Genomic DNA, 72,089 nt, shown 5'->3' on the forward strand with positions numbered 1-72,089 from the left:
TTGAGGCTTTTTTTTTTTAAATTCAGAGAAGAGAGCAAAAGAAAGGCCGGGACTTGGAGTAAAGAAGACATGAGTTGAAATAAAGCCACAGATACTTACTAGTTTTGAGACTCTGGACAAGTCACTTAACCTCTTTGTGCCTCATTTTTCTTATTGGTAAAATGGGGATAATAATAGCAGCTATCGCATGGAATTGTGAGGATCAAATGAACTAACATTTGAAAAGCTTTGCAAACCTTACAGCACTGTATAAATGCTAACTATCATCATTATTACTCTTAAGAATCACAGACAGGCAGAACAGCTTTGAAGGCTACAGGCTGAGCATGTTAAATACTTCAAGAAAGAAGCAAATTGTCCATAACAGAGACCTGCGGTTTCATGCACAATCCTCTTATTCTGTTCTGTTCTGCATATGGAAATGCCCATTTTATTTGGTGTTTGTTAAGTTCTGAATTTTTTTAATAAGCAAATGGGATTAGATGGCCTCTCTAAGGTCTCTTCTAGATACAAATCTATGCTCCTATATTTCTAATAATCTCTGCGACCACTGGCCATCTGCTTATTCCCATCACTTCAGCAGTTGAAATATTGAAGTAGGAATAAGTTTAGGCTTTGCCTTTTTCTTCATGACCCCTCAGGGGTGCTTCTCAATATATGGGGTCCTATAATTTCTATGCCTATAAAATGGGAATAATAGCTCACATTTATATAGGGCCTTAAGATGTGCAAAAGTGCTTCATGTAAGTTGTTTCATTCAATCCCTCACAACAAAATCGAGGTAGATGCTGTTATCCCCATTTTACATGGGAACAAACTGAGGATCAGAGGGAAGTGACATGTCCAAGGTCACACAGCTAACAAGCATCAAAGGTGAGATTTGAATGCAGGTATTCCTGATTCCAAGCCCAACATTCTTTATTTACTATACCACTTAATTTCTGTAAATTCTTTTGTTTGCTGAACTGTGCTTCCAGGCATCTTCCAAAGTCAGCTTGATTGCTTGTTTATTCCAAGGATTGCACCCTCCCAGCCACCAGGAAGATTCACTGAGTGAACAATGAAGATTACCTGGCATCGGGGTCTAGTGCTAAGAAGAGGACAAGATGGGACAAGAGAAAGGAGGCGAACATGCGGGAATGACTAGCAGAGTTCTAAAACAGGCCAACGGGGGCTCCGGAGGGAGCTGACAAGATCCTCCGCAGCACGAAAATGACTGAGTTTAGCACCTACTTGGCAAGCATGATTATAAAATAAGAATCTCCCTAGTGGCTCATTTCCTGCCGTTGGCTGCTATGTCCTAGGTGAGGCTCATCTTTCCATCTTCCCCACCTCCTCTCCACAGAGCATGGGAGGGGGGAGGGGAGGGTGTATCTCTGTATTTCCATTTCTTCCTCCCCCAACTAAATTGTCTTTAAAATTTGTGACATTTTGTGAAGCTTGCCCCAGGTGAGGAAAATGGTAGTTACAACTCTAATCGTGAAATAACTCTCAGGCCAGTCTCCCAAACTCTTCCTCATGCCTTTATTACTTCTCTGGCATCAAGGGGGCCAATAATACTGCTCTTTCCATAGGCACCAAGGTGCCAGGGGGAAGGGGAAGGCGCCGGGGAAAGGAGAGGAAGTTTTCAAATGAAGCTCTATAACTGGGCCCCCCTTCCCGAGCTCTGGGCCTTCCAGCCTTCAGACCCTGCCGGGCTTCTTCGGCTCCTTGTTCTTGGGGGGCATGTGGCCATATAACTCTTCCAGCAGCATCCTCATTCTCGCGGTGATTTCCGTCACCGTTTCGATCACCAGCTGCTGCTGCAGCTTCAGCTTATTGTTCTCCCACAGGACCTTGTTCTCCTCCTGGCAGGCCCAGTGCTCCTCTCTCAGGAGCTCGAGGGCCCGGTTCTCCTCGTGAAGGATCCGGTTCTCCTCTCGCAGGGCGCGCAGGCTCTGGTTCTCCTCCCGCAGGGCTTGCAGGGCTTGGTTCATTTCCCGAAGAACCTGCAGAGACTGCGCCTCTTCCTGGAGGCCTGGCACTGCCTTGACGTCCTCGAGAGGGATGGACAGGTTGTTGACCATCTCCCGGAGGGACTGAAGGGCTTTACTGGCCTCGTGAAGGGTCGCAGGCCCTTTGGGTTCTTCGCACGGAGGGATGGTGCTCTCCCCCGACTGCCTTGAAGCGCTGTGGACGCCGTCCTGAGGGCTTGGGAGGCCCTTAGATTCCTCATGGGGACGTGTCTTTTGCTCCGGATGGGGCCAATGGGCCTCTCTTTGCTCCAAAAGTAGCTGGAGTGCCCGATTTTCCTCCCGGAGAAACTGCAGAGTGGCGCTTTCCTTCCTGGGCGCCTGCAGCGCTGCGTTGTCCTTCTTCGGGACCTGGAGGGCTGCGTTGTCCTTTTGGATCAGAACCGAGGAAGCCGCGCCGGCCGCTCTCCCCAGCTCGCCTTTGTTCTCTTCCTTGTTCTCCTCCCAGAAGGCCTGGAGAATTTTGTTCTCCTTACTCAGGACTCTGTTGTCCTCCCGAAGGGCCTTGTTCTCTTCGCGAAGGGACTTGTTCTCCTCCCGAAGGGACTTGTTCGCCTCCCGAAGGGACTTGTTCTCCTCTTGCAGGATGTATTCCTTGGCCAGCCTCTTGTGATGTAGCTTATGATGGAAAGAGGAGGCGGGGGAGAAGTGCTGGGATTGCAAGCGGCAATTCTCATTCACCCATCTCCCGTCCTGGAAGACGAACATCTCATCGCTCAGCTGAACCCGGGGAAGGTTATAGTCCAGCTCCAACTCCGCCTGTGATGGGGGATGCTCCATGGCGTCACAGATGGGCACAGAGGAGAGTCGGTTCAGTGGGTATGAGGGTTGACTTACAGTTCTTCGATTTAGTCTTGGCAGGGAGGCCTGTACTGGGCACCTTGGCACGGAGTACAAATTATGGATCTGGAGACAAGGCTCAACTGAGCCCCGCTGTGGAAGAGAATAGGGGAACATATAAAGCATTGGTAAGGACATCTGACCCACCCAGGACTGACATAGAGAGGAGTCAGGATACCAGACATAGGAGAGGCACTATATGTAGAGGAGAAAAAAAAATGCTAGACTTTAAGACTGGAGATCTGGAATTTCAGTCCCAGCTCTGACTCTTAGGATTGTAGGATTTAGCTCTGGAAGGGTCCTCTGAGGTTATTTAGTGCAATGTGCTCCTTTATCAGATGAGGAAACTGAATGCAAATACTCGGTCCTACCCAATGCTTCCTCATCCTCTTCCTCAACAGGCAACAGAGTCACTTCAGGATGTCCGAAGGAGCAGGAATGGAGCCTTGGCCAGGGGATACTCATCTTTTGCATTGCATTCCCTGTGGCATCTAGCAAGGTTCTGGGGATTTGAAGCCCCATATAGTATGGTTCCATTTTACTTCTCAGACTTACATCCATCATTGCACTCCCTTCTCAGCATTCTGTATTCTAGCAAACGGAACTCTTCACCTTTCCCTGACCTCATCCTTCCATTTCCCACAATCGTGATTTTGCTGTCCCCCATTTTTGGAATGAACTCTCTCCACATACCTGTTGAAATCCTTCTCTTCCTTTAAGGCTTGACTCAAGTGCTAATTTCTTCATGAGGACCTCCCTAATCTCCCTACCTAAGGGGACCCCTCTTTCCTTGAATCTTTAATGACTTGGTTTCACTTCTATGCACTTTTAAAAAAAATCATTCTAATTTGCATTGTAATTATTAGTGATTGTAGTTCACCGGCCACTACCACATTATTGTGAGCTCCTTGAAGGCAGGGACTTACCTAGCACAATGTCTTGTACATAGTAGGAAGTAAATGAATCCTTCGGTAGAAAGTAAACTTTTTGAAGGTAAGGACTGCTTGGGGGTTTTGTCTTTGCATCTCCAGTGCCTAGCATGTTCCTTGCATGTAGCAGGTACTTAATAAATGCGTTTTGAGTAGAACAGAATTTAATTCAGTCAGCCAATAAGCACTGAGCAAGTGCATGCTATGTATCAAGCACTGAACTGAATCCTGAGGATGCAAAGACAAAAGTTAAACAGTCCCCACCCTCAACGAACTTATATTCTCATATAGAAAATAATATTGACATACATACATATACATACACAACATATTATGTATAAAAAGAAGTCAGACAGGGCTTTGCTGCATGTTGAGATCACCTTAGATGGAAACACTTACATTGGAGACTCCAGCACCTGGGAGAAGGCACTCTGCATTTCACAACCATATCACTTTAGTGAGAGTAGCCCCTTTCCATTGGTCACATAGTAGCCTCTTTGTCTCTGTCTCTCTGCCTCTGTCTCTCTGTGTGTGTGTGCGTGTCTCTCTCTCTGTGTGTCTCTTTTTCTCCCCCCTACTCAGTGGCATCCAGGAGTAAAGGTTTTGGTCTTATTCACCTGCAGGATGAACACATGCTAAGTTGGGTAGGGGTAAGGGTCACCTGTCCCTTCCTTTTAGACCCTGTGGTGCCAAGAAATGAATTTGAGATTCAGGTTTGTTTCATTTGTCCTTTTCAGGCCTAGGTACAGGGCACCTTGTAGTCCCCAGATCCATGAGGTCAGACTGTTGTGAAAGTATATACAAATCATCATATGCAGATAGGCAGCATTTACAATTACATGGATCAGAAAAGGCTTTCTGTAGGAGGTGGCACTTGATCTTAACGAGTTTTGAAAGAAATCAGAAATTTTCAGAGGCATAGCTGAAGAGAGAGAGAGAGCTTTCCTAGCATGGAGAATGAAAATTGCAAAGTCTCAGAGATGGGCAATGGAGTGTCAGGGGTGAGGAGCAGCAAGTACCCCAAGTATGGCTGGATTGTAGAGTGCATGGAAGGGGGTACCATGTAAGAAGGCTGGAAACACAGGGAGGTTCCAACTTCTGAAGAACTTTAAATGCCAAATATAAGAGTTTACATTTGATTCTAAACATAATAGGAAGTTATTGGAATTTATTGATGGGGGTGGGAGGCAGTCGACACAGATCTACACTTTGGGAAAAATCATTTTGGCAGATAAATAGAGGATGGTTTGAGGGGGGAAGAGACTTGTGGCAAGGAGTTCAATTGCAAAGCTATTGCCATAGTCCAGGTGAGAGGTGACGAGAAATAGAACTAGCAAGATGGCTGTGTGAATGCAGGAAAAGGGATGTTATACTGTGGACAAAGAAACTGTAATATCTACAACTGATTAGGTATAAGGGGTGTGTGAAAGTGAAAAGTCAAAGATGACACTGAGATTTGGATCCTAGGTGACTGGAAGGTTAGTCATGAATGGTCCTTCAGCAGAACTAGGGAAATTCAGAAGAAGTGGACTTTAGAGAAAAGATAATGATTTGGAAATCTTGAATTTAAAATGCCTAAGACTTTCTAGTTCAAAATATCTGATATGCAACTGGTAATATGGGGCTGGAGCCCAGGAGACTAGCGCTAAATATATAGATCTGGGAGTCATCTGCATAGAGATGGCCATTGGATCTATGGGAGCTAATAAGATCTCTAAGCTAGATAGTATAGAGTGAAAAGAGGAAGCCCAAGACAGAGCCTTGGGTGACAACCAGTGAGTGGGCTTGCCATAAATGAAGATGCATCAAAGAAGCTTGATAGTGATCTAACAGGTAGGAGGCATGAAAACTCAGAGGGGAGAGAGTATCCAGGGGGGAAAAGTCAGTCATCAGTGTCAAAGACTACAGAGGGGTCAAAAAGTATGAAGGCTGAGAAGACACAACTTGATTTGGCAATTAAGAAATCATTGCTAGCTTTGGAGAGAGAAGTTTCAGTTAAATGATGAAGTCAAAAGCAAGATTGCAGAGTTCAGATGAGAATGATGATAGGAGAGAAAATGGAGGCACAGAGTGTAGACTAAGGAGTTTAGCTAAGAAGAAAGAAGAGATATAGAATGAAAGTTACTGGGGGAGAAAGGGATCCAGGTCTTGGTAAATTCCAGAAAGTAAGAGGAGCAATAGAAGTGCTATATGAAGTCTGTTGATTATGATGCAGGAGCTCCAGAGAGTACTGTAGAAAGAGCAGACAGATCTGGAGTAGGATATCAGGGAGGGTTGAGGTAGGATAAGAACAAGGGAACTGGCAGCTGGGATTAGGGAGAGGGATTTATTCTTGAGAAAGTCAGGGGTTTGGTTTCACTGGGTTGAGAAGAAAACAAAAGGGATAGGAATGCTCTCACCCTTGGAGATCGAGATCAAGCAGAGTATCAGTGAGGTCTCTCATGAACGCTAGTGGTTAGAAGGTTTAAGGTCAACTCTCTGATTTCTGCACAGCCCTCAACTGTTCAAACTGCTGGATTGCTGTGTCCTAGGAGACATCTACACATTTACTTCACAGAAGGAAGGACTAGGTGATGATGTGTTCTGGTAGTGCATTTACCCTACCGCTGGTGGGGGGGAGGGGTAGGTAGGAAAGGATTCTCAGGAAGCCTAGTGAGAAGGCAGTATTCCTACTCTTGCCTCAGGCTAGCCCTGAACAGGGTCTGGCTGAGTTGTAGTCCTTGGGTTTTAGAAGCCTAAAGATGAGGCAGGACAGGTCAGCCATAAGAAAGGCCTGGTCTCATTGACAACGGAGTTTATATATGATCCTAGAGGTAATAGAAAGTCAGTGGAGTTTATTGAGAAAGTGAGTAACGTGATCAGACATACATATTATGAAAAACACTTTGGCAATTGTTTTGAAGATGAATTGGGAGTAGGAAGTGATTTGAAGCAGGAAAATCAAACAGAAGGTTATTGCAGTAATCTAGGCCAGAGGTGATATGGGGAGAATTCTGGGTCATGTGCCCAACAATATGGAGGACAAGACACTTTCTTCTATCCTTACCACCTTTCAAACCTCTTAAAAATAGGAATTATGTATAATTCTTCTCCATAGTCTAAAACACCAAGAAACCCAAGGAGGTAACATCCCAGTGAACTGACAGTAGAGAATGCTAATCCCTAAACCCAAACACACTCCCTTCCTCACCAGCAACCTCACTGGCAGAGCTGCACCAGGTAACTCGTGGCTTGCAACAGAACTCAGTTCTGCCCCAGTCCTCATCTCTGTGCTTCAGGAAGCCAAAAACCGAAAGCTTGCTTTGGCTGGGATGGCAGTATTGCAATGTTTTGTGCTGTACCAGTACTCACTGAGAGAACTGAGGAACAGAAGGAATTAGAGCAAAATGCCGGTGGGAGTATCACTCCACTAAACCTAGCCAGGACCAGTTCCGTACCCACAAAAGCCACTTGGTACAGAAACTGAAGCTGGTAAAATATGAATTCTGTAGCATCTGAGAAGGCTCAGATAGCTTTGAGATCTATCCTCCGTAGATACTGTCATCAAGAGGAAGGAGTCAGAAAGTGAGTGATGGGGGAAAAATTACTAAAGATCTCAGGAGGAAGAAGGAAGAAAACTCAGTTAAAGACCTTAAACATAAATAGATAAACTTACAGGGAAGATATGAATAAGAAAGAAATATGACCACCAGATCAGGTAAATGAGTTAAAAAAAATCTGTGAATAAATATTATAAAATTAAGTAAGAAAAGAAAGAAGGAAGGATGGAAGGAAGGAAATAAGGAAGGGACACAAGCATTTATTAAAAGCCTACTATGTACCAGGCACTATGCTAAGGCATTTTATAAATATCATTTCATTTTATCCTCTCACTACAACTCTGTGAGGTAGATGCTATTATTGTTCCTATTTTACAGTTGAGGATACTGAGGCAGTTGAAGGTTAAGTGACTTGCCCAGGGTCATACAGTTTGTAAGTGTCTGAGATGGGATTTGAACTCAAGGTCTATCCTGACTCTAGGCCCAGTGCATTAGCCACTGCACCACCTACCTGACTCATTCTTGAAAGATAATGAATCAACACCTAATGAGGCAAAGGATATTAGATTCCAAAGAGAGCATGGAACCCAAGAAGAATGTTCCTAAATGTTTTTTTTAAAGAAATGATAATTGTAAAAGCAGTATTTATGGCCTTCAGAGCAGAAATAATCAACATAAGAGAAAAGCTTGAATTAATGATGACAAGCCTTACAAAAGAAACAAAAGAAAGAACAACTGGTTTGTGTTGCAAATACAAAAAAGTGAAGAATAGTTTGGAAGAAAAAAAGCATGAAGTAGTAATTTTAAAAGAAAACATGATCTCTACATGAGCAAAAAACATTGATCTAGAAGGCAGGATGCATAGACACAACTTAAGGATTATTAGTCTCCCAGAAGAACACAAGTCAAAAAACATCATAATGGAAGAAATAATGAGAAAACTGCCCAGAACTTTCGAACAAAGAAAATAAAGTGCCAATGAAAAGAATCCACAGATTACCTCCAGAAAAAAACAATAATAAATATAGTATATAATAAAACCATAATGTAACATATTAGATATAATACATAATCAAAATAAAATAATAAAAATAAAAAATCCTCTATGCTGCAATCTCCAAGATGGTGGTTAAATTGAACAAAACAAAAAAAAATTCTACAAACAACCAGGAGAAAGAAATTCAGATATGAAGGAAAGGAAATTTGAATGACACAAGACTAATCTTCACCCACCAGAAACTACTGAAGAGAATGTATTAATGAGTTCCTAAGAGCAAGGGAACTCAATTTACAATCTATGGTGACATCTTGAGCTTAGTCATTAATGGAAAAAAAATGGATGTTCTATAAAAAGAGATATTTAAAGTATTCTTACAAAGAAAACCAGACACGAGCAGATAATTTGCTTTGCAAACACCCAGACAACAAAAATACAAGAAAGGAAAAGAAACACAAAAGCCAAGGAAGACGCAAATAACAAAATTAATTATCCTGAGGGAAAAAAAAGAGAAAAAATGAAAAAAAAAGAAAGACATATACAGGGTTAACAAGAACAATAAAAACAAGAACAAAACAGCAACACAGATAATTAAGAGATTTCTTTCCAGCAGAATATGAAAGAGACCAGAGTGAAAGTGGAAGTCAAATAGAAGTGATGGTGGAGGAACAAGCCTAAACCATCATGGACTAAACTTCACACCTACAACACACTGACCTACAAATGAATAAATGTTTATAGAGGGACTAAATTGTAGAATGGGAGGGTATATAAAAGGAGAGGGGAGAAGAAGAACACAGAAAAGAATATGTGATGTAACCTAATCAAGTCAAAGGTAGACGATGGAAGGAAATTAACTCCTGTATTCTTGCATGAAGAAGAGAGTTGATAGGAGAATGGGTGAGAAGGCAAAGAGTTGGGCTGGAAAACAGAAGAAAAGAAACAGTGAAATCTTTTTTCAGTGGTGGGAGGGGGTACCACCAAAAAATGCTCCCATAGGAGAGCAAAGATATTCTATAAATGGATCATGGAATTGATATAATTTGCTTAGTAAGACCTCTCTCTAAGACCTGTCTCAGGAGAAGGGGAATCAGAGCTTCTGGGGGCAACTGACATCCAAAAGAGTGGGAAGGAATTGATTCAGAGAGGAAATTTCATGATATATATGTGGGGGGGGGGGAAACAGTCATGGGGAAGGGGAAGGCTAGTAATGAAGTGCACAATTAGGGACATGGGAAAATTCCTAACATGGGACAATATTTCTGTCCTTTATGTCTGGTTGAGTCATTTGGTAGTGTCCAACTCTTCATGACCCCATTTGGCAGATACTAGAGTAGTTTACCATATTCTTCCCCAGTTCATCTTACAGATGAGGAAACTGAGACAAACAAGGTTAAGTGACTTGCTCAGGGTCACACAGCTAGTATGTATCTGAGGCCAGATTTGAACTCCTGAAAACGAGTCTTCCTGACTCTAGGCACTCTATCTACTGCACCATCTAGCTGCCCCATCCTCTATGTCAGAGATATCAAAAACAAACCCCATTGACCTAAACCAATTAAAGTATAACTGGGAAATATTTAACAAAATAAATAAAAATATAATAGAACATAATGTTAACATGTGATTTTCTAAGTAAATATGTGGTCTGTAGGGATCCTTACATATAGTTTAGTGAGTCCCATTTCTATTTGAGTTTGACACTGCTGCTCTAAATCACCTGCAGGAATTGATTTTTCTAAGAGTGAATCACAAGAGAAAAAAGCAATTGGAGGCCAAAACTATTTAGAAGAGAGAACTCAAAACAGGTACCTTAGAAGCTGTAATTCCACACAGAATGCAAGACTAATGAAGGAATAAATAAGTTTAAGGGTCATTAATCAAAGAATAAAAATCTGAAATAAATTGAAAAGTTAATACAAATAATGAAGAGGAAAAGGGAAATAAATTCTTTTTAGAAAAAAAGTACAGAAAATGAAAGTAAAGAACTAATAAAACAAATTGAAAGGGAAAAGAGGCAAAAGAATTTTACTTAAATACTTAACTAAGAGGGGAAAAAAAGAGGGAAGGAATTAAATAACTAGATCACAGGAAGAAAGGAAAAGGGAACTAATAAATTGAGCAAAACTCCAAAAACTAGAGGAAAGGGCAACAAATGGAAGAAGGAGAAGCGTTAGGGAAAGAGTCATTGGGAATAGGGTTACCTTAAAGTAGATTACGTTAAAATAACTGAAGAAACAAGGTGCTATCTTTATAAGGAAGAAGGGGAAAAACACTAAGTTGGGGGGGAAAAACTATTAGAGACAAATGGAGGGAAATCTAAATCTAACTCATAAGTTTAAATGTGAATGGCTTAAACAATCTAATTAAATAAAAAAGTGTAACAGATTGGATAAAAAACCCAAAACTTCACAATCTGTTGCTTGTAAGAAATACATCTAAAAAGCAAGGACATATATAAAATAAAAATGAGATCCAAGAACAAAATTTACTATGCATTAGGTGAATCCAAAAGAAGCAGGAGTTGTAATTATATTATTAAAGTAAAAAATAATAGCAACAATTCATAACATAAAAAGAGATAAATAAGTAAACAATATTATGCTGAAATGAACCCTGGACAACAAACCAATATAAGTATTTAGTGTACATGTTCCAAATTTCTTAAATTCATAGAGGAAAAATTAACTGAATTACAAAAATATATAGACAATAAGACAAGTAAGGTCCTTCTCTGTTTTGGATAAATCTAACAGAACGACAAAGAAAAACAAAAATATGGAATTGAGCAAATTGCTGGGGAAATTAAAGCTAAAACAATTATGGCATCTTCTGAGTGAGACTGCTAAAATATATATATATATAATATATATTTATAGTGTAGATATACATATATATGTATATATTTCCCCTACATGGAACTTTTACAAAAAAATGACCATGTATTAGGGCACAGAGATATTGCAAATAAATGTTAAAAGACAGAAATAGTAAATACATCCTATAGATAACATAACACAATGAAAAGAATAGTTGACAGTTCAAAGAACACAAAAACAAAAGACACAGACCCAAAAGGAGACTTAGCAATGAAATACTAAATAATGAGTGGGTGAATGAGAAAAAAAATCATTAAAAACAATAATTATGTTGGAAGATGATAATGATTAAACAATGTACCAAAATTTTTGAATTGCAGCTAAAGCAGTCTTCAGAGGAAAAATCATATTTCTAAAAACATGCATTAACAAAGAAAAGGAAAGGATTAATAAATTAAATGTGCAATATAAAAAATTAGAAGCCCAACAAATAAGCAAACCTAAAATAAGCACAAAAGAAGAGATACTAAAAATTAGAGAAATAGATATACTAGAACTACCCACCCCTCCCAAAAAAACCTGTAGAGATAATTATTAAAACTAAAAGTTGGTTTTTTGAAAACACAAAGAAAAAGATGAACCTTTAGCTGATAAAAAGGGGTAGAAAATCAAGTCAACAAAAGAGCAAACCAACAAAGTGAAATAACAACAAAACCAGAAGAAATAAAAAAGAGTTATCATAACTAACTATGGACAGTTACATGCTACCAATATCTTAAATTATACAATCTCAGAAAAAGAAATAGAATTAGCTTTTAAAGAACTACCAAAGAGTGATAAAGGCCTGAACTTAAGTAATGACGCATGAGTGGAGAAAATTGGTTGTTTGTGAGACACAAATGTTGTAAAGATAGAAAGGACAAAATTTGGTAACTTGACTGGATATGTGGTGAGGAAAAGGGAGAAACTGAGGAATGACACAGAGGTAGCAAGCCTGGGTAACTAGAAAGATGGTAGTTACCTTGACAGTATTAGAGAAGTTCAGAAAGGGGTACAGAAAGATAATGAGTTCTATTTTGAACATGTTGAGCTTGAGATTCTGATGGGACAACGTACAATTTTAAGTATCCAATAGGCAGTTCATGATGTCCACACATCAAGAAAAAGACTAAACAAAAATATTTATAATAGCTCTTTTTGTGGTGGCAAAGAGTTGGAAATTGAGGAGATGCCTATTAATTGGGGAATGGCTGAATGAGTTTTGTGGTAAATGACTGTGATGGAATACTATTGTGCTATATAAAAAATGACAAGGAGAATGGTTTCAGAATAACCTAAAAAGACTTATGTGAACTGATGCAAAGTGAAATGAGCATAAATATAATTTATTTATAAATATAATTATATAATTATATTTATATAATATAATTAGAAGACTACTGTACAAGTAACAGCAATATTGTAACAATGATCAACTGGAAAGAATACAGTGATCTACCTCCAGAAAGAGAGAGAATTGATAAATTCTGAGTGCAGACTGAAGCATGCTTTTTTCACTTTATTTTTCTTTTTTTTCAACATTACTAATATAGAAATGTTTTACATGACTTCACATTAATAATTGATATCATATTGCTTACTTTCTCAATGGGTGAGGAAGGAACAAAAGAGAGGAAGAGAATATGGAACTTAAAATGTTAAAAAAAAGTTAAAAATAAATATTGTTTTTAAAAAGAGACTAAACTGGATATATAGATCTGGGAGCCATATGCATAGACATGACAAATGAATCTGTGAGAATAGGTGAGGATAACCAAATGAGAAAGAGTAGAGAGAAAAAGGACCAGGACACAGCATTGACATGCAAGGTCAGTGGGCAGGACCTGAATATTGATCTACCAAAATAGAATGAAGAGAAAGAGTAGTCATATAGGTAGAAGGAAAAACCAAGAGAGAGCAGTGTCATGGAAATCCAAAGAGGCAAATACAGAAGAATCTTGTCAAGAGTGTCACCTGTTATAAACAAATCAAAAAGGATGAGGATTGAGAAAAGGCATGTGCATGAATTGGATTTAAGTGAAGTAGAATTGCACAAAGTTGTCAGTCTCACTCTCTGTTCCAGAGTCATCGAAGTCCAGTGGCAAGACAAAGTCAAGAGAAATGGTGGTGGCCCAGGATGCAGTGGATGACTTTGGCATCTTTGATGTCTGACCAACCTCTAAGCACTCAACAGTGCCTGCTTCCACTGCCTTCATAGCCATTGGAACAAATTGCTCTCATCCACCTATTCCAGCAAGGGCAAGTCTTCACACGCTTGGGGTAGACACACCCCTAACTCATATCAGGCATATCAGTTAACCTCAACCTGATTTAGCCTGTCTGCTGAGACAGTTTTACTGGGGTGTGGCCACTGAACATGCTACAACCTCTTAGAGGCAGAGATGAGCATTGACTGCCAGGTGGACACCAAAGGTAGATGAACAGCCCTGAAAGGGGCTTGGCAAGCCCTCACACCAAAGATGCTAATCCTCCCTGAACCCTAGAACTCTCTGACCATGATACCACTCTTCTCAATAAAATCCAGTGGCTCCCTATTACCTGTAGGATCAAATATAAATTCTTCTGTTTAGCATTTAAAGTTTCTTATAACAATATCCCTCCCTAGCCTTCCTACTTTATTACATATTACTTCCCTCCATGCACTCCATGTTCCAGCCAATCTGGCCTTCTTTCTGTTCCTCATACATGACGTTTTATTATCTCTTCTATGTACCTTCACATTGACTAACACTGATGCCTGAAATGTACTCCCTTCACACCTCCATGTCCTAGAATCCCTGGTTTCTTCCAAAACTCAAATCAATCTCCTCTTTCAGTATGAGATTTTTCCCAGTCCCCTAGATGCTAGTGCCTTTCCCCAAATAGATCACCTGGCATCTGATCTGCATATGTTTTATACATACTTATACATGTACCTTTTGTCTTCTGTATTAGAATATAAGCGCCTTGAGGGCAGGTTCTATTTGTCTTTGTATTCTCAGCACCTAACATAATTCTTAGTGTATGGTAGGAGCTTCATATATACTTGTTGATTCAGCAGCAGGGAGATACTCCCTACACATTACCTATTCTCATTTGGTGATCATCTATTCTCACAGATTCAATGATCATGTCTATGCATATGGCTCCCAGATCTATATATCCAGGTTTAGTCTTTTTAAAAACAATATTTATTTTTAACTTTTTTTATCATTTTAAGTTCCATATTCTCTTCCTCTCTTTTGTTCCTCCCTCACCCATTGAGAAGGTAAGCAATATGATGTCAATTATAAATGTGAAGTCATGTAAATAGATGTAATTAATACATCTATTAATCCACACATCGTTCAAAACACTGGGCACTGAGTGAACCCACCTTAGGGGAAAGGGAGCAGTACTAGCTACTTATGCTGCATGTGTTCTGGTGGTAATAATACAGTATAAATCAATGAACATAGCCATTGAAATAAAAGAATTTATTCTTATGGACAAAAATGATCAGACTAGTGACTCTTTCGCATTCTGAGCTTATTTAGACACACATCAGGAGGTTATAACCTTTAAATTATCTGAGCATTGTTTAAAATAACTAGATGACACAGTAAAATAGGCATTGCATTGGTAGTCAGACTTGGCTTCAAAATCTGACTTTGTCATTTGACAACTAATAATAATTGTGGTTGTTCAGTCATATCCAACTCTTTGTGATCCCAATTGGAGTTTTCTTGACAAAGATACTGGAGTGGTTTGCCATCTTTTCTCCAGCTCATTTTCCAGGTGAGAAAACTGAGCCAAACAAGGTTAAGTGACTTATCCAGGGTCACACAGCTAGTGCATGTCTGATCCAGATTTGAACTTGGGAAGATGAGTCTTCCTGACTCCAGGCCCAGTACTCAATCCATTTTACTACCCAGCTGCCCATAATAATAATTGCCAACATTCATAGGGTACTTTAAGGTTTGCAAATTGGTTTTACATATGAAGTATTATCTCCTCTAATCCTTATAACAACCCTGTGAACTAGGTGTCATAGTGGATAGAGTGTTGAATTTAGAATCAGGAAGACCTGAATTCAAATCCTGCCTCAGACACTTACTAGCTGTGTGACTAGGGCAAGTCACGACCTCTTTTTGACTCAGTTTCATTATCTGGGGATATATGATAGTACCTACTTCCCAGTGTTAGTGAGCTAATATATGTAAAGTGCTTTGTAAACCTTAAAGAGCTATATAAATAGTACCTATTATCCCCATTTTATAGATGACAAAACTGAGTCTGAAAGAAGTTAAATGACTTGCCCACAGTCAGATAACTAGTGCATGTCCTAGGCAGGATTTGAACTCAACTCTCCCTGACTCCAAGTCTGATACACTATGAGTACCACTTAGATAAATCACTTAATATCACTGAGCATCAGATTCTTCATCTTTCTTTAAAAGAAAGATATCTGCCCCTCCAAGCTCGCGGGATTGTCATGAGGAAAACCCTTTATAAACTGCAGAGTCCTATAGAAATGTGAGTTATTCTTAGGGGGAAAATGGGCCCAAGTTAAGAGAAGTGGATTTAAATGACAAAAGGATTTTGAGAGATATTCAAAAGAGTGTTTAACAGGTGGGATAGGATGGAGAGAGGAGAATACAATTGCTGTAATATATTTCAATAAGGAGACGATAATAATTATTGTTACTTTATACCTACTACATTTCATCTAGATATATTGAAATGCTTCCTTGTGTATAAATTCCTTGTTTCTTCTGCTTTCACAATTTTAAAGATAGAAAAGATGTGAAATGACTCATTATCTATAATTATACATACCACACACATATAAATATATATATATATACATACATATACATAGTGTCCCAAAAGTCATAATGCAGTTTTACTCTGTAGAAGCATTTGTGTGTGTGCATGTGTGTGTGTGTGTGTGTGTGTGTGTGTATGTGTGTGTGTGTATATGTGTACACTTCATGGTATATAAAGTTCCTAGGATCATTTAGAAATAAAGGTGCTAGATAAATAGAAAACATCGTAATATGCCATTAACTTTGCAATAAAAGTATGTCATTAACTTTGCAACGACAGGCTTAATCTTCCAAATAGCAAGGGTAAAAAGGGTACTCTGTAATCAGCAGCTTATTTACTTCAAATAAACTCGGCATTCATGCTTTTCAGGCTTCACAATCAGTGACATGTACGCTAAGTTTTGTGGTCAGAAGAGTATGTCATCACATTGAAACTCAGGGTCAACTTCTCTAAAAAGCGTTTTCTTTAATGGTGAGAAAGGGGGGAGGGGAGGGGAATGAGGAGACTGACCAAGGCAAAGGGCTCGCAAATCCAGATATCCTTGTGCTGGTGATAGTTACCCCCAAATCAGATACAACTGGAGTCAACTGAGTCAACTCTTTTAGGTATGGTATATCACAATAGCAAAATGTTTTGGAAGCTGGAACCAGCCCAGGGAAACCTATACCTACCTGTATGGGGATTAGCATGAGCTCTGGGAGGTTGTATCAAGCTTACATGGTTTGGAGTATGGTACTGGTGACAGGCTATGCTGTCCAAGGACAGATTAGTGGTGCAGTGGATAGAGCTCTGGGTCTGGAGTCAGGAAGACCCGAGTTTGAATATGGCCTCAGCCACCTACTAGCTGTGTGACCCTGGCTGCCTGCCTCACTTTCCTTAATTGTAAAATGGGGATAATAATAACACCTACCTCCCAAGCTTGTTGTTAGGATCAAATGAGATGATATTAGTAAAGTGTTCAGCACAGTGCCTGGCACATAGTAGATGCTTAATAAATGCTTCTCCCTCCCACTAAGTGTAGAGAGTTTCATCATTTGTAAGATGAGTACACAGTGATGAGTTTTGGGCCATGACAAGCCTATACATGTGGTAATTGCTAGGTGCATATGAAAATGGGAGAGGCATTAAATAACCATAGCTTCCAGTCTCTTTTCTAGTTCCTGAGAATAAGAGATTAATTCCAAAGGCTAAGAAGCCACATGGAGTAGTGGAGAAAAAGATCCTTGGAGTCAGGAAGACCTTGGTTTAAGTCATATCTCTAGCTTTGTGATCTAAGGCAAGTCATTTAATCTGTCAGTGCATCAGACAACTCTCTAAGACTCTAGGGTGAAGTTTAGTTGTAGAGTTGAGGGAAAGTCCTCACTAGTAAGGTCCCAATGACGGAGTGCTTGGATCCCAACCCGAAGACCCTATCTTTGGCAATAGCTTATAAGTGGGCCCCAGTGAGGCAAATTATCTCTCCCTGTTACAAGAACAAGCTGACCTTTGTAGAATTTCCCTTGTATGGACAGGACTATCTTGTACCAGCAGAACTATCATGTACTGATATTGTATACAACATAGAGGTCAAGCTATAGACGTTAACCTCTGAGGCTATCTTGATACACACATAACAGACCAAAAACACACCCCGTAGAAGTCCCTCCCCCAACCCAGGCCGTGCCAGTAGTGAACGACACCCGTGTCCAAGGTACAAAAACTGTGTGTCACCTTCTAATTAGCACAGTTGGCACACAATGCACTCATTTTTCCTATGTAAGCTTTAGCATCATCCTCATTAAGTTGCGAGTTCCCTAAGGAGTTTTGCTGCCTTTATTAGTGTTAATAAGAAGCTTTTTGCCACTTGACTGGAAGACTGCTTGAATCCACAGATTCTTTCCAGGTGACCCCGCCCTATCCCTCGATAGTTTTGGAGTCCCTGTACCCCTAAACCACATCACCAATACGGATAGAATCAAAGCATCTAGACCCAAAACAAAAAAGAGGTTACCTGTTATTTTTAACTTATCACTGATGAATCCAGTCACTTTGTTGCTTAAAAAAAAAGAAAGAAAGAAAGAAAACAAAGGTTGGCGCCCAAATTGATTCCTATGGTTTCTCTTCACAGTAGAATACTAAATAAAAATTTGACATATAAAGAGAAAAAAAACACTAGACCATGCATAGGCAGCCTTGGATTCTAATCCCACTTTGCCAATTGACTGTGTGATCTTAGGCAAGTCACTTACCTCTGGTTAGTGAGTCAACAAGCATTTATTAAACTCCTACTGTGTGCCAGGCACTGTGCTACACTCTGAGAATACAGAAGTCAGTCCCTGCCCTGAAGGAGCTCACAATGTAATGGGGGAGACAACGTGCAAACAACTCTGTACAAACAAGATATATGCAGGGTAAATAGGACATAATCAATCAGACTTAAGAGAGATTGAGAAAGGCTTCCTGTCGGTGGGATTTTAGCTGGGACTTGAAGGAAATCAGAGAAGCTAGAAGGCAGAGATGATGAGGGGGAGTCTTCCCGGAATGGGGAACAGCCAATGAAAACACCCACAGTTGGGATATGGAGTGTCTTATTTGAGAAATAGCGAAGAAGCCTATACGTGGGGGAGGGGGATGTAAGATGTAACAAGACTAGAGAGGTTGGGGGTAGGGGTAGGGGGACTAGGTAATGAATGGCTTTGAATGCCAGAGAATTTAATGCTTGATCCTGGAGGTGATAAGGAGCCAATGGGGTTCTCAGTTCCCCTATCTGTAACAGAAATGGATAGTACCAGGTGATCTGCCTATATACATGCGTATTCTTATCCAAGAAGGAAGAGATGTGGACCCACACTAAGAGGAAGAGATAGAAATGACTGAAGGATTTTGAGCAGTGTTAAAAAGGGGGGCTGGTGTTTGGAGGTGCCTTCCAGTTCTAAACCCCAAGACTCTTAGAATTTTATATATGACATTCAAAATAACAAGCCCTTTTGTCACATCTATGACTCTAACCTGGGACACTCTGAAGCCACAGCCCTGTGGTCCTAAGTCAGTTAGCCTTCTCTCTCCATCTAAGTTCCACTCATTTTGGGGACCTCAGATGTGGCTAATTCCTCAAGGGCAGGGATTATAATGTTCTTTTCTCATCTATAAGCTCCACAGTGATCAAGCAGTGTTCTATAAATACTGACTTGAGGGGATATTACTTTTTCAATCAAGATACCAAGCTTTTTGGAGTTTATCTTTCTATTCGAATGCTCTTCATTTTAATCCTTTCTTCTCTTCCTCCTACCCCAAAATGAAGCAGAGTAGTGATTAAGTCATCCCTGGTTTGGGCTCTGATAATTTGCTGGCTGTTTGACTTTAAGTAACCAATCAATTAATCAACAAATATTTATTAAGTACTTATTATGTGCCAGACACTGAGAACATAAAGACATAAATTAAAATCCCCACCTTCAAAGAGCTTACATCCTATTGAGAAGTAGTCACTTTAGGGTTTGTTTGTTTTTTTGTGAGGGGGGAAAGGGAGGAAGAATAAACAATGGGTGGAAACTCATGAAAAGCCATAAGAATTAGTCTTTGAGCTGAATGACAAATCTCTCTTCTCTTCAGGGCCTCAGTTTCCCCCACCTGTAAAAGGGGGGGTTGAATTAGATATCAAAGTCCCCTTCAGTTCTAAATCCTATGATGAATCAATGAATGAGTGAGTGAATGAATGAATGAATGAAAAAGCATTTAGTAAGTACTTACTCTGTTCAAAGCACTGAGCTAAACATTGGGGATACAAATAGAAAAAGCCAGAGAGTCCTTTCTCTCAAGGAGCTTACATTCTAATGGAAGACAACTTTTCAACTACGAATCTCATAGTGTTTAGGATGCAGCTGCAGAGCAGATGGTAAAACATCTTTATGTCATTTCTAATAACAACCATATGTTTCTGTTTTTGAACCACTTAATAGTGCCAAGGACTTTGGTGGTCTTCAGAATTTTATCCTCCTAATCTGAGTAGCTACAGTTGCTGAGTAGACAGGGACTTCCACCCTTGCAGAAGTAGCTGTCAGTTCACATCTCCAAAGGAGCTGCTTCCTGGAATGATGGATGGTTGGGCAGAGCTGGAAGCAGACTAATGGTCTAGGGGTGCTGCCCATCCTGAGTCTCTTGAACTTTTACCCGAAGTTGGCGTTGGTGGTGGCAATGAAAGCAAACCTCTTCTCCACAGCGATCACTCTCTTCAATAATGACTGTGAAAACCAGACTGTAAGTAAGCAGGGTTCGGCCAGAGGATCCTAGTAGGACAAGGATAGGCTAAGAAGTCTTCCAGAGTTCCAACACCTTCAGAGTGCTGCAGGCAGCAAACCTCAGAGAGGAAAGAAAATAGGATGGCTCCAGCAAGCCCCAGGGCAGGCAAACATACCTGCAGAACACTGGACGCCCCCAGGTAGGGAACAGACACCAGGCAAAATGAAAAAGCTCCTGCCAAGAAGGCGACAATTTGTAGCAATCTGATATGAACTGTTCCTAATGATCTTGAAGAGCTCAGTATCCAATGGACAAGCCAGGGACCTACCAGTACTTCAGGTACAGCAGACATCAGCAGAAGGGAGAGCCAACAGCATGATCAGTACCAATCAGCGGCCCATTATCCCATCTAAGAGTGCAGGACCAGTTGGAGCTGGTCCTTGACAAAAAATCCCAATTCAGGAAGTAAAGTTGGAATATAAAGAAACAGAAGAAGACATCAATAATAAAGTTTAGGCATCTAGGGACACCCAGGACAGCTAACTAGAGTGTCTCCATAACCACTGTGCCAGAGCCTCAAATAGATACATGGCTTGGCCACAATGTCTGTTAGGATTCCTGGAAGAGATAAAATAAGAGATTAAAAAGGATATCATAAATTAAATGAGAATTCTAAAGGAAAAAATTGGAAAGATAAGTTGCTTAGTACAGGATGTGCAAAACCTCACCCAAGTAATAGAATGCCTGGAAATCAGAATGGGCCAAACAGAAATCAATATTCTATGAGACAATAAGAAATGTTGAATGAAATGTAATGTAAAATGTAAAATATCTCTTCTTAAAAATAGACCTAGAAAACTGGTAAAGGAGAAATAATCCAAGAATCATCAGATTACGTGAAAACCATAACCCAAAAATAGACCTGGATACTATATTCAAGAAATCACGAATGAGAACTCCTTAGACGTTTTAGAACTAGAGATTAAAGTAGGAAAAAAACCCAATAAATCCATTACCTACCTCCTGAAAAAAGCCCTAAAAGCCCTTGAATGAAAAGTCTCAGGACATCATAGTGAAAATCCAGAATTTTCAGGTTAAAGAAAGAAGAAATACAAACAGGAAAAAAGTTTAAGTTACAAGGAGCTGTAATCAGTATCCCATATGATTTGCAAGCTACAATTATATAAGAGAGGAGAGATTGGAACATGATATTCCAAAAGGCAAATTAGAAAGGCTTATAACCAACAATCACTTACCTGGCAAAATTGAGTATAATATTTACAGGCAGGGAAGTGGGTATTTAATCAAATAAGAGTATTTCCAGGCAGTCATGATTAAAAGAACAGAAGTGAATAGAATCTTTGAAATGCTAACATACAACTCAAGAAAAACATAGGGAAATACATTGGAGCAATTAAAAGAACTATACAATGAGAAAGTGTTTACATTCCAATAGAGAGAGAAAAAAAAAATGTCCCTTCAAAAACCTAATGTCTTCATGAGTCATTGAGAAAATTAAGTAAGATAAACAAAGGTTAATTTTGTTCTTCTTTGATGAAATTAAATGAAGAAACAGTAGGGGGAAAAGGTATGGCCAGAGGAAAAAAGGAGGCATAAGGGGTGGAACTTAATTATTTTAAATAATTCTGAGTGAGGAAAAAACTACAAACTTGGAGGAATGAATCAGGGAACACTAAATTACATTAACTTTACTTTCATATGAACTGAACAAAAGCATTACAAAGACACATGCGCACACACACACACACACACACACACGAGTTTAATATAGAAGAATGTTAAACTCAACAGGAAAACAGGGAAGAACAGGGAAGGAGGAGAGAGGAAGGGTAGGATAAGGGAGGAATTAGTCATAAGCAAAACAAACTCCAATTTTGGAGGGTGGATCATGAAGTAGAGGTTAAAAAGAAGGAATAAAAACCAGTAATATTCAAATCCGGCCTCAGACCAAACACTTGACACTTACTAGCCGTGTGACCCTGGGCAAGTCACTTAACCCCAACTACCTAAAAATAAATAAATAAATAAATAAATAAAATAATAAAAAAGAAAAAAAACAAAAACCGGTAATAGAAGTCTGGGCAAAGAGAAGAGAAGAAAGACAGTAGAGCAGACACAAACCACTTACTAATGTGGTACACACTCTTTCTCACTACTTTCTTCTTTGTAAAAAGGAAGATTTAGGACAGGGAGAGGAAATAGTACTAGGATATAAAGAAAGTAAATACACAAAATTAACAATCATACCCATGAACATGAATAGAATGCACTCACCATCAAAATGGAAGAGAATAGCTGAATGGATTGAAATGCAAGATCCAACAACATTGTTCATAAGAAATGTATTTAAAACACAAACATACAGAGTTAAACTAAAGGGCCAGGGCAGAATTTATTATGTTTCAGTTGAATTCAGAAAAGCAAGAGTAGCAATACTCATCTCAGATAAAGTAATAGTAAAAATAGACATGATTAAGAGAGGAACAGGAAAACCACATTATCCTTAGAGGCACCATAGACATGGAAGTGATATCAATGCTTAATATGCAAGCACCAAATGACACAGCATCTAAATCAAAGGTTTTTAACTTGGTATGTATGAACTTTTTTAATATGTGCTTTGATAATTGTATTTCAGATAAAACTGGTTTCCTTTTCAATGTTGCCTATTTTATTTTTAGCAGTTAAAAATATTACTCTGAGAAGAAGCCATTATATTCACAAGAATGCCTAAGGTTCCATGACCCAAAAAAGGTTCAGAACTCTGATTTAAATATGGAAAGGAAAAGTTAAATCTATTTAACAGGAGATATAGTAAACTTTTAACAATTCAAGATCTCAGAGTACCTCTTTCAGATTTAGACCAAAAAAAGAAGCAAGCTAAATATATAAATAAAATTTTAGAAAATTTAGACATAATAGAGCTTTGATGATTAATGAATGGAAATAGATCAAGATATTTTTAAAGTTATGTATGTCACCTGTACAAAAAAAAATTCACAAACAAATGCAAAAAAACAGAGCTTTCAAACAATGCAATGAAAATTACATTAATAAAAGATCTTTGAAGAAAGGATTAAAAATCAGAGAGTACTTTAGTCCTAAAGAATTGGTAGGTAAAAGAACAAATCATAGAAACAAGATAATTGATAAAGAAAATGACAATAGCCAGGACTGGTGACACACACCTCTGATGCCTGCTGCTCAGGATCTTTTGGACTTGGGAGTTCGAATCTACAGCGGCCAAGCTAATCAGGTGTCTGTACTGAGGCTGGCATAAAAATACGGTGACCCCCAGGTGCTGGAGAGCCACCAGTGGGCCTAAGTAAGGATAAACCAGCCCAGGTCAGAAGGTCAAAGTTCCTGTGTTCATCATCATCAGTAATATCAAATTCATGACTGCCCCTGCTCTTCCAGTCTGGGGGAGATAGGGACACTCCATCTCAAAAAAAATGACAATGATGAAACAACACACAAAAATTTTAGGGTTGTAGTCAAAGCAGTCCTTAGAGGAAATTTTGTATCACTGAACACCTTCATCAACAAAAGAGAGAAAAAATAAACTAATAAATTGAGAATGGAACAACAAAAAAAGCAACACAAAAAAATCCCTAAACACAAAACAAGAGATTCTGAAAGCCAGAGAATAGATTAGCAACAACAACAACAAAAAGCCAGAGATACCATTGAATCGATAAATAAAGAGCAGCAGATAGAATCCTGGGCTTGGACTCAGATCTGTGTGAGTTCAAATCTGGCCTTAGACACTTACTAGCTGTGTGGACCTGGGCAAGTGTTTTAGCCGCTGTCTGCCTTAGTTTCCTCAACTATACAGTGAGAATAATAATAGCACCTACCTCACAGGGTTGTTGCGAGGATCAACTGAGATAATATTAGCCCAATGCCTGGCACATAGTAGGTACTTAGTAAATGCTTATTTCCTTTTTATTCCCTCTTTTAAAAAAATAGGACCATCAACTAATCTGATTTCTAAAAAGAAAGGAAAATCAAACTGTCAATATCAAAAAGAAAAAAAGATAATTCACAATAAATGAAGATGAAATAAAGGAAAATATCAGAAATTATTATCCCTGAATTATATGCCAATAAAATCAACAACTTAGGTGAAATGGATGAATGGTTACAAAAATATAAAATAGTGTATTAACAGAATAAGAAGTAGAGAATTTCAAAAAATCTAATTTCAGAAAAAGAAATTAAACAAACCATAAATCAGCTCCCAAAGAAAAAGGCCTTAGCACCAAATGATGGATGTTAACAAATTCTATAATTCAATAACCATGAGTATTGGGTCTTGATATCCAAACTAAGGACAGAAAAAAAGAGAAAGAAAACTGCAGGCCAATATACCTGATGATTTATGATACAAAAATACTAAATAAAATATTAGCACAGAGGCTACAATGATGTATTTTTTAAGTAATTCACTGTGATTGGGTTAGATTTATACTTGGAATACAAGGTTAGTTCAATATAAAAAACTATAAAGATAATAGACCATATTAATAACAAAGTAACTAAAACCACATGATCATATTAATAGAAACTGGAAAGATTTCTGAAAAATCCAATACTTACTTTTACTAAAAATCTTAGAAAGAATAGGAATAAACAGACCTTTCCTTAATATGACAAATCTATTTAAAAGCGAGGGCCACCATTAAATATAATAGAGAAATCTCATTCCAATAAGATCATAAATAGAGCAAGGCTGTCCACTATCACCACTATTATCTGGCATATTCCTACAAATACTAGCTATAGAAATAAGGCAGGCAAAAGAAATTGAGAGAATAAGCATAGATAAAAAGGAAACAACACAATCCCTTTTTGCAAATATTATGTTCTATTTATACAAGTTTAAAATTTCAATGAAATAATTCACAACTTCAGCAAAGTAGCAAGAAATATAATTAACCCATATAAATCACCACTTCTTCTGTATACTACCAATTCCACTCAGAAGGAATAGAAAGAAACAAATTCTCAAATTTCAATAAAATATTTCAGATTCTACCTACTGATAGATACATAATAACACTGTACGTAGACAACTACAACATACCCTTTACAGAAATAACAACAGACGTAAAGAATTCAAGAAATATCAATTGTTCATGATTAGGCTGTGCCAATATAGTAAAAATGACAATACAATCAAATTATTAAGGAAACTTTTTTAGAGCTAGAAAAAAATAATGACAAAATTTACATGAAGGAAGAGAAGCTCAGGAATCTCAGGGGAAATAGTTTTGTTTTTTGTTTTTTGTTTTTTAGGTGGGAAAGAATTATCTGTTCCACTTCATATATGCAAATGCTCATTTTAAGTTTAGAATTTAAAAATTTTTTTTAAATGATTAATCCTATGACCTAAGCAATTCCATAAATGGGGATTTCACTCATCTGCTTCTATTTTAATTTGAACTCCAGACAGTGCTGACCTCATTTAGTAAAGTCCTATGAGGAGCCACTCAGCCAGGACCATCCACAACATAAGTTTGTCTAGAGTAGTGGGATTAAATATACTTTCCTATTTATACTATTTCACTGACAGTCTGTTGTGTACAACTTCTTAAAGATTTTTTTCTCTAATGAAATATTAATAAGCTAATTTCTTATGATATGTCAGCAATCTGTGATTTCCTTGGTATGAGAAAGTCCTCCACAAAACCTATCTCTTGTTATGACGTGTCTTAGAGAGTTTAGTTAACTGAGTTGCTCAAAGTCTTAGGAAAGACTGAGTCTGAATTTGAATCCAGATCTTTCTGAACCCAAAGCCAACCCTCCCTATACAATTTCATCATGCATCTCCATTGATTGTATTAAGAAAAATGAAGATATCTTGAAAGAAAAAAAAATGCAGACTATGTAGACCAGAGAAGTCAGGCAGACAAGAGCCTTTTTTTTAGCTCTTAGAGGGGCAGTGGTGTGCAGTTGAAAGGGCATTGTTTCTGGAGTCAGTTTAGATCCAAATCAGGCTTTGCTACGTATGACCTTAGCAAAGTCATTTACCTCTCTGGGCCTCAGTTTCCTCCTTTGTGAAGTGAGGGGATTTGGACTAGATAGTTGTTAAGGTCTTTTCCAATTCAAGGTCCTTTTCAATGTTACTGCTTTCAGCAAGGCAAAGAGTCTTTTTTAAAAAAAATCTTTTTAATTGTGTTTTTATCCTGAACTGGATACCAAATAAAACAAATAAAATGAGCATTTCCATATGTTCTAATATATATGTATATATGTTCTAACATATGTGTGTATACAATGTATTAGAATAGAAAAAAGGATTGTGCATGAAACTGCAAGTCTCCATTACAAACAACTTGCTTTTATTTTCAAATATATAACAAATTTCACATGTAACTTTCAAAGCCATCCTGCTTGTCTATGAATTCTTCAGTTCTCTTTTGCGTTTTAAAAAAAAATCCTTCAATGATTTCTTTTATCTTTCTTTCTTTCTTTCTTGACAACCCTATCCCTAACACCTTTCTCTCCCATTCCCTCAAAATTGGAGGAAAAAAAAAAGATACAAAAACTTCATAACAAATATGAATAATCAAGTGAAACAAATTTCTACAAAGGCCATTTCTGAAAATACATGTCTTATTCAGCATCTTAAATCCTTTACTTCCATCAGAAAGTGGGTCACACTCTTCATAATCAGTCCTCTGGAATCACGACTGGTCATTCAGTTGTTCAGAGTTCTTAAGTTTTTCAAAGTTGTTTATCTTTACAAAGTTGTTATAATTGTATAAATTAGTTTCCTGGTTCTCATCACTCCACTCTGCATCAATCCATATGAGTCTTCTACCCAGGTTGCTCTAAAACTGTCCTTTTCATCATCCATAATTTCTTTTGGCACAATAATATTCCATTACACTCACAAACCATCATTTGTTCAGTCATTACTGTAGTACACGGCCCATCCTCTTAATTTCCAGTTCCTTGACATTGCAAAAAAAAAGTTGCCATAAATATATTTGGATGTGTGTTCTTTTCCTCCTTTTTTTGATCTTGGCCTAGTAGTGAAATCACTAAGTCGAAGGTTAGACTCGGTGTACTGTTAGAGGGAGCATAGTTTCAATTTGCTTTTTAAAATGGATGTATACCAATTCATCACTCTACCAAAAGTACATTAATGTGCCTGTTTTCCTGAAGCCCCTCCAACAATTGTCATTTTCCATCTTGGTCATTCTTGTCCATCTGATGGGTACAATGTAGAACTTCAGAATTGCTTTAATTTGCATGTCTCTAAATTATTAGCAATTTGCAGAATTTTTCTCATATAGCAGTTGATAGTTTGGATTCCTTCCTTTGAAAACCAAAGATTCTAAGATAATGGTGTCAAACTCAAACAGAAATAGGGGTTATTAAACCACATATAAGGATCACTGAGAGTTGCATATTGATTTAGAAAACTATATATTAACGTTATCTTTGTTTTATTATAGTTTTATATGTTTTGGTAAATATTTTCCAATTACATTTTAATGTGGTTTGGGGCACATGTGGCCCAGAGACTGAGTATTTGACACCTCTTTTCTAAGCTGTATCCCAGACACGTCCAACAGGGACACAAATCAGCATCACCATAGCAATGTGAAACAATTGAATTTTTTAGCAAATGCCACTGATATAAACATATTTATCAATATGCAAAAACACAGTAGAAGTTAGAATGAGGTGGTTACTGAGAACAGGGATGTTTTGTTTTTGTCTTCATGTTCCCAAAGTCTAGTACAGTATCTGATATGCAACAATCAAATAATAAATGCTTGTTAATTGACTTGATCCTCATTTCATAGAATACTGAAGCCTAGATGACCTTGCTCAGGGTCATACAGATAATAAGTGGCAGAGATGGGATTTGAACCCAAGCCTTTTGATTCTAAATAGAATATTTTTCCACTGCTGCTTTTTTATTGCTTTCATATGTCTATTTTTTTTTCCTGCCTCAATTTAATGGCAAGCTCCTTGAGGGCAAAAACATTGTCATTTATTTATTCATTCATCTATCTATTAATTTATTTAATTTAAATTTGTCTTCCTCCTATCCTTCACTGAAGCATTCTGCTAATTCCTCATTATGGTGTGCTGGTAGCTCTGAATTGCTTAAGACTATTACAACACAAAGTATGTCATGTCTTACATGACATACTTACAAAATGAAAAGGGTTCAAAAGTACAGATTGAGTTATGAATTTTTGTCTGGGGACCAGACTACCTAAATTTTTTGAAGGGATGATTTACCCCCAAAGTTGTCCATAACATGACTTTTTTTTCCCACAGAAACTCACAAAACTGTCCATAATGGTGTGGTAAAATTGTAGCCCAAATATATGGAAGGAAAACCCATATCAATAAAGTCTCCTATATTTTAAAGTATTGTTGTGTTTTTGGTGTTCCTGTTCCAGAAAGTTAATACCATATTTTTCACACCCAGTAGGAAATTCAAGAAGTCCTTGGTATCTAATCCAGACAAAGTACATTAAGGAAAGAAGAAGAGTCAAATGTATTTTTATGCTACATTTGAGTTTACATTAAAATTTCATTTTGTATAGATCCCATTGTATATCAAAACATATTTAGTAGACTATGATAATAATCACATTGCAGTATCATGCTCATATTTTAGTGTCTTTCTATCTTCATTCCATAAAATACACATCACAAGGGTTCGTTAAAGGAATCTGCAGTCCAGGAAGACATATTTATTCTGGGTCTGTATTCTAATACTTCTAATATTCTAATACTCAAATTCTCAGGGTGGCATTCCAGGATGGAAATTTTTTTTTAAAAAAGCTACTTTAGAACTTCAGAGAGTTTGAAAATCTCTGACACAGTATTTTGGAACTCTGTGAGTGTGTGTGTGTGTGTGTGTGTGTGTGTGTGTGTGTGTGTAATTGCATTGTGTTGGATTTTTTTTTCTTTGAGGACTTTCTGCAAGTCAAAGATCTTAAAAAGCGTTCCACAATTGCTCATAGGGACACATGTGCAGCCACAGCCACAGCAAATTAAAGAACGTTTGGAGTAAATGCCACCAGGATAAACCTCTTAGCCCTAGGCTTTGAGTGAACACCTAATTCTGTGTATTTCTGGCACACAGGCTAGTACTGGGCATGTTTTGTAGCTGGAGTCATTCTATCCTGGATATTCATTTAATCCCAAGAAAAGCTTTGTGGTGTATCACACTACCAGAGCACCCGTTCATCACAAATGTTCCCATGCAACAATTGATCAAACATCCAGGCAGTTAGAATCAATTGCTTTAAAAAAAAAATCCTAAAACAAGATAAACCAGTGTTCTCTGTTAGAGGTAAGAGAAGTTAATCCACAGAGGAAAAAGACCGTGCCTAGCAAAGTGTTATACAGGGGAATGAATGCTCAATATGCATTCCCCATTTGGAGAAAAGAAAGAATAAGATTATGAAGAAGAGAGGTGTTGTCAAACATATAAAAACTATGTGTTTCTAAATATAGTCATATATGTATGAATACATGTATAATTATTTGTGTATGTGTGTATATATGTATATGTATTATATGTACACCTGTATATGTATGTGTATCTGTGTGCTTGTGTGTATAAAATTGATTACCACCTGGATTTTGATAGTACCATGAAACAGATGAGCATACTTCTCTGACGCCAGATCCAGTCAGCCTTTGGCCAATCAGAATTATATAACCATAGGTTTTAGTGAGAACTTAGAATTGGAAAGAGTTGCCTGTATGATATGATTTGAAGGGTGCTCAGAAAGTCCCTCTACTCAAACCCTAACGCACACATGCTTGAGCAAGGGCTGAAAAATCCATGTTAGGAATTCATTCCTTTGAGTCAAAGAACACCATCCTCTTATAAAATAAGGATGGGGAAGCCATTAAGTGACTAATACGTTAGTGTGAATGAGTTATTTGAATCTCTGTCCATTTATGTGGATAGAGACTTCTGGGAAAGAGTAATGTCAGAAAGGATAAGGCAAAGGACAGAGTGGGGCTTCAAAGACAAACTCCACCCACTTCACAATTGTTCACAGAGCTGGTCCTGATGCCTGGTCCTTTGGTGAGGCTTCTAAGGAGTAGGACTTTTCAGGAGGGTTTCTAGAGCTAGAGTTTCCAATGAATAATGGCCTCCTGCTTAATAACAATAGGCGGTGGGACGAGGTGCTATTTGAAGGTAGAGCTCAGTAGCCAAATGCCAAAACTTTTTCTTCTTTCTAGTCTTGTGAAACTGTGGGTAACCTACCTATAGGCCATTGGGTAAAATGTCCCAGTGTCCCTTGGACGAGAGTCATGGGATCATAGATTTAGAGGTAGAAGAGACCTTAAGAAATGTTTGTTGATTGACGGATCTAATCCAGCTTTTACAGATGAGCAAAGAAATCAAATGATTTGCCTGAGATATAACAGATAAAAGCAGCAGAACCAAGATTTGAGCCCACATCTTCTGATTCCAAAGCTAACACCCTTTCCCCGTTACCACACTAACTTTCTCTGTCCAAATCTGCCAACTGATATCTTTAAACTACTATTTTACAGCTAGACCACACAGTGGATAGAGCACTGGGCCTGAAGTCAGGAAGACCTGAGTTCAAATCTGGCTTCAGACACTTACTAGCTGTGTGACCCTGAACAAGTCATTTAACCTTGTTTTCTTTAGTTTCCTCATCTGCAAAACGAACTGGAGAAGGAAATGGCAAACACTCACTCCAGCATCTTTGCCAAGAAAACCCCTAATGGGGTCAATCACAGCAGCCAGCTCAATACCATTCAGACATCAGCAGCATTGACCTCCACGTATTTATGCAGTTCATATGGCTTATGCCTGAAATGCCCTCTTGGCTTATTTAAATCCTATTCAAGGTCTGGTTCAGATATTATTTGCTCTAGGAAGCCTTCTCTGGCACTACTTTCTTCAACACCATCCTTTTTCCTACCTCCATGAAAGTAATCTCTTCCTTCTAAAATGTTTCTAGAGCACTTTGGATTGCTCCTAATACACTCTACCTAAAGACAAGCAGATTGAGCTTAATGCAAGGGAAAACTTGCTAACGATTAGAGCTATCCAAAAATGGAATGGGATGCCTCAACTGGTAGTGGATTCCTCCTTCTTGTTTATTCTGTCTGACTTGTCACAACTTTGTTTGGGTTTGTTTGTTTGTTTGCAAAAATACTGGACTAGTTTGCCATTTCCTTCTCCAGCTCATTTTACAGATGAGGAAACTGAGGCAAATAGAGTTAAGTGACTTGCTCAGGGTCACACAGCTAAGTAAGTGTTTGAAGCCGGATTTGAACTTAGGTCTTCTTGACCTAGCTCCTCCTCACTGGAAGCCTTCAAAAGCTTCTAGAGATTAGCTTAATGACTATTTGTCAGAGACTTTAAAGAGGGGAATTTTAGTCAAGTGTAGTTTAAGCTTTTTTAGGCTAAATTTTTAATGTTGCTTATCTGCTTTGCTAGAGAGTTACTTCATTGGGAGCTACCTATACCAAGGAAATCACAGATCTCAATTAGGAAAAACACCTTGGACCAGATGACCCCTGAGATTTCCTTTCAAATCTGAGATTCTGTAACATCATACTTATGTAATGGGGAAATGTTGCATTCCCCATTAGACTGCAAACCCCTTGAGAGTAGAGACCACAAGTAGTTTTTCATCTTTTCATTCCCAGTTCAAATCGCACCACACATGCTTAATACACATCTATTAAACTAAATAAAATTGAATTGCAGAACTAGAGAGGCTGGAAGAAAAGAAAGAAAAACCAAAGATGGTACCAGTTTTCACTCTGGATAGGAAGAGAGAGAGAGAGAGAGAGAGACAGAGACAGAGAGACAGAAACAGAGAGAGATCCTCCCTTAACACAAGTCTTTAAATGTAACTCGGCTCCAGGTGCAATAACCAAGTCTATATATTAGCAAAAGAAAAAAATTTGCTGACATGTGAAGGATAATAGGCAATAAACAGCATGTGTTCATAAATCCCAGGAAGACAAATTTGATTGCAGGGTGTGTTTTTTCACAGAGTTACAACATAAGCAGACAGAGGATAAAGGAGATGTCATATATTGTAGATTTAGTTAAGCATTTGACACAGAATATCGTGAAATCTTACTCCAAACATTTATTTAAATTGGCATGGATATGAGTACTGTCAGGGGGACTCAACGGTGTCTGAAGGACAGACACAGACAAAGGGTAATGAGAAATGGAAATGTGTCGGGAAGCAGCCTAGGAGGGGAGAACTGGTTGTGTTCATTCCAATTTTATTTAGAATCTTCATTAAGGATCTAGGAGTAAACAATGCCTTAATGAAATTCACAGAGCCTCCTCCAACTGGGAAATGTTGCAAATACCAGGGAGAACCGAAACTGCCATCTACAAAGGGAACTCACAGGTCAGGCATCCAGGCAAGAAATAACAATGACAGCTTGGAAAAAAAAAAGTACTGTGAGTCAATGCACTGGGGGGAAATAAATCAGAAACACAAATATTTAATGTGAGAAAGAAAAAGTGGAAATCAATAAAGCCTGAATAGACCTAGAGGTGATAACAAATAGCAAACTGTGTGAATTTGCAATGTAATAGAGGAGAAAGAAAAGATCTGATGGGCTGTAGAGCCAGAGGCGCTTGTGTAGTGAGATGGAGCACAAGTCCAGTAAATCCTGTTGACAAAATAGTGGACACTCCCACACTCCTACAGGTCTGCTGGGGAGACTATAAATCCAAAGCTGAACCAGGCCTCAGAAGCCATTTTGTACAGCCCCCACATTTCACAAGTCAAAAAACTGAGGTCCAGGGAAATTAGCAACTTGCCTAAGGTCACAAAGGCAATAATATCAGAGGTAGGATTTGAACCCTGATCCTCGAACTTTAAAGCTTTTTCCACCATGCTATACTGACTTCCTGACATCTTGGAAGCACTTTAAAGTAGTTTCTTTATCTGTAAAATGAGAGGTTGAACAAAATGACCTCTAAGATCTCTTCTAGTTCTAAACCTATGACTCTATGATGTATATACACAAGAAAGTGTGGCTCTTCTAAAGAAAACTATGTTCTATTCTTCTTACAAAATAAATTCTTTCTCTCCCCTCAAAAAATTCCTGGCTCCTGATTTAGCCCAGTTCTTTCATTTTATAAATGGGAAGCTATAAGGCTCTGAGATGACCTGATATGCTCAAAGCCACAGAACTAGTTATTGATGGAGCCGGGACCAGAAATTCTATTCCAGATCTTTCCATACATCAGGCAATTTTTTGCTTAACGCAACACAGTAGTAGTTCAAAGCATTTTAGAAAAGCGTAGGGGCAGCTAGGTGGCACAATGGATAGAGCTCTAGTCTTGGAATCAGGAGGACTTGAGTTCAAATCCGATCTCAGACACTTGACACTTATTAACTGTGTGACCCCGAGCAAGTCACTTAACCCCAATCGCCTCACTGAAAAAAGAAAAGGGTAACTTCTCTTTTCCTTCTTTTTTTTTTTTTTTGGCTAGGCAATGGAGTTAAGTGACTTACCCAGAGTCACACAGAAGTATTCTAGAAGTATTCTTTACACAGCAGGAAAACAAATTATTACCAATTTCTTGAAAGAGAACTTGGATGGCACAGGAACAAAATGTCTACTCCCCAGGACACCACCCTGTCCCCTCAGCCAGTGAGCCCTTGGGAAGATGTTACCCCATCTTCAACACACATCATTCTATGTGTCCCACGCCTAATCCCCCATTGACCCCTCTACAATGCAGAAGAAGAATAAATACTCTCCTCTCCCAAAGTGCAGGATCAAGTTTGGTAAATATTCCCTCCCCCCACACTCTCCCCACCTCCCATTCTTCTGCCTGTCTAGCCATCTACAATATTCTTCCCCAACCTTGAGTCCTTACTTCCTATGAACTGGCTGCCAAGTCACAGAGGTAACTACCATCCAGGACAGCTCTTTCAGGGAAAAAATTATTCTAAACCACATCATTTCCCTCCTTTTCCTCTCCTGGTTTTCTGTGAGTTCTTGTACTTTGGTCACCTGTCAATAAGTTTTTTTGGGGGTATATGTATGTGTGTATTTTGCCAGACCTGAGGGGACTTTCTCTATTAACGAAGGTCAGCAACTTCAGAGAATTGATCTCCTGGGGATACTGAGAAGTTAAGTGACTTGCCCAGGGTCACACCATCAATTTGTTTCAGAAGCTGGACTGGAACCCATCTTCCTGAATCTGAGGCTGGCTCTCTATTCATCACACTGTGCTGCCTCTCAGAATACTAATGCAGAGACCTAATGGGGCAAAAACATAGGAACTCAAAAGAAAGAGCCACCAACAGCAATAGATTCTTCTAGGAGCTACTTGCCACCCCTACATCCACCCACACCACCACCATGTCAACACAAAACTAACAAACAAACAAAAAAAACTACCAGTATTTAAGTTCTAAACACACTCATACAGCCATTATGGTCATTCCACCACCAGAAGCAGCATATCCTCCTAAGAAGATACAGATTTAATTCTGGTTAATTAGTAGGCACAAAGTTGGTAGAAAATTGACTGTTCAATGTGAGATGGTAAATACAATCTGAATCTGAGGGTCCTGAATTGCCAATGCTCTCTATTGGCATGTTGTACAATCCAGCTGGTCACACTCACCCCAAATTGTTACAATTGCTTCTACTAAGACAGAGAATTCCAATCATTTCCTCCCATTCTCTACTTTCCTTCTGAAAACTCTTTGGGAGGGTCAGCTATAGAAATTGCTCTCTGACCACATCACCCCAGTCATTCCTGTATCAAGGATTTTAGGCTTTACCTCCACATCTGACTCCATTCCGCATTTCAGCCTGAGTGCCTAAAGTTTGCAAACAGGGTGGAGGGTAACATCAGACAAATAAGGCAGCCCCCATTGTGACAACCCAACTACCCCCAACCACATAAAGAGCAATTTGGTAAATCGGGAACCAGGAGTTGAAAGCTACTATCATACCTTTTACCAGCTCAACAGTCTTTGTTCTCTCTGCTGATGCCAGAGAATTTGTAACCCCCATCTTCTTCACCTTTGGTAAGTAGGCATGGAGACAGTGACTGTTGTCTTGACTCATCAAAATGGTAATCCCTTAAACACTAGCTTTTACCTTGTGTTTCTAAAATGTCTTCACATCTACTCATTCTCATGTATTTAGACTAAGGACCAGTTTGACCCCCTCCCTCAAGGCTCAGGTAAGTGTTTTGAGATGGTGGACCATTTCATAGAATGATTAGAAATTTAGTGCTGGAAGGCATCTAAAAAGAAAGATCATCTTTATAGCCAATGAAACATCTAACAGCAGAAAAGTGATAGACTCTGGGAAAGAAATAAGGCACGTCAGATGTGCTCTCTACATAGGGATGTTGTGTTGATTTGTTCTACTTAATTATACTTCTTTGTTACAAAGGAGGGTTATAATGAAGGGGTGTCATTAAGATGGAACAGTGATGTTTAAAAAATATTAGATAAAACATTTATATTTTTAGAATAAAGATTATCCAGCCCAATAGTGTCAAAACTTTTTTGAATGCATTCTTCTATAAGTAAAAAATTTCTGTGCACACCCCCATATAGTTACCCATTTGTAAACTATACTGATAATTATATACACTAGTCAGTCAATCAAAAAGCATTTATTAATCACTTACTGGGGATACAAAGAAAGGCAAAAATAGTCCTGTCCCCAAGGAGTTCACATTCTTATGTGGAAGGCAGCATATACATACATGTGTACAAAGAAGACAAACACAGAGTAAATATGTGGTTATCTTAGAGGGGAAGGCACTGACAACCTAGAGGACCAGGAAAGGTCTCCTGCAGAAGGTGTGAGGTATGCTGAATCTTGAAAAAGCCAAGATTTGGAGATGAGGAAGGAGAACATTCTAGGCATAAGGGTCAACCATCCAATACAAGGAATCTTTAAAGATGAAGTATTATGTGTGAGTAGATCAACATAGCTAGATCAAAGAAAAGGGAATAAATTAAGTGTAAAAAGACTAGAAATAGAGGAAGGGGCCAGGTAATGAAGAGCTTTAAATGACAGAGGATTTTATATTTGATCCTTGAAACAACAGGGAGCCAGTGAAGTTTAATGAGGGGAAGAAGGGGAAAGGAGAGACGCATAGACTGACCTAGAAGCTTTAGGAAAAACACTTTGGCAACTGAATAGAGGAGGGCTGGGACTAAGAAGTGACTTGAGACAGGGAGACTAATTAGAAGCATATTCCTATAATCCAGGCAAATTGATGAGATCCTATATGTAGACGGTGTGAATGGAAAGAAAATGAAATATACGAGAGGTGTTGTTGCAAGGGTAAAAACAAGATTGGCAATGGATTCATATGTGGGTGTGTGAGAGCAAGAGGTCAGGATGTCACTAGGGAAGTGATCCCAGGAGACTAGGGGGCAGATGAGACAGACAAAAAAACATTTGATCCTAAAATCAATAGGAAGCCACTGGAGTTCATGAACAGTAAAAAAGTGACATGAGCAGACCTGCGCTTTAAGAAAAAGTCACTTTGCCTGCTGTGTTGGAGATTTATTAGAGAGGGGATAGACCTGAGTCAAAGAGACTAAATTAGGAAACTATTACTTTAGTTTAGGTGAGAGTTTATGAGGCATTGAACTAAGGTAATGGTTATATAAGTAGGGAGAAGAGGAAAAATACAAGAGATGTTGGGTAGGTAAATATGGCATGACTTCGATATCTGGGGTGAGAGAGAGAGTGAGGAGAAATCAATAACAGCAGGGTTGAGAGCCTGAGTGATTAACTGGATAAGATTGTATGCTCCACAGAAATAACGAAGTTCAGAAGATAGGTGGGTTGGGGGGGAGGGGCATGAAAGGGAAAGGTAATGAATTCTCTTTTGGTCATGTTGACTTTGAAATGCCTATGGCACATCAAAATATCCCATAGGCACTTCATGATGTAAGACTGGAGCTCAGGAGAAAGATTATGGCTGGAGAATATATATAAACACATACATACATACACATATATGTATGCATACATATGTATAATATATATATATAATATATATATATATATATATATATTCCACATCGAGAAAAGGGAATACCTACTGTTGGAGGGTGTGATATGAATAAGTAAAGGAAATTAAGGGGTTGTCACAGAGATGGGACAACCAAGAGACAGCAGTGTCAGGACAACCCAAAGAAGAGAGAATAAGTATCCAGGAGAGGGGTGGTCAGCATGGTCAGAGAAGGATGAGGATGGAGAAAAGACCATCGGACCTGGCAATTAAAAGACGGTTGTTAATTTTGAACAGAACAGTTTGAACTGAATGAGAAGTCAAGGATAAGATGGAGGTGGAGAACCTGAGTTACAGGAAGCATGGAGGTACCCTCCCCAGAAATAAGAAAGTTCAAAAGATGGGTGTATTGGGAGTAAAAGATAACGTCATTGTAATCCATCTGTATTATACTATGCTACTCACTCTTTCCCACTGAAAAACGAAGAGTTTGTGCAAGGGTGATGATACATAGTTACTTTTCCCCAGAGCTCAAAGACTGCAGTGGTCGCAATCCAGAGAATATTGGGCGAAGCTGTTGGGTGGTAAGGAATGGTGGAGTTTTGCCAACACAAATGTCATCTGGTGCCTAGGTCAGAAGTCAGGTTATGATATTATAACCCCCATGAAGGACAAACACATTTGTGTATAACCATTGAAGACCAGATGTGCAAGGGAGTGCAGAGAAGGGTTAAAGGAAATGGTTAAGTTGTGCTAGAGACAAATCCCACCAATAGCTGGGGGTGAGGGGAGGCAAGGATGGGACCCATCTTCTAATTTGATAATTGGTTTATCAACTTATCCCTTCGGGTCAAGTCACAACCCGCTTGGGGTCATTCCAATGCCCCCACTTTGAAGACAACTGATCCGAACTAGCTGCCTCATTTTACAGATGATGAAGCTCAGAATCAAAACAGACTTAGTTCCTTCCTCAAGGTTACAAAGCTAAGTAGTGGCAGAGAGATCTAGGGCTAGAATCCCAATATCCTGTTGATATTTCACTTTATTTTCATGACACCACACAATAATTTTGGGGAAGAAGTTGAGTGCGTCTTTAACTAAAAACCACATACTGCATTTTTCTTTGATATACCAGTCATAGACTTGGGTATTTTATCTTTGTTCAGGCTGAGTTAGGTTTGGGATCCTTCCTGAGCTAACCATCTCCAAGCCACATAAACAAGATTCCCACATAATAAATAAGCTTTAGATATATGAGGTAGCCTTAAACCCACCTTGCCAGAGGGGGAACATTGTCCTTTGTCAAGTAATCTGGCACCTTCCCCTATGCCCCATCCCCCTCCGAATTTTAATTTGGCCAAGAGAGATGCTCAGTAGAGCAAGTGTGATAGACTTTTGTTTCCATTTCCACACTCGAACCTCAGTTTCCCAAAGAAGAAAAATAATATAGCTATTTTGCCCTTTTGCTTACCATCTACACCCTCAATTATTTGGGCACTAAGATTGAAAATCTGAGTGTGAAGGAACATGCACATCCCTGCGCCTCGTCATCCGGGCCCTGGCTCCAAATAACCAGGTGGTCTAGAACAGCATTTCCTAAAGTGATTCAGCCATGGACTGCTTTGAGGGTTGAACTACATGAATTCAAATCTTAAAGGCTAGTCCAGGAGACGGAAAAAAGGCAGAACTTGGGGAAAGTAGGGTGTTAATGAGAGGGGAAAAAGCTTATTTTTAAAATCATTATATAGGATTTTTTATATACGTAATTTTATATTTCATATTTTAGAGGAAAAATTATCACCAGTATTGAAATTTTCTTATAGGACTCTAATGGTTCCCGTTAGCCAGAATACCAGGGTTCTCATTTGGATAATGCTGGTAGCACTATTTTTTTTTCCTATACCTGTATTATATTTTGGAGCAGCTGTCTTGATGCCTACACGCTTATGTTTTAGATAATCTCTTTATTTTTTTTTCAAAATAAAAGATTAAATCATACCAAAGTGAAATTCCAGGTGTAGGTTCTTCGCAGAAGTTGGTCTCCAAAACACTCAGAACATTCTAGAGGTGACATCACAAAAGACTACCACACATTCTCAGGGGACATTGTTTTCCTCAGAGCCACACAGACTCAAATATGGCATTTCAGTTTAGTGACAGGCAAACAAGTAGACTACTTTTGGGCGTTTTTGTCTGCACAGTTCAACAGAGCAGTATGACATATAATGAGCCCCATCAAATGTTCCCCTGGTTTGGTCATACTTGACAAAGGACTATTTTCCCCCTCTGGCAAGGTGGGTTTTAGGCCACCTCATATATCTAAAGCTTATTTGTTATGTGGGAATCTTGTTTATGTGGCTTGGAGATGGTTAGCTCAGGAAGGATCCCAAACCTAACTCAGCCTGAACAAAGATAAAATACCAAAGTCTAACGTCCAAAAAAATAAATTATTTTAAAAGTCCAACATCCACACCACACTATTAGATAACTGGGCTTTGTGACAAAGCCCCAGGCTTCCCAAGCTCCTATTCCTTCACCTCCCTCCTCAATTCATCAGTCTGAGAGAGGAACAAACCATTCCATTTAAGCCCTTCCATTGTTAACTTACTTAGTCATAGAATGACAGAAATTCAGAGCCAGAAAGGATGTGGGGTCATCTAGTCTCAGCCTCAAGAAGACCTAGGGGAAGACCTCCCGCATCACAACCACAGAGAGCATCATCAGGATAGATAAGACTCCTGGTGTTTTCCTATGACTGATCCCTTTGCTCCCTAGGCAGATGTCAAATCAAATACCAGGAAAATTGGGTCTTATATAGTATTAGGGTTGACCTTAGAATGCTGTGATCCTGCAGCTCATTCAGAGCTCATTCTTCCTGGTTATTTTTAGAGACAAACTGAGTCATTTGAGGGATATCCCAACCTCAGTATAGGCATATCCAATCATTCATCACCTATGTTCTTTTCCCTACTGGGAATCAGATACCCCAGCACTCAGATGCCCCAGCTCTTGTCTTATACCTAATAATTCCCCTATTATTCTTCGTACTAACATTCTCATCACACATCTATTTTTCTGTGAGCAAGCCCTTCTAAATGGCACTATGGGCCTGACACTGAGCCTTGAACTACACGTGCCTAGTAGGTATAAATCTAGACAGGCAGGAATGGCAGAAAGAAAGGGAAAGATGTCCATCCGTTTCAGTGGCACCATACTTCACCCTCAGCCTGGGATGAAAAGATTAAGACACACGCAAAAAATCCAGCCTTGTTTATGATTAGGTGGGAACATGGCAGAGGATTAGACTTCCACCATGGAAGGATTGCCAAAGATTTGTCCCAGAAGCCCAGTGAATACTCATAGCAATCTGTAACCAACTCTTTGGAGACAAGGTGCAGAGTTAGTTGGTTGACCTTTTCCCTCCTTTGCTTTGTGGATAAAGTGTTGGATCAATTACAATAGTAACTTGTAAGATGCAGTCTAATGCAATAGAAAAGACCGTTCATCAGACAGGCAAAGCACCTGGGTTCTAGTCCATGTTCTCTCATTAACTCCCTTTGTGATCATCCGTAGGCAGTTAACAACCTCTCTGAGACTCCTCATCTGTGGAAAGAGGAGACTGGATTAGATGATCTATAAAGTTCTCCAAGGTATAATGGTTGAGGATTCTACTCCATCCTTTACTAGTCTCTTTCTTCCCCAAATTTCCAAACTATACACAAAAGAACCAGGAACTTCTGCTGCATTTACTTAGTTTATTGGCTTTGCAAGGAAAATATGTTTGGCTTTGCAGGTGGGAGGAGGGGGCAGGCAACCACAACTCTCTGATCCTAGGGTCTACAATGAGCAGATGGTCTATCAAAGACAAGTGTTCTTAGGAGAGGTCAATTGGGAAACACTTAGTTTAAACCCAGACTTTAAATTTCCCTTTTAACAGATATGTGGGGAATATACTAAGATAATGGGAAGCTAGGTTGGCTCCATAAAATAATGTATAACTGACCGTGTTCATGCTGAACTCATCAATCAATGTAGTGAGTAAACATATATACTCAATACCATGATAAGCATTACATAGAATACAGAGAAAATACAAGTCATTATACTGACTTCATGGAGCTTCTAACTGGGGAGAGCTCAAATTCTGCATCACCAATAGCTATTAGACATCTCAAACTAGATGTACTATAGATATCTTAAATTCAACATCCTATATAGACATCATTATCTTTTCCCAAAAACTCACCTTTCTTCTGAATTTCCCTATTGACACTAAGGGTACTATCATCTCTCAGGTTCATAAACTCTGTATTAATCTTTGACACCTCACTCTACCTCACTTCACCTAGCTACTCCCTAGCCTTGGTATATCTAAAATAATTGGCGACAGTACAAGAATGTAAAGAATGAAGGGTTAAACTATGTGGTACAGTTCAAATCTGATCTCAGACACTTACTGACTATTATGACCCTGGACAAGCCTTCCTCAGACTCAGTTTCTTCATCAGTAAAAATGGGGATAACAATAGCACCTATCTCCTAGGGTTATAATGGGAATTGCAACCAATTACTAAGAAGTAATGGTAAATTAAGGTTGTATATAAGGATGGGGACTGATTGTGGAAGACTTGGTGGGATGGGAACTATGACTATAACAGGACTCAGAAAGGGCCTACCTGATTCAAAAGGAACAGAATAGATAAGAGGTGAGATTGAGTATCAAGAAGATCTACTCATGAGGTGAAATTCGAAAATCAGAGAGGAGGGCCATTTGAATCAAGGTTAATGGAGGGAGAAATAGAAGCACGGTTATCACAGATTTATGCTTCAGACCCCCTGGATGGAAGGAGGAAATAGTCCAGTTTGAGGAATGAATTACAAACTCGGAATGGAAGAATGATGTAGTAGTGATACTTTTCTTTGCCAAAAGCAGAGCCACTGCATTCCTAGATTGCCATAATTATCATTTCATTCTTCAAAAGGATATCAAGTGACAAGGAGAACTGCTATTCTGAACCTAATTCTAGACAACAAGAAATTATTAATAAAATAGAAAAAAAATGGAGAATTTGAGGACAAGTGACCATTCTATTTTAAAATGTGTTATAGAAAAGGAAAGCCAGGCATAGTTTGTGTAGTATTACAAGGAAAAAATATTGAAATGACATTCATAATGGTCAAGTTGAGTGTGTTCATGTTACTGTATCTATAATTTCAGGAAGTTAGCAATCTCTAGCACTTTCTCTCACTCAACGTCTTTTGGTACTATTGTCAGAGATAGTAAACTATTGATCTGACTCCATATGGCAATTCTTATGCTTCCAGGTAAAATTAATTCTTTTAAATGTTGCTTAGAAACTGAAGAATATAATTTAAAACCTTTAGTAGTGGACAAAAATTATACATAGGAAGTCTTCCTAAGGGAGAGTAACATGTATGGACCCAGTCTGCCATCAAGTTGCCCAATCTTATTTATTACAATCAATCAACAATCATTTACTGAGAAGTGTGTAAGATACTGTCAGTGATGGTAGTAGTATGAAACATAGTGTTTGTCGTCCAAGAATTTAAAAGAGAAGTAAAATCTATACGTCCTTCAGTCACTTCTTTTCTTCTAGCCCACAGATATGGGCAATCTTAAGATTCAGGCTCACACAGAGAGAAAACTGTAGAAAAGAAGTACTTAACCTGGAGTCTGTGGATAGATTTCCAGGATATGAAGAAAGGAGATGTATGAACTTAGCGGAGGTGATGGGGGAATTTACATCTTTGTTTCAATATAATTAGTTTTCTTTGTAATCCTATATACTTTGCTTAAAACATTTTTTTTTCCAAAAAGGGGTCCCTAGCCTTGACCAAACTGTTAAAGGACTCCCGGACAAAAGAAAAATTAAGAACATCTCCTGCTGTAGACATAGGAGAGTGGTACTGAATCTTAGGGGATGCTCATATTATGGGGAAGGAGTAAGAAAAGGCCGTTGGGTGGCTAGGTGGCACCATAGCGCACAGAGCGCCAGGCCTAGAGTCAGGAAGACTCATCTTCCTGAGTGCAAATCTGGCCTCAGACATTCACTAGCTGTGTGACCCTGGGCAAGTCACTTAACCTTGTTTGCTTCAGTTTCCTCATCTGTAAAATGAGCTGGAGAAGGAAATGGCAAACTACTGCAGTAACTTTGTCAAGAAAATCCCAAATAGGAGTCACAGGGAATTGGATATGACTGACAAATGACCAAACAACAACAAAGAAAAGGAGTTATTGAAGGGTACAGATAAGTAGTAATGTAGCATCATAAAGGCCAAGAGAAAAAAGTTTCCAGAAGAAAGAAATAATCAACAATATCAAATTCTGCAGAAAGTATACAATGAATGAGGCCTGGAAAAAAAAAAGGCCATTTGGTAATTAGAAGGGCATCCGTGAATAGAGCAGTGAAAGTGGCAGCCATATTGTAGATTGAAAGTGCATAGTACAAAAGTAGAGGCATTGTAAGTTGTTGTTCAATCATGTCTGGTTCTTTGTGACCTCTTCTGGGATTTTCTTGGCAAAGACACTGGAGTAGTTTGCCATTTCCTTCTCCAGCTCATGTTATAGATGAGGAAACTGAGGCAAACAGGGTTAAGTGACTTGCCCAGGTTCACACAGCTGGGAAGTATCTGAAACTGGATTGAAACTCAGTTGTTCCTGACTCCAGGCCTGGCACTCTATCCGTTGCACCACCTAGCTGCCCAGTTTTATAGAATGTAAATCATTCATTCAATCAAAGAATCACAAACCCTTTGAGTAAGAGAAGTCCTTTTGCAATTTTTATCTGGCTTGGACTCCCCTCCCTGACATTCTTGACAAATAGTCCATCAGGTGTTTGCTTGGAATGCTTCCAGTAATGAGGAGATCACTTCTCTCTAGGCTGCATTCCTGACTCTCTTTTCTTTCTCTATCGTGTTGCAAAAACCTGCTTCCCCCTGGAAATTCACTCTGTCCCAGGACTTGCCCTTCTTCTGATTGGCTGGTTCCTTCTAGAACCTATACTTTAAGGAAAACCACCCAGACCAGCCATGACTCCATTCCTCTCTAGGCTGCACATCTGACTCATCTCCACAGGACTTCGTCTACCATGCTCCCATGCTACGTCCCTTCATTTTCTGCCTCCCTTCTACCCCTTTATCTGTGCCCTCTTTTAAGCTTCCCTTCATGAATTATCTTCCCCAATGTAATTGGGAAATGTTTAACAAAAAAAATAAAATACAACATAGATAATGTTGATTTGTGGTTTTCTAAATAAATATATTGCTCATAGGGAAAGGATCTCTTTCTATTTGAGTTTGACACTACTGGAGTAAAGCACTGAGAAAAAGGTCCCTGTCCTCAAGAAGCTTATAGTCTAGTGGAAGAGGCAACATGTCAATAACTTGGTATGGCTAAGGTAAATAAGGAATGTAGATGGAAGGTAACTTTGGCAGGAATTCCTAGGAGTATTCTGGTAAATGTTGAACAACCAGGGGGAAAATGTGCCCAAGACACCCTTTGAAGTTTCATTACTCACATTTTCCCATCGTTTTCTTAAGTCTAGATAATCAACAAGACGATAAATCAAAATGATTTGTATCATTTATCAATTTCTGAAGTATAAATGCTCACACTGAAAATTTAACAATCAGCTGTCACAAGTCTGTTCAAGCTGACTCCACACCATTCCTAGAAAGACCTTTAAGACAAAAGACCTTCTTCAAAGTTGACATGACCCAATTATTGAATTTGTTGTTATTATTATGAATTAATAAATTATTGTAAATACATTATTATAAATATAATAGTTATATATATTATAAAAATAATATAAATTATAAATAAAGTAGTAATGATAAAAGCCAGCATTTGCATAGTACTTTAAATTTTGCTAAACACTTTACAAATATTACCTCATTTGATCCTCATGAAAACCCTGGGAAGTTAGTGCTATTATTATCCCCATTTTACAGGCTGAAAGAGGTTAACAGATTTACCCAGGGTTACACAGCTGCTAAGGGTCTGAGGCAAAGTTTGAATTCAGATCTTCCAGACTCCAAGTCCCCCAGTCTTATTAATAGAACCACCTAGTTTCCATAGACTTTAGTATGGAACCCACCTAAGGATTTTGACTACAAAAGAAAAAAAGGTGTAAGATAAGAGGGGACAGCAGAGCCAACCTAAGGTCTTTTTAAAGTCCCAGTGCAACACTTATTAAGTACCTACTATGTGTAAGGCACTATGCATAAGGCTAGAGATGCAAAAATTGAGACTGACATATTCCCTAACTTCACGAAATTTGCAATCTAAAACAGGAAATTAGGCACGTTCACAAATCAGCATGATGTCACACTGAAGGTAACAGAGACACAGGAGAGTCCTAGATGAAGGAATAGAACAAATTTGATGAGGGAGAGATGACTTTCAGCTGAAAGAAACAGTTAAGGCTTCATTGAAATAAAGATAAATTTTTTTCTGGTCCAAGTTCATAGACTCCATGAAATCTATCTATAGACCTTGGGTTAAGGATTTCTCTGCCACAAAGGATTAGAAGCTTCTGAGAAGCTTCACTATGAAGAAGGGAGTTCCACTCAGCTGTGGAGCATGGCCTGAATAGATGCTTGGGGGAGGGAGGGGACAGGATGAGTTCAAGGAACAGTTTGACAGGAACATAGAATACATAAAAAGGGGGAGGGCAAAGAAAGGGAGGGGGGCTGCATATTTTATTTTATTTTTGGCTAGGCAATGGGATTAAGTGACTTGTTCAGGGTCACACAGCTAGTAAGTGTTATGTGTCTGAGAACGCATTTGAACTCAGGTCCTCCTGAATCCAGGGCCAGTGCTCTATCCACTGTGCCACCTAGCTGCCCCTAGTGGCTGCATATTTTAAAACAGAGGGGAAGGAAACGTCAGAAAGTGGAGATATTGAGGAGAGAAGTACTACTTAACACTCCACAGAAACAAAGATCACCACAATAATAAGTCTCCCTTGCTGAGGCTGAGAGGGCGCTAAAATTGTTAAACCTTATAATGAGCAACTCACACCTAGGGACACTTGAGAGTGAAGCCTAGGGAGGGTCTCTAGTTGGCCAAGTTTCCCAGGATCTCCCTTGAACAAGAGGTTTTTTGTTTTGTTTTGGTTTTTTTGAGGCAATTGGGATTAAGTGGCTTGCCCAGAGTGCTAGTGAGTACTATGTGTTTGAGTCCTGATTTGAACTCAGGACCTTCCTGACTCCAGGGCCAGTGCTCTATTCACTGTACCACCTAGTTGACCCCAAGTTCTTAACCTTAACCATGAACTCCTTTAGCAGTCTGGTGAAGTCTATGGACCCCTTCTCAGAATAATTTTTTTTATTCAATTCATAATTGAAAGAAATGTTCAATTCTGTTAAAGGTTAGTGAAAATAAAAATATTTTTCTTTTCTTATCTAAGTTCCCAGATGCCCTCTCCCCTTCCCTGAAATCTATCTCCAGGTTAGGAATCTCTACTTAGTATGACTTTCCTTAATTCAGGATCTGCACTCAGAAAAAAACCAGAAACTCCTCAGGTTTTGACTGTTCTCTTTCAGATTTGGTCCTTTTGGTTTGCAGAGATCTAAGAAGAATTTCCCATGGAAGGCATTGAGTGTCAGGGACATCAAATGCTCTTCTGTTCAGGAAAGTCAAATAGGGTCACTAGGATGAAACTCAAAAAATAAATGACACCTGGGAGAAAATAATTAGCAGAGTGGTGACAAGAGCAGGGATCTTATGTCCAGTTCAAAGCTCTAAAGAGGCTTCCTAGGGGGACAGATATGTATAAATGACGAGCCAACTCTCTGCTCCATTTCTGAGTGACAAGGAGAAAATTGAGGGTTTCGCTTATTAGGGCCAGCCTAATAGTGATTTATGTGATCCTGTATATTTTAATCTAACCAAAATTAAAAATCATCAAATTAGCTAAGTGTATAATCCCTTAAATTAATTGCCCATTAGTTACTTCTTAATGATAATGGAACGCTTACCAAATAACATGTGATCTCTGGATAGTGCCAAATGAGTTCATTAAATTATTTCTTGAAAAAGCAACAAGAATCCCATTTACTCAAATTTAATCATTGGCTTATAGGAGCCCCATTCTCAGATAAATGGCGCAAAGCCGGGACTGCCATCAACCTCGTGAAGGACAATCTTTTAAGGTTTACATAAAGGGGAAAATATCTCACCTCCACACTTGTGCACCACTGGAGAACCAAAGAAAAGGGGGAAAATCACAATGAACAGGGATAACAAAGGAAGAAAGAAGAAAAAATAGGCACCTAATCTCTGAGTGGCCAATTCGATGTATTGCTGAACTGCAGTTAAAGAAACACATGGTATATACCAGAGAAATGTTAGTATTTTTAACATCTCAAGAAGTAAGAAAACCTGAAGCTCATCAGAAATTATAGCAAGTAGTGATGAGTATTTTCCTACAAATTTTGCCCTCTTTATGGGATCAAGTTAAAAAATGAGGTTATAAAAATCATAACAATTAGAATATCTTTTCCTCCACAAAAACTTCCCTTAGATTTCTCCATGTAAATATTGTATTCTCTCAGTAGAATGTAAACTCCTTGAGGACAGGGATTGTTTTATTTTTGTTTTTCTATCCCAGGGCACAGTGCTTTGAAAATTGGTACTTAGTAAATGTTTTTTAATTGAATCGAATTAATCTCCTTCACATGCAGTGATCTCTCCTCCGGTCATTGAATCTCAGAGTTAGTTGTTTGTACTCTTACGGGAATTACCGTATAATCATTCAACTGATATTTATTAAGTGTTTACTGGATGCCAGGCATTATGCTAAGCACTGGAGATAAGAAAGGGCAAAAATGGCATCTGACTTCAGGGAGCACTGGGAACACAACATGTAAATAAATAGGCACAGAAAAGATATATACTGAGCAGATGAAAGGTAATGTGAGAGGAAGAGACGTCACCAGCCAGGGGACCAGGAAATGCCTCCTGCAGAAGGTGGGATTTGAACCAGGTCTTAAGGAATCCAGAGAAATGAAGAGGTGGAGGTGAAGGAGCCAGGCATTCCAGGTATGGGGGACAGCCAGTGCCAAGGTACTGAGATAGGAGCTAGAGTACCCTGCACATGGAGTTGCTAATAGGCCAGTATTGTCAGAGTTTAGCCTATATATAGGGAAATAAAGCGTAAGAAGATTGGAAAGGCAAGAAAGGGCCTGATTACAAAAAAATTTAAATGACCGTTGTTGTTGCTTAGTCACATCTGACTCTTCATGACTCCATTTGCCAAAAAAAAACGCAGATGGGGTCACAAAGAGTTAGACATGACTGAAACAATTGACGGATAGATAAAGCAAACAAATGGATAGATATAGCTATATGAACAGAGATAGATATGAAAATCATCTGCATGGTGAGGGAAATATATATGTGTATATGTATATATATATATATATGGAAACCATTTGCATAAACATACAGTTATCTGTACACATTAATGTTTCCCTTATTACATAAGCTTCTTGAGGGCAAGAACTCTGGCTTATTTACCTTTGAAATCTCCACAGGTGCCAGCCCAACTTGGTAGTAGGCATTCAAGAAATATTAGTTGAAAGAATAAATGAATGAATCAAAAGACATTGTCAAATGAAGTAGAGACACTGTAATGAAATCCCTTCAGTATCCTAGCAAGTATGGTTCTGTAAAAATAAATAAATAGCTAAACAAATAAATAAATAGAGAGAGAGAGAGATGGATAGATGGATGGATAGAAAGATGGATAGATGGATGGGTGGATGTGTGGATGGATGAATGGATGGATATATAGATAAATAGATAGATAGATACGTAGATACATAGATGGATGGATGAATAGAAAGGTAGATACATAGATACATGGATGGATAGATGGATGGATGGATGGATGGATGGATAGATGGATGGATGGATGAATAGATAGATAGATACATACATACATAGATGGATGGATGGATGAATAGATAGATAGATAAGTAAATAAATAAGTGTGCTAGGTTTGAATCTCAGCTCTGCCCCCTTATTACCTGCGAGAACTTGGGTAAGTTACTTCACGGCATCATAGACTTTGCCAAACTGTAAGAGACCTTAGAGGATATCAAGGCCAACAACCTCATTTTACAGATGAGGAAACTGAATCCCAGAGAGGTCAAAATGATAGGGTTGAACTAGATGACTCCTAAGGTACGCTTTAGCTCTAATTCTATGGTCCTAATATCTGATGTTTTAGGATATAACAGTTAAGCTTATGCTTGCCAGTGAAGAAATAAAAAAAAAAAACCCATGATTAATTTTATTAGAAGCACTGGATAGATTTGTTCCACTCTAAAAAAACCACTTCAATATATTAAATAAAAACCATAAGCAATATATAAATCAGTTATTGTTCACATTACAAAAGGATGCTTCACTTTTCAAAATAATTTCCCATGGTTCTTTCAAATAATGAACTATATTCATACATTTAAAAGATTATTTGATTTTCCAAAATTCAGTTTTATACACAACTCTTCATGAACATATCTACTGTATTGGAGGATTGGGTTCAAATCTTGCCCCTGAACTATACTGGTCGTGTAACCTGAGGAAAGTCACTGAATCTATTAAATTACCAATCTGCATTGGCAGAGGGAGTTTCCACTCCAGAAATTCCTTAACACTATTGAACACACAGGTGCAGACACTGCTCTCCACCCTCTCCTCCTAAAAAAAACAAAAAACAAAAACAAAAAACCAACAACCAAACCACCATTGTGTATAATCTGAGATATCTCTCTTGGTGTCAATATTGATATGCTTTGAGAGCCTGGTTTAAATGATGTTTTAAAAAGAACCTGATGAGGCAGCTAGGTGGCACTGTGGATAAAGCACTGGCATTGGAGTCAGGAGGACCTGACTTACTAGCTGTGTGACCCTGGGCAAGTCACTTAACCCCAATTGCCTTGCCCCCCCCCAAAAAAACATAAAAAGAACCTGAGACAATATTCACTGGGGGATTACTTGGGGTAAATATAGGAGGAAGCAAAGAAGGAAACCAAAGAAAGACAGAGACAAGGGCAGCTAGGTGGTACGGTGGATAGAGCACCGGACCTGTAGTTAGGAGGCCCTGAGTTCAAATTTGGCTTCAGACACTTGACACTTACTAGCTGTGTGACCGTGGGCAAGTCACTTAACCCCATTGCCTAGCTCCCCCCCAAAAAAAGACAGAGATAGAGAAAATGATCAGCAAAAAATTTGAGTGAACCCTAGACTTATTCCAATTCACAGAGTTGACCAAGACACATAGTACCGCATTTTTATTCTGTGTGACATCCTGACTTAGGGGCAAACAGGAAAAGCTGTTTTCTGTCCGCGGGGTAGCCTGCCACAATGAAAAGAATCCTAAACAGAGTCAAAATCGGTGGGCTTGAGTCTCAGTTCTGCCATTCGCTTCCTTTGTGACATTGGGTGAATCACATAATGTCCAGAACCTCTGTTTCATCATTTGTAAAAAAGGGATAAAAATATCAATGCTGTCTACTTCACAAGAACGATGCGAGGATGAGACAGTGTGGATAGCGTCTGCTCCTTGATATGCTCTTCTCTTTAGGTTTTCCTGAAAGTGCTCTCTGCTGGTTCTTCTCCTACTAGGCTGACCATTTTTCCTCAGTCTCTTCTGCTGGCTCTTCATCCAACCCACGCCCACTCACTGTGGGTGTCCCTCAAGGCTCTGTCCTGGGCCCTCTTCCCTTCTCCCTCTGTACTATTTTGCTTGGTGATCTCATCAGTTTCCATGAACGTAATTACTATCTTTGTGCTGACAGTTCTCAGATCTATTTATTTAAACCTAAGCTCTCTCCTGACCTCCGGTCTCACGTCTCCAACTGCCTATCGGATGTCTCATAGACATCTTAAACTCAACTTATACAAAACTGGACCTATGGTTTTTCTCCCCCAAAACCTCCCCTCTTCCTAACTTCTCCATGACTGTCAAGGGTCCCACCATCCTCCCAGTCATCCAGGCTGACACCCCCTAGGTGTCATCTTGACTCCTCACTCCCAACCCCCATATCTCATTAGTTGCCAAGTTACGTTGTTTCTTCTTTTGTTGTAATGTCTCTCCCATATGCCCCCTTCTCTCCTCTGGATGAGACTATTACAATAGACAGGGGTGGTGTCCTTGACTTGTCATCCACTCCAATCCATTCTCCACTCAGTTATCAAATTAATCTTCCTAAAGTGAAATTGTGATTCTTCTCTCTCTCTCTCTCTCTCTCTCTCTCTCTCTCTCACACACACACACACACACACACACACATACACACACACACACACACACACAGAGCCATTTAATAAACTCCAATGGCTCCCCCATTACCTCCAGGATCAAATAAAAAATCATCTGTGATTTTTAAAGCCCTCCTTAGCCTGTTGTCTTCCTCCCTTTCTAGTCTTCTTACACCTTATTCCTCTTCACATGCTTTGCAATCCAATGACACCAGCCTCCTTGCTGTTCCTCACACATGGCACTCCATCTCCTGACTGGGCATTTTCATTGGATGTCTGCCATGCCTAGAACTTTCTGCCTATTTATCTCTGCCTCCTGGTTTTCTGACTTCCTCCAATTCTCATTTTAAAAACCTACCTTCTATGAGAAGTCTTTCCCAGCCTGCTTTGATCTTAATGTCTCTCTCTGATATTATCTACAATTTATCCTGTGTGTATCTTGTTTGTATATAGTTGTTTGCATATTATCTTCCACATTAGACTATGAGCTCCTTGAGGGCAAAGACTTTTTTCACTTTCTTATTTTCCTGGCACTTAGGACAATGAATGCTGGGAACATAACTTAATAAATGCTTGTTGACTTGAAATATCATAAAGCACTTTGTAATCAACCATAAAGAATGTATATAGGTATAAAGTCATATTATCATCACTGTCCCACATCCAAGTGTCCTGTGTGGATGGTCAGTTCAAACCCTTTTAGCAGCTATGGCCTAACCATCCACATAGGAAAACTCAAATGGTTGAAGAAAGCCTATTGTCCAAATTTTATGACATGGATTATAATCTTTAGAGCTTATCCATCAGTTTATGTATTTGTGTATGTATATGTGTATATATTGTGTGTGTAATATGTATCTACAAATACATACATGTATCTGTGTGTGTGTCTGTAGTGTGTATGTATGTATATATATATATACAAACTAGGTTGTCATTTTGTTATTCAGTCATTTTCAGTCATGTCTGACTCTTCATGACCCCATTTGGAGTTTTCTTAGTAAAGATACTAGAGTGGTTTGTCATTTCCTTCTCCAACTCGTTTTACAGATGAGGAAATGGAGGCAAACAGGGGTTAAGTGATTTGCCCAGGGTCACACAGCTAGTAAGTGTGTCTGAGATTGGATTTGAACTCAGATCTTCCTAACTCCAGGCCCAACGCTCTAGGCACTGCGCCCCCTAGCTGCCCTACAAATTGGGTACAAATGGTGTAAATGGACAACGAGTTAGGCCTTACAAGAGTGGGGAACCTGCAGCCCTGTAGATCCTCAAGTGTGGCCCTTTGACTGAATCCAAACTTCACAGAGCAAATCCCCTTAATAAAAGGATTTGCTCTGTAAAACTTGGACTCAATTAAAGGCTGCACCCAAAGACCTGGAAGGCCACATGTGGCCTCGAGACTGCAGGTTCCCCACCCCTGAAACAGGAGGAGGAGAGCAGGGTGGATTGACTTCAGGAAATCATAGAGCTCAGCAGTCAAATGACAAGGTTCAAACTCTATTCTTCCATGTTCTACTTTGTTCAATTTGGGCAAGTTATTTAACATCTTTGCCTCAGTTTCCTTCCCTGTAAAGTAAAGGGGTAGTAAAAGACTTGATGATTTCTAAATTCCTCTCCAACTTTAAATCTATGATCCAATGATCTTAGGAACCACATTTCTCCCAAAAACAAAAGCCCCTATTTAAAAAATACCAATATTCTACCCAGAGTGGTTAAGAGTCATGGAATCCCAGTGTTTCTAGGGATTGGAAAATGAATATCACCTAAAAGAGACTAAATTGTCTAGGTAGATGAGAATTTAGGTTTGGAGCCTCAGTAGAAGAAAGGATGAGCAATGAGGACACACTTACCAACATGCTTTAAAATTTCCCATGTGGTCTCCTTCTGATTTGCACCCTTTTTTTTTTTTGGCAATTGGGGTTGAGTGACTTGCCCAGGGTCACACAGCTAGTAAGTGTCAAGTGTTTGGTCTGAGGCCGGATTTGAACTCAGGTCCTCCTGACTTCAGGGCCGGTGCTCTGTCCACTGCGCCACCTAGCTGCCCCTGTGATTTGCACTTTCAAGCATTAATTATTCTTGATATCAATGATACATGGGATGACTATATACATGGTGAGGTGAGCAATAATTACCCTACTATACAAATAGATTGATATGAGACAAAGAAAGGTCTAATATGGTTCACATGCTATACAAAGCAAACGTTAATAAAGTCCAATTAATTTGTGTTGTCATGTCACATTAATATTGATTAACATTCAATAAATTAGGATGATGAAAAGTTTTATCTCTGCAATGAATGGTAGACTAAGAACCATAAAGTCATTCAGTGAGATTATTGGAGCTCACCTGAAATTCATTTGGTTAATTTCCACATAATTTCAAAGACTCAATTATGATCATTGGGCTCTATAGTCCTGGTGTGGGGAAGCTCTACTACCAATTCATTGACAACCATTCAGCAGTTACAAGCAGGGCTTGGAATCTGGAAGACCTGAGTTCAAATCCTGCTTTAGACGGTTACTACTTTGTGTAACCTTGACCAAGTCACTTCCCCTGCCTCAGTTTCTCCAACTATAAAATGGGGGGTATTATTATCCTCATTGGGGAATATATTATAGCATATGCCTCTCGGAGTCCTTGTGAAGATATAATGAAGTGATATTTATAAGGACCCTCATCACAGTGCCTGACACATAGTAAGTACTTTTCAATAATGCTTGTTTCCTTCCTTAACATTCTTAGAGAGTTGCCTGGAGCCCTAAGAGTTTAGGTGACTTGTCCAGAGTTACCCAGCTATATGTGTCAGAGATCAATCTTGAGCCCAGGTTTTCCCTCTATTGGCCACACCCTCCTGTGTCTCTATAATGCTGAATTATAAACTTGAGCTGTCTTTTGGAAAGCTTCTCAGAGACTTTTCAAACTGAAAGTAAATAAGCATCCCATTATCACAAGTCAAACATTAACTGACTGTCCCTATCAGATGTCCATCTGATTCTATTCAACAGCATAGAACTAGAATAACATTATACACAATGCCTCCAATTGTCATTTTTTTAGGAGCAAACACTTATCTGCATGTGAATGGATGATCAATAGGATTGGAGAGAAACATAGAATGAGTAGCTGATAAACTGTTATTTGTATGTTAAATTTTTTTTTTGAGAATGGTTTTGAATGTATATTCAAATGGAGGGATTTTTTGTTATGTAAAGTTAAGTCTGGGAGGAAAAAAGCATCTTTAAAATAATACATAAACATTTTTATTGAACACCAAAATTGGCAATTTCCCCTCAGAGAGAAGCTAGGAAGGTAGCAAGAAAGTTGTTCTTGTCTCCCCTTACTTAGAGGCAACATTCCATTGTTTTCAAATGAAGTCTGAGTTTTGAGATGCTGGCAAGACAGTGATTTCCCCTCCCTACATCCCCTTCCAAATTGTTTGGCGGGGGATCAACAAAGGCAGTTGTCTAAATGCAGGTTCTATTTCCCAATCATCCCTTTCTCTTCCCAGAAATGAAATGCTCATAGAAACCCTAAACTAGAAACACATTCAACAATCTGCTTGAAATTCTTTTGTGCCATGTTCAAATGAATCGGTAAGTGCCCAATCGTTTGGAATTCATTATACAGTGCTCGTGCTGAATTAATTTAACATCCAAGTGAGTCACACATCTGTCCAAGTTTTCTCTTTGCAGTGGAATTAGTTGATTGGACACATAGGGATAAAGTTGTAATGAGCAGCCGGAGGCTTAGACCACTCAATGTAGGGCATAGGAAAAACTTGCAGAGCAAAAGCCCCTGCAGACCAACAGGGTAAACTGAAAATATAATTGTGTACAGGTAGTACACATCCCACTAAATTCTGCTCAGGAATATGGGATCCCAGCGTTCTTATTTTAAAGCTGGAATGGACGTGACTTATTCAAGATCGCCCAGCTGGTTCCTGTGACTAGGACTAGAACTCAGGTCTCCTACTTCCAGTAAAGTGATCTTTCCACCAAACCAAATGTCATAGACCCTTTTTATTCACCAAGATCTAGTTCTTACTTCTCAGAGCTGCTTCTAGACTGATAATGATTTTCATCAGACTCTAAAATGTCAAAGACATCGAAGTGCTTTAAAATGCCTGTATTTGCATTCAGAATTAAATTCTTGAGAAGCATGTGGCATAACAGATAAAGAGGCCACTTTGGAGTCAGGAAAACCCAGGTCCAAGTTTTGTCCATGCAGCTTTTTAAGCTATAATTACAGAGAAGCTGACAATCTGCCTCTTTGAAGGGACTTTGATATGGGTTAAAATCAGAGGTCTGGATCCTTCCCCACCCCATTCTCTTCCCCCAACCAAGAAAAATTAAATCATTTTGGAGACTTCTATGCCCTTGAGGGAAAGGAAGAAAGAACACATGATGCAAATAATCACAGAACTCTATATGAGCTTAATAATAATAGCTAACATTTACATAACACTAAAGTTTGCAAAGCACTTGACATATATTATTTCATATGACCCTCCCAGCCACCCTATGAAGTAAGTGCTACCCCTCTTTTCAGATGAGGGAAGTGAGTCTGAGAAGTTAAGCACCTTGCCTGGGATCACACAAATAGTAAGCATCTGAAGCAGAATTCAAATTCAGGTCTTACTGACTCTAAATCCAGGGCTCTATCCATTACACTACTCAGCTCACTTCATATGCTTTCATATACTGTTCATTCCATGGGGGAAAAAAAAGACATATTAGTTCAACTACCTTTGTGGTATGCATGGCTTAGCTTATGTAGAGATAAAAAATAATGCACTGTTTAAATTACTAGCTGTATGACCCTGAGCAAGTCACTTAACCTCTCTCTGACTCAATTTATTCATCTGTAAAATGAGGATAAAAATAGTACCTAATCCCAAGGCCTGTTCCCAGAGCTGTTGTAAGGACAAATAAGAAAATATTCATAAAGTACTTAGCAAATTTTAAACGGCTATACAAATGCCAGCTGTTATTATTATATAGGAATATTATAATACATTCCGTATGTAATAACTATCATTAGATATATAATACATAATAATATATAATTGCATTATATAATATTGTTTATTATAATGTATATATTATATATTTATATAATATTTACATATTATATATTTATGTTATTATATATTATATTTATATAATATTATATATTTATATTATAATTATATACAGAATATCATTTCTATTGGAGAAATAATATGTATTATGTAATGTATAATATGTAATATGGCATGAAATAATTCTACTACTTAGGAGGTTTACCAAGCTGCTATATAAGAGTTTTAATTTAATCATTTAATAATAATTTAATTTAATAATTAAAACTAATAATTAAATCTCTTTTATATTAAATATATAAGAGATTTAAATATATATATTAAATCTTTAATAATTAAAACTCTTATATAGCAGTTTGGTAAACCTCCTAAGTAGTAGAATTATTTCACGCCATATTACAAAGAAAATATTATCTATTTTTCTCTCCCACCTGGGAGCATTGGGAGTGTATAGAAAGTCTCTGTGGCCATGGGTGAAGCCAAGAGAAACTTATTGTCCTCCAGGGCTGTAAATAGGCTCAAAGAGCTAAAAGTGAAAGACTGAGCAAAACAATGGATAATTACCACATATGCAATTAGTCTAAGACATATAGACCATGTTCAAATGTACCTTTTCTTTTTCATTTTTAATATCTTGTGCTTTTACATCACCTACATTTCCCAATGTATTCCTTCTCTATTCTCCTTCCAGAGAGTTATACTATCATCTCATTTATCTCATTTAATTAAGTTAAATGAGACAATATTTGTAAAGCACTTAGCACAGTGAATACTAGCCAATATATAAATATTTATTCCCATTCCTTTATACTAAAGAGTAAAATAAGAGGGGGGACAGTTTCACAAAACTAAACAACATGCCATCCAAGTCTGACATTATGTACAGAGTTGCACACTCATAGTACTCCATCTCTGCAAAGATGAGGAAGTACATTCTCATATCTCTTTGCTGGTATCAAGTTTGGTCATTACAATTTCATAGCACCCAGTTTAATTTGGTTTGTGGTCATTGTGTATATTGTTTTCCAGGTTCTGCTTACTTCACTTTGCATAAGTTCATACAAGTCTTTGTGGACTTCTCTGTTTCATCTTATTCATCATATCACAGAGCACAGTGATAGTCCATTTAATTCATGTACTACAACTTGTTTAGCCATTCTCCAGTCAATGAACAGGAAGGTGACTTTTCAATGAGCGAAGCTGAAGGTTGTCAATCCCACTGGCTTCTCTGGAAACAACGTCTTGCAATAAGGTAGACATTTGTAAGAAGGATAGAGTGACATGCCACAAATCAAGTAGGCAGAATGGGGCCAAGGGACTAGGGGGAGGAAAAGAGAGAGGAAATCTTGATTTGGGAAAGAAATAAGTTTGCAAAACAGGAAAGCAAATGAAGATGAGAATAGCTCTGAATCTGGAGCAAAAGCACTCTTAAGCAACTGAAGGACAACTGGTCATACCTCAACAGCCTGCCCCAATGGAATGAAAAACACTGTAGTCTTAACAAGATTTTCAAACTTTCTCAATATCATCATCAAGTCAATTTTTCTACCCACTCAGAGTTCATCTAGTTAATAGAACTAGTTAATGGAAGCTCCCTGGATGGCGGAGGGAAAGCAGTGACTTGCTTGAGCTCTCTCTCCAAACTCCTCCAAATACCTATAAAAATGGCTCTAAACAAATTCTAAAGCAGCAGAACCCACAAAAAGACAGAGTGAAACAAATTTCCAGCCCAAGATAACCTGGATGGTTGATCAGGAAGGTATATCGCGCCAGGCGGGGAGAGGAGCACAGTTCGGCGTGGGCGCAGGCCACAGCGACCCTAGAGCAGGCCTCAGAGAACTGCCTGAATCTCAGGCAGTTGTGGCGGTTTCCAGACTTCTCAACCCACGAACGCCAAAGACAACTTGGAAGGTCAGTGGGAAAATTGTTGCAGCGGTGGAGAGGAAATACCTCGTCCCTTGTCATAGCACCCTGGAAGAACTGAAAATTTTCAGGTCCCTAGAAGCATCTCTAAAAACATCTATACAAACCCCCAAAGCTTGGGACAGTACATTCAACACATTGGAAGCAGACTCTTACCTTAACAAAGAGTTTAAAACTCAAGTAATTGGCCGGGGTCATGAGTAAGCAGTGCAAAAAGAGTCAGACTATATTATCTTACTTTGGTGACAAAGAAGATCAAAACATACAACCAGAAGAAGACAACAAAGCCAAAGCTCCTACATCCAAAGCCTCCAAGAAGAATATGAATCAGTCCCAAGCCTTGGAAGAAGTCAAAAGGGATTTTGAGAAGCAATTAAGAGAAGTAGAGGAAAAACTGAGAGTGATGCAAGAAAATCATGAAAAACAAGTCAACAGCTTGCTGAAGGAGACCCAAAAAAATACTGAAGAAAATAACACCTTAAAAAATAGCCTAACCCAAATGGCAAAAGAGGTCCAAAAAGCCAATGAGGAGAAGAATGACCTAAAAAGTAAAATTGGCCAAATGGAAAAGGAAGTCCAAAAGATCACTGAAGAAAATACTTCCTTAAAAATAAGAATAGAGCAATTGGAAGCTAGTGACTTTATGAGAAATCAAGACACTGTAAAACAAAGCCAAAAGAATGAAAAACTAGAAAACAATGTGACATATCTCATTGGAAAAACAACTGACCTGGAAAATAGATCCAGGCGAGAGAATGTAAAAATTATTGGACTTCTGAAAGCCATGATCAAAAAAAGAGCCTGGACATCATCTTTCAAGAAATTATCAAGGAAAACTGCCCTGATATTTTCAAACCAGAGGGCAAAATAGAAATTGAAAGAATCCACCAATCTCCTAGTGAAAGAGATCCCCAAAGGAAAACTCCTAGGAATATTGTAGCCAAATTCCAGAGTTCCCAGGTCAAGGAGAAAATATTACAAACAGCCAGAAAGAAACAATTCAAATATTGTGGAAACACAATCAGGATAACACAAGGTTTAGCAGCTTCTACATTAAAGGGCCGCAGGGCATGGAATATAATATTCCGGAGAGCAAAGGAGATAGGATTGCAACCAAGAATCACCTACCCAGCAAAACTGAGTATAATCCTTCAGGGGGAAAAATGGTCATTCAGTGAAATAGAGGACTTTCAAGCATTCTTGATGAAAAGACTAGAGCTGAATAGAAAATCTGATTTCCAAATATAAGACTCAAGTGGAACATGAAGAGATAAACAGGAAAGAGAAAATCATAAGAGACTTATTAAGGTTGAACTGTTTACATCCCTGCAAAGAAAGATCATATTTGTAACTCATGAGACCTTTGTCAGTATTAGGGTAGTTGGAGGGAAAAAATTATATGTAAGTATGTATAGATATAGATAGATAGATGGATAGATAGATAGATAGATAGAAGGAACAGGGTGAGTTGAAGATGAAGGGATCATATCTGGAGAATAAAATTAAGGAGTGAGAGAGGATTATACTGGGAGAAGGAGAAAGAGAGAGGTAGAACAGGGTAAATTATCTCACAAAAAAAAACAGAAAAGAAAAGTCTCTTACAGTGGAGAGGAAATGGGGGAAGGTGAGAGGGAATGAGTGAATCTCACTCTCATAGGATTTGACTTAAGGAGGGAAAACACACACTCAATTGGGTATGGAAATCTGTCTTACCCTACAGGAAAATAGGGGGAAGGGGACAAGAGGGTAGAGGAATGAGAGACAGTAGGGCAGATTGGGAAAGGGGGTAATCAGAAGCAAATACTTCTGAGGAAGGACAGGGTCAAAAGAAAGAATAGAATAAATGTGGGGGCGGGATAGGATGAAGGAAAACATACTTAGTTTTTCACAGCATGTCTACTATGGAAGTGTTTTGCATAACTGCACATGTATAACCTGCATTTAGTTGCTTGCCTTATCAATCAGGGTGGGTGAGGAAGGAAGAAGGGAGAAAATTTGGAACCCAAAGTTTTAAAAACCCATGTTTAAAAAAAAATGTTTTCACATGCAACTGGGAAATAAGAAATACAGGAAATGGGATACAGAAATCTATCCTGCCCTACAGGAAAATTGAAGGGGAAGAAGATAAGAGAAGGGGAGGAGAGATAGAAGGGAAGGCAGACTAGAGGAAGGGGTATTCAGAATGCATGCCATCTTAGGGTGGGGGAAGGGGCAAGATGGGGTGAAAATTTGGAACTCAAAATCTTGTGGAAGTAAATGTTGAAAACAAAAAGACAAATAAATAAATAATGGAAGCTCCTTCCTAATAGACAAATCAAGACAACACTGCTAGACCATGAGTGATTATTTTAAGACCATGTGATCATCATTATCATCATTAAGAACATACTTCTGTCAATATTTTATCCTGAGCATCCTACCGTAGCAGAATACATCCCTGGTGTTTATGCCAGATACCCTCTAAGGTTCTTTCCTATTCGAGATTTGTGGATTATTCTTTACCATTTATCTAGAGAACCTTGTCCTCTAAGGTCACCTTCCATCTGTTTTGTGTATATTTTATAAATAAAATGTTTGCTTCTTGAATTTTGTGTATTTGGGTGTGTGCATGTGTGTGCCTTTCTTTGTATCCTAAGCACTTCACACGGTGCCAGGCAGAGAGTAAGCCTGTTGATGAATTGATTGATTTGTCTTTTACCTAAGGCATTCAAATAGAGGGAGCCTGGATTGTGAGTCAGGAGATCTAGTTTCAACTTCTAATTACTGCTAATGAACTTGGTGACTTTGAACAAGTCACTCATCTTCTCTGGACCTTAACTTCCTCATCACAAAATGAGAAAATTGAATTAGATGGCTTTTCTTAGAGGTCTAAAAACATAATTTTAAGGTTCTAACCTCAGTCAGCTCTTTTCAGATTCAACAAAGCCTTTCCCTCTTGGTGATCACCTCATAGTATCTGTTAGAATAATCTTGGTTTGGGACTTTGGAGAAAGGGGAAGCTTAGCTCTTTCAGAGTATTAGGAATGACTTCGTACATAAGTCACTCACTTTCCATCACACCACATGATCCCCTGTTGACCTAAAAGAGTTCATCTGCTTAAAAGCAAACCATTAATTCCCTTCTCACCAGCAATATCAAGCCCTTATATAAAGATGTTGAATCCCTGAAACAGTATTATATTGTTATTATGAAGCCAACTAAAGGTGGAAGGACTGATCACCAGGCCTACTCCCTAATGGTCCAGTTGGGAAGAACTGATATATCCAGACACTACTCCTGGGATAGGTAGGACCATGGGCATGTTATTCAGCTTTTCTATCTGGTCATTCTTGTCCTTTTAGTTTCCCACTGAAAAATCACAGTAGCTTTGTCTCCTTAAGAAAGAGAAGGAAGAGTGTAGAAGAAATCTTATCAATAAGCTGGCCCCTGAACTTTAATCTGTGATCAGGCCTGAGTGGTTAAGGAAAACCCATTTTCCATGAGAACCTCTCATTGCCATAACATATGGCTCAAACATTTCACTTAAAGATAATTTTTTCCCATTGTGATCATTGAAGTGAAGCCAGGAAGAAGAAAAAAAAAATGATGATCTGAGCTCTAGAATCTTGACTTCAAAAATGTCTATTAATTCAACACAATAAAACTTACAAACTCTTGGTAATTCTCAAGGTGCTTCTAAAATTGAAATTGATTCTGTGAAATTGCTTTCATCTACCATCATTAAGGAAAATCCCTTCTTAACCCTTAACAGGGAGAGCTCAGTGCACAGGAACATTTGCGGGCACAAGGTGGGGGAGGAGATAATATAGTTGGGAGCTGTAAAATGATGAGTACTCTATCAGGACTTTGAGCTTGACTGAATTTCTACTAAGAGCAAAATTTAATTTGTCATTGCAGATCAAAATGCCCTCAGATCCTGGGCCAACCAACTGGTCATTTTCCTAGGGAATTAAATGGAGGTAGCTACCTCCATTATTCCCAAGATACATTATACATAAATTACAAACTGCTATCTGCAAATGGTCATTTTACTTCACACTTAACTCCAAAAGGATATCTTTTTTTTTTTTCAAATCAGAAGACATTTTATTTACTGGTGTAGCTAGCAAGTAACAAAATAAACAACAAAATTCAGATTTTGAAAAAAAAAAGAAAAAGAAAAAGAAGATAAAGCTGGAAAAGTGTAGCTTGGGTTTACCCAGATTGGAAGTAGCACTCAAAGACTGTTGTCTGGCATCTAGGACCCTTGAGTCCTGTTCTCAGACAGGTCATTGATTTACTATTTGACCTCAGGCCAACGCTCTTAAATGTTTCTCTCCATCAACTTCTCAATACACTAAATCAGAATAACAATATTGCTTACTTATAGGCCCCATTTAGATATAAAGTCATGTCTCTGAGGATGTGTTTCACATTTTTGCTCTAATTTGTTACAAACATCACAGAATGCTAGTACTAGGGAGGACATTAGAAGACTTCTAATTCAACACTCTCATTTTACAGATAAGAAAACTGAGGTCCACTGAAATGAAGCGAGTTAAATCACTGGTTAGTGGAAGAACCAGAACTAAAATCCAGGTATTCATATTAGGTTACCTCTCACTTACTTGAAAATCAAATTTTATAAATCAAATCATATCTCACATGCTAAATCACATGGCTATTATTCTGCACCTTCTACAAAGTAAAGGATCCCTCTAAAGCAAATTGCTATATTCTAATTGATGTGCTTTGTAAATCTGGATTTTTTTTCTGCTATTGTGCGTACTTAGCTATTGAAAAATCTGTTTTAAAAAAATCCAATCATGTCAGAAGACCTTGGTTCAAATCCTGGTTCTGTCCCTGTGTGAAATTTTGGGGAAAATTATTTTTCCTTCCTGGGCCCTTATCTGTAAAATGAGGAGGTTGGGTTATATAATCTCTAAGGTCTCTGTGTATTAACTCTGTGATCACATTATCCACTTTCTTCTACTGTTGGGAATGGGAAGAAATAGTTCTCCAAAGAAGGGCCATGCTATCTTTGGCAGGGGTGTGGGGAGGATATTATGCCATTGATTGAGGAATAGATGAATAAACTGTGGTATGATCAGTTAGCAGAATAATATTATCCCTGTTTGTGGATAGCAATAAGTAGACAGTTTGTAATGCGGATGATACTGTAGTGATGATATCAAGCCCTGAGACTCCTAGCACAGATCCGTAATCTTTCAAAGGACTGACCCGTTGATCCACATAGGAAAGACCAAAATGATGAAAAATATCTATTACCCAGAGGTTGACATGCTTCTAAATGGACAACTGCAGGAAGGATTGGATTAGGGGAGTACTGGGCTATAAGGGGTAAAGGGTAGGTGTGGCTATTATTGGAGATAACCTAATGATTAGATATTAGATATGGCATAGAATCATGCTTTGGAGATCACTGCTCTCTATAACTTAGCTTTCAATGAGTGCTTCAATGCTAAGACATCTTTAGAATCCTGCCAGGTTTGAATTTTGTTGTTGTTGTTATTATTGTTGTCTCATTCTTAAAACTTCTCCATTTAAGCAAAGACTTTGGACCAACCTAGAAGAGGTGAGATTTCCATACCTGAGGTAGGAGTTAATCAAAGAATGAATTTCACAGGTGCTCTGTGGCTCTGTATCAAAAGGATCACTGTCACCAAGCGTTCTTTTTTTTTCAGTAACCATTTCCTTTCCCCCCAACTCAAATTATAATCATTGAAAGTGTCCGTTTTGAAAGTTTAGAGCAATTTTTAAGTGTGTGAATAGACAGACACCCCCCCAACAAAACAAAACAAAACAAAACAAAACAAAACAAAACAAAACAAAACAAAACAAAAACTTGTTTCAACTGAATTGCTGGGGAATTTTTAAAATACTAATGAATTAGGGGAGCATGGAAAATTTGACCAGTTAGATCTATGGATAAAGGAAGAATTATGATCAAATAAGAGATATACAGGAAGTAAAATGGATAATTTTGATTATAGTAGATTATAAAAGTTTTGCACAAATAAAGCCGATAAAGCCAAGATTAGAAGGAAAGCAGGAAACTAGGAAAAAATTCTTACAGCAAGTTTCTCTGATATAAGCCTCATTTCTCAAATATATAGAGAACTGAGTCAAATTTATAAGAATACAAGTCATTCCCCTATTGATAAATGATCAAAAGATATGAACAGGCAGTTTTCAGAAGAAATCAAAACTATCTATAGTCATATGAAAAAAATGCTCTAAATCACTACTGATTAGAGAAATGCAAATTAAAACCACTCTGAGATACCACCTCATACCTATCAGATCAGCTAATAGAACAGAAAAGGAAAATGGCAAATGCTGAAGGAGATGTGGAAAAATTGGAACTATTGCACTGTCAGTGAAGTTGTAAACTGATCCAACCATTCTGGAGAACAATTTGGAACTATATCCAAAGGGTTATAAAACTGTTCATACCCTTTGATTCAGCAATACCACTACTAGGTCTGTACGCCAAAGAGATCAAAAAAAAAAAAGAAAAAGGACTATCTTTACAAAAATATTTATAGAAGCTTTTTTGTGGTGGCAAAGAATTGAAAATTGAGAGAATGCCCATCAATCTGGAAATAGCTGAACTAGTTGTGATATATGATTGTTATGGAATACTACTGTGCTCTAAGAAATGACAAGCAGGATCGTGTTATAAAAATCTGGGAAGATATATATGAATTAATGAAAAGTAAAGTGAGCAGAACCAGGAGAACACTGTACATAGCAATAGCAAGATTGTATGATGATCAACTATGAATGGCTTAACTATTTTCATCAATATAATGATCCAAGATAATTCCAAATGATTTATGATGAAAATTACTATCCTCCTCCACAGAACAAACTGATAGAGTCTGAATGCAGATTGAAGCATATTTTTTCAATTTCTTTATTTTTCTTGCTTTTTTGCAACATGACTTATATGGAAATGTGTTTTGCATGATTTCATCAATTAATTTTGCCTCATTATACATTTATACATGTATAAACTGAGGCATATATATGTATAATATAATGTATAATTCATGTATGATTGATATCACATTTCTTGCCTTCTCAATAGGTGGGGGAGGGGTGGAAGAGAGGAAAAGAATTCAAAACTCAAAAAAAATTTTAATGAATGTTAAAAATCAATAGCATTTGAAAAAAATAAAAATGCTGATGATTGATATAAAGGAAAAGATAGGATTCCACACAAAGGGAGAGAAAGATACAGAGACACAAAGAGAGACAAAGACAACCAGATAGAGACACAAACATAGTCAAACAGAGGCAGAGATCAAGAGAAGACGGAAACAAAGACAGAAGTAGACACAGATATAGACAGATGAGGAGAGGAAAGGACAGGAGAAGACAGAAGAGGAGAGAAAGGAGGAGAGGGAAAGGGAGAAGAATTGAGAGAGAAAGAGGGGAGAGAGAGAGAGAGAGAGAGAGAGAGAGAGAGAGAGAGAGAGAGAGAAATTCTAATGCTTTATGCTTCAATGGTCCATTTCCCTAGCTGTGCAAGGAGCTTCCATTGTGGTTAGTAATATGTTTGGTAAAGTCACTAGAAGAATGATGAGCAGAACTTGGAAAGTTCAGTCCCCAAAAAGACATTAACTCTCTTCTAATGAAAAGACTTGAAAACTGATTTGGACAAGCCATTGTGCACCTGCTATTGTGAGCTTTTCCTATAGCTCCCTTGGCCTCTCATAATCTCTGAAATGCCTGAGGCAGCTGACTGCCTATTTGGGAACCTCTGCACAACATATAATCTCCTGCTTAAGTCTCCCTCCGAGGAATTACCCTCCAGTTGGGAAACCCAGTCTCCCTCCAGGTTTAGCCAGCTTCCAAGTGAAATCACTCCCTTGCTGCCCATTCCCAGCCTCCAAGCTCATTGTGGCATATTCTTGACCTACACCCAAGTGGACTGGTTATATTCCCATGGCAATGCCCATTGTCCCCTGCAAAAATAGCCTCTATATGCAAACCTTATTTGTTCCATTACAGGAATACACCCCATCCATCATGTTAACTTCCCAAAGGGGCTTACAAACTGTCTGTCTCATTGATTGCTAGAGAAATTTATCAGGTAGTGAATTAGAGTTATGGGTTGCTGATTTCCTAGGACCTTCTTTTTCCCCTTCCTTCTCTTGAATAGGTACTAATTTTATCCTTCTAGTAGCTTTGTCTTGGTTGGATGCCCTGATGGTGATTAGAGAGTCCTAGTTATTTATTTGTTAGACTTAAAAAGTACACAGGCTTCCAATATGCCTCTGGCTGGTGTACAGAAACAAGATAATGCAATAATAGTCTGTCAAAGTGAAGGCGAAGGCCAGGGAAGGAAACGAGAGTCTACTAAGCAGAAAATGCCAAACCTAAAAAGAGATTAAGTCTTGCATCGTGCCCTGAAGGATGGCAGATCTGGGCTTCGTCAGTAGTGGGAAGGGAGGAGAGGGAATTCCAGAAATGAAGACTATATAGAGGAAAAGTGTCCCATAATTCAGTTCCACAGACTGTGTTCCATTCTATCCAAAAACATTAACAGTCAAATGTGCCCTGCTAAGGAAAGTCAAGTCCTAATAGAAAGCTGGGGTAAATGATCCTCACACAGAAGTGAAATGCCAGCCACTCCTGCCTTTTACTCCTCTTGGAGGGTGCTGGGGAGAGAAAAAAAAGAAAACCACATTTCTGAAACTGAAAGGCAGCATCATGGATCAATGAGTTGAGAGCTCTTCGCTCAAGCTATGGTGACAGGAACAAGCTGCTCATCTTTAGCTAAGTATCTCGCCTCCATCATCGAGAAAAGAGAGAGAGTGAAGCTGCCTTAGAAAGGGATCCTTACCTCTTTTTCCACGCTACATAACAATTCTTGCCAGATGGAGAAGAAAAACCTTCACTCCTTTTGCTACCCCTCCAACCTCCAAAGGGGAAGATTTTTTTTAAAGTGTAAAGCCTCACAAATGATTTGTACTTCTTATCTTATGTCAAGCAGAGTAAAAATGAGCCTTATTCATGGACAAAGTGGTCTGAGGCCATCAGTAAGGTGTGGTTGGTGGTGGAGAGGCAGCCTAGGCTTGGGTGAGGTGAGGACAGGATGCCTGAAATTTCTATATTAAGAGAGCAGAGCCTGTCACCTCTGCATGGAGAGATTCAGCTTAAAATATGAGTACCCTCTGAAGAAGGGAACACAGTGATTCCTGACTCATCTTCCTGATTTCAGTCTCTCCCAGCTCTAGTCCATCCTATACACCAACGGTGTCAAACTCAAACTGACACTAAACTGTACATGAGGATTCCTATGGGCTGCATATTGACTTAGAAAACCACATGTTAACATTATCTATGTTCTATCATATTTTATTTATTTTGTTTAATATTTCCCAATGCCATTTAATCTGGTTCTGGCACCAGGAATGTTGGGGACCTCCAGCAGCATGTTTGACACATCCACTGTATACCTTCCAATAAGCCTGTCTGGTCATACTCATAGATCACTTGCTCAAAAACCTTCATGGGCTCCCTATTACCTTTAGGATAAAATGTAAACTCACATTTTGAAGTCCTCCATAATTTCACCTTTGATCTACTTTTTCAACCTTTTCTTATATTACTCTCCCCTCACATTTGTCTTCCAGTCTCTGCATTCAACTGAAACTTCCCTCTCCAAAGTTACCAATGATCTTTTCATTGCCAAGTCTAGTGGCCTTTTCCCAGTCCTGTTCCTTCTCAACCTCTACAGTATTTGATAGTATCAATCACCTTCTCTAAGTTTTTGTGACACTACTCTCTCATGGTTATCCTGCTAACTTCCTGGACATTCCTTATCTTCCATGATGGTTCTTCATCCTTGCCATGTCCACAAACCATGAGTATCTCTCAAGGTTCTGTCCTGGGTCTTCTCTTTTCACGCTATGCTGACTCAATGGTCTTGTCAGCTCCCATTGATTTAATTCTCATCTCCATGCAGATGATTCTCAGATCTATATATGCAACCCTAGCCTCTCCCCTGAGCTACAGTCATATGAAACTGCCTTTATACACCTCAAACTGGATGTCCTGTAGGCATCTCAAAACTCAACATGTTCAAAGCAGAACTCATCATCTTCTCTCCCGAACCCTCTCCTCTTCTGAACTTGATTATTGTCCAGAAGAGTACCACCCCCCCAGTTATCCAGGCTCATAATCTTAGTGTCATCAACTCCTCACTCTCACTCACCCCACAAATCCAATCCATTGCCCAATATTACCATTTCTTCTTTGTTCAATTATGGAAATTGAGAGAAAACCTTATTGTATTGTTTGAACCTAGCCCTGCATGGCTAGGAAGCTGGACCACTTCTACCTGCTCCTTAGAGACCCTTAACCAAGGACCTAAATTATGCCTTCCAGAAACTCAGTCAGATCCACATCTCAAGTAACCCCTTACTTTCTTTTTTTTTTTGCAGTTCAATCTGCACTCTTATCCCCCAGATTTCAAGTTGCATAGAACTACTTAAGGGTTAGGAGATTCTAGGGAAGTTTATGTGGCCCATGAATGTTTAGATCATATGCTATAAACAATCTTATGGACAATTCACAACCATGCAGAGTCACTTCTTTAAAACAAACAAACAAACAAAAAAACACAAACAAAAAAAGAACTGTGTCTCCAAAATGAAGGTTTATTGAAATGAAAACTGGCCTCATCTTGGTCAGTCAGTTATTGTTCCCATGTTCCTTTGATTGTTTACAGACACTTTAGGTAGTGGGACACCTCTTTTTCTGAATTCAGGGAATGACATCTATTTGTTCTGCTCCTCCCAACTTGGATGATCCCTAATCTTTCCTCCATTTAGACATCAGATTACCTAATATGTATTGTTTCCTTTTAAGTAATCGGCTTTATTTGATTAATTGTTTTTAATGTATAGAAGTCTGTTTTTCCCTATTCAGGGCCCAGACCTCAGCTGAGGAAGTGGCCTGGTCCCAATCTGTTGGGAAATTGCCATGCACCGCTTAATAACTCTATATGCTCAAAAGATCGAAAATTTGTTTCCTCAGTCATTTCACCTTTGACCTGCCACATAGCATCTCTCATATACATCCCCTTCTCTCTACTCATGTAACCACCACTCTCAGTAAAGACCTCATCCCCTCTTGCCTGGTCTATTGCATAGACTTCTAATTAGTGAGCTTGCCTCAAGTCTATCCCCCCTCCTATCCACTCAGCTGCCAAGGTAGTTTTCCTAAAGGATAGGTCTGATCATGTCACCACCTCCCTTTCTCCCCAGTTCAATGAGATCCAGTGGCTCCCTATTACCTCAAGGATCAAATATAAACCCCTACATTTGACATTGGCAGCTAAGCAGCAAAGTGTACAGAGTACCAGCCCTAGAGTTGGGAAGACTCATCTCCATGAGTTCAAATCTGGCCTCAGACACATACTAGCTGTGTGACCCTGGGCAAATCACTTAACCCTGTTCACCTCAATTTCCTTATTTGTAAAATGAGCTGGAGAAGGAAATGGCAAACCACTCCAGTATCTTTGCCAAGAATATACCCAAATGGGATCACAAAGAGTCAGACACAACTGAACAACAGCAACAAAATGTTTGGCATTTAGAGTTCTTTAAAATTTGGCTCCTCCCTAGCTTTTCAAGTCTTTTTCTACTCTATTCCCCTCCTCTTACTCTATGATTCAGCCATATTGACCTACCTGCTGTTACTCAAACACAGCACTCCATAGTCATTCTCTGTACCTTTGTGGGGGATGCCCCCATGCCTGGAATGTGTCTTTCCTCACCCTCATCCCTTAGATCTCTGGCTTCTTCAAGGCTCAGATTAAATAATACCACTTTCTTCATCTGCCCAGTTGTTAAAGCCTTTCCCTCTCTACATGTTTTCCCCCATTGGAATATAAGACCCTTGCAACCAGGGACTGTTTTCGCTTTTCTTTTTTTCCTCATCCCCTAACACAATGCCTAACACGTAGGAGGTACTATGTGAATATTTGTTGACTAACTAGTTAGCCCCATGTCTGGAACGTACTCCCTTCTCACCTCTGGGCTAAATTTCATGGTACTTTCTCAGTGAAGCCTTTCCCAATTAACCCCCTCTCCCTTCCTTTAGTTATCAGTCACCATGGGAACATAGAGCCAGAAGGGACTTTGGAGGCTGTTGATTCCAAACACCTTATTTTGCAGATAAGAAAACTGGACACTAGAGATATTAAGTGACTTGCCTAAGGTCTCACAGCTAGTAAGGGATAGGTAAGATTTTAATCCAGGTTTTCTGTCTTAAAATCTGGTGTTCTTTCCACAGAACCACACCAACCTCTCCTCAAGTTAACTCATGTTTACTCCTTTCTTTGAATGCTATACCCCACCCCACCCCAAGAAGAATGAATCCAGGCTCTCTGAAGGCAAGAAGTGTTTTGGTTTCATCTTTACATTACTAGCACCAAGCACAGTACGTGGTAGTACAAAGTAGGAAAATGATAAATGTTTATTAAAGGCTAACAGGTCTTTTTCTAAAACCAGATTTTGACAGCAAAATGGAACTGGCACCAGGAGGAAGGAGATGCACAGAAAAAGGGACATATGATCTATCGATCATAGAAATAGAGCTAAAAGGGACCTTAGGACTCATCTGGTCCAAATTACTCTTTTTACATGTAAGGAAACTGAGGCCTGTGGAAATGAAGTGACTTATCCAAGGGTCACACAGATAGTAAGTAAATGTCAGAGGTGGGATAGGAGTATACATCCTCTCATTCCAGGACTAATGATCTTTCCAATACACCATCAGTGTGGAATAAAACAATAAAAATAGTTAACATTTATATAGCACTTAACTGTGTACCAGACACTGTGCTCAGCACTTTAACTCATTCAATCTTCACAACAACCCTGGAAAGTAAGTGCTGTTATTATCCCCATTTTACAGATGAGGAAACTAAGCAAACAGGTTTATGTGACTTGCAAAGGGTCCTGCAGTTAGTAAGCGTCTGAAGCCAGATTTGAACTCATGTCTTCCTGACCCCAAGCCCTGTTCTCTATCAACAGCCCCACCTAGCAGACAAAATTTGCCTGATTCTCAGTCTTGCATAGGGCTAGTCCCATAGATAGGCATTATCTCCTAAGACTGGATCCTCCAGGTACTTAAAAACAACATTAGTCTCTTCCTCTGTTTCTAAAACTGCTGTTTCTCCAATGCTGTATCAACACTATTTTTTGGCAAGAAAAGTCTCTGGATAAAATAGCTTTGAACTGGGGGGAAAGGGGGACCGTACAAGAAATACCTTGATCTAAACAAATGAAGGCCTCACCCCTCCCTATGCACCTGCTCCTTCCCTCCCCGCTGAGCTCCTGGGTGGTACCAGCTTTTCCCTGTGGAGCTGGACCACAGGCCTCAGTGCTCAGTACCCCTCAGGCACGGCTAGCCTGCATTCAGTAATTAGCCAGGAACATTTTAGACTCGTATTTTTCTTCCACCTCACCCTGATTGATTTCCTAAATTGCGAGTCAGCACGAAGGTGGTTGGAAAAAAAAAA

General features: G+C 38.7%; 1 protein-coding gene across 2 annotated transcripts; it reads right to left on the minus strand.

Moving 5' to 3' along the window:
• Positions 1-1,682: 1,682 nt before the first annotated feature.
• On the minus strand, positions 1,683-39,317 carry SPERT (spermatid associated). 2 transcript variants are annotated; one of them, XM_027873462.1, is made up of 4 exons: positions 39,243-39,317; positions 6,158-6,173; positions 4,325-4,355; positions 1,683-2,973 (listed from the first exon to the last, which is right to left on the minus strand). In XM_027873462.1, the coding sequence occupies exons 1-4, from the start codon at positions 39,315-39,317 to the stop codon at positions 1,683-1,685; spliced, it is 1,413 nt and encodes a 470-aa protein (XP_027729263.1). The 2 variants fall into 2 exon arrangements, with proteins under 2 accessions (XP_027729263.1, XP_027729264.1); XM_027873463.1 differs by lacking the exons at positions 4,325-4,355; positions 6,158-6,173 and having other exon boundaries at positions 1,683-2,945.
• Positions 39,318-72,089: the final 32,772 nt, after the last annotated feature.

The sequence above is a fragment of the Vombatus ursinus genome, unplaced genomic scaffold (assembly GCF_900497805.2).
Source record: "Vombatus ursinus unplaced genomic scaffold, bare-nosed wombat genome assembly UNPS02014802.1, whole genome shotgun sequence".
Taxonomy (NCBI): Eukaryota; Metazoa; Chordata; class Mammalia; order Diprotodontia; family Vombatidae; genus Vombatus; species Vombatus ursinus.

What these genes read in the sequence shown, in the direction of transcription:
- SPERT (XM_027873462.1), bottom strand. Translation starts at nt 39,317, where the DNA reads ATGTCACCTCTAGAATGTTCTGAGTGTTTTGGAGACCAACTTCTGCGA. An exon ending in AGAGACACACAGAGAGAGAG is followed by an intron (nt 2,974 to 4,324) that starts ACACGCACACAC and finishes CTTACCAATGCT; the next exon opens with TTATATGTTCCCCTATTCTC.